General features: G+C 31.9%; 1 protein-coding gene and 1 long non-coding RNA gene across 2 annotated transcripts in view; one reads left to right on the top strand and one right to left on the bottom strand.

Moving 5' to 3' along the window:
* Positions 1-219: 219 nt before the first annotated feature.
* Positions 220-33112, top strand: LOC127723191 (gamma-tubulin complex component 5-like). The gene is made up of 22 exons (XM_052229715.1): positions 220-348; positions 2217-2323; positions 5323-5434; positions 6450-6549; positions 7854-7933; positions 9522-9811; positions 10686-10775; positions 13759-13852; positions 14529-14751; positions 15264-15466; positions 16082-16197; positions 17120-17253; positions 17992-18123; positions 18869-19124; positions 20902-21064; positions 21702-21764; positions 23657-23748; positions 24652-24857; positions 25937-26097; positions 27585-27799; positions 31025-31125; positions 32301-33112. Exons 1-22 carry the CDS (start codon positions 280-282, stop codon positions 32354-32356), a joined length of 3063 nt encoding a protein of 1020 aa, XP_052085675.1. The 5' UTR covers positions 220-279; the 3' UTR covers positions 32357-33112.
* A 21552-nt stretch (positions 33113-54664) lies between these two features.
* The window catches only part of LOC127723190 (uncharacterized), an 11440-nt gene continuing 5156 nt past the window's right edge, over positions 54665-60948 (bottom strand). Inside the window, exons 3-4 of the long non-coding RNA XR_007991933.1 lie at positions 59371-59478; positions 54665-55840 (exon numbers count right to left, since the gene is read on the bottom strand). This is a non-coding gene — a long non-coding RNA (uncharacterized LOC127723190). The remainder of the gene's footprint in view (positions 55841-59370; positions 59479-60948) is intronic.

Raw genomic sequence — 60948 nt, 5'->3', positions numbered from 1 at the left:
TTTACTGAGACTATAAGATTTAATAAAAGAATTATACATTCAAAAATTGTATTAAGTACATTTTCAATTATTTACCAATGTATACTAATATCGATCAATACTAGATAATATTTATAAAGAGATAAATCTTACATTAAAACTACTTTTCTTTGCATATTTTGTGTTGACATATTTGTACGTTGTTGTCTTATATCTTTGTACATGTTTTTTGGTGTTTCTTTTTATATCTCTTTCGGAATTGTTAGGTTTTTACAAAGAAATCAGAGAACTCCTTATGGAATGGCGCGGTGGAAAAACAATTTTGAACCTGATATTAGAAATTTAATCACACTTTTTACAGGATTTAGTGTATGTCTTTAAGTAGCTGAGATAAAACTACTTAAGACGGTGTACAGAGCATGAAATAGATCATTAGTACTGTAGGCCACAGCGACCTGTCTCTTAGACTTAGATAAACAATCATTTTCATCACTCTGACACTGACATGTCTGACACTGACAGTGTCTTGCTAAAAATAATACCATATTTATTCTCTACGCTAAATACGTTACTCTGTTTCAGCCTCTTTAACTATCTCAAAACAAACTACAACATATATCTTGAATAAATATAGTATGCTTTGTCAGAATGTGTGAATTTTAGTCACTTCTGCACCTGCGGCTCTTTTCACAAAAAATCTTAAGAGTAAAAAAACTTGTAAGTCATACACATTTCAGTATAACTTACGATCAATTTTAATTGTAAGATTTTTTGTGAAAAAAGTCGCAGTATAGTCAATTCGGTACCTACATACATACATCATTACATGTACTGTACTGTAGTCAAATTGTCACCGGTTTAATTCAGCACCCAATGTAGTTATGCAGGCACTCATGATTAATATTGTGTTTTGCAAGTAAAATATTAAAAACTCCAGATTTTTGAAGATATTTTTGCTCACAGTGTCAACATTTATTTGTCACACATAACAGAAGTTCCAATGGAAACGTTTTTATAAATAATGCCATAATATTTGTTCCTAATGGAACTTATAATATCAATTAACTTCCATTTACTCATTTTGCTGACAACCATGACAACTGAACATTGCTAATGAACAAACAAAATTGGTGCCAGCGTTATCCATTTTATACAAGTAGACAGGAAATGCAGAAAACACAATTTAAATTACAATGATAAAATCTGTTTTTATCCTCATATGTGGATTAAACAATAGCTTAGGTATTGGCTCCATTATTTAATCCAAGTTATTTTATATATCATGTTTATAAAACATCAAAAACTACCTGAAAATGGTCAAAACAACAAGCAGGTTATTATTTATAATTAATACCATATTTTTTTAAACGATACCCAATCAAACATAATTAATAAAATATTGAGAAAACTTTCAAACAGCAATCAACTGATTATTTTTTATTGTGTATTCTAACTGCTTAATTACATGCACTGATTTTTTAACGATGTAGGAAATGTATCTTTTCAATTAACTTAGATCTGCAATAATTATTATATTGTATGTTTTGTAAAAAAAACCAAAAAAACCCATTCTCCCAATACCTCAAATAAAAAGGAAAGGAAAAGCTAAAAAAAAAAATATTTGGTTCCAAACTGACTAACTCCAAAATGCCGAAATTACTTTAAATAGGTGCTGATTTGACTTTTTCTACAGGTTCCGATTTGACTTGTACCCATTGCTTGTTGCACTAACCAGCAAACAAACTGGTTCAAATAATTATGACATCTTGAAAAGCTATTTTAATTATTTGCTGTCACACCGTCTCGACAACAGAAATGATACATATGTTTATAATTTAGAGTTCTATTCACACAGCATTAAGGAGTAAGAGCCAAGACTGGTTGGCTCAGCTCCAGAATAAAATTATGGGTTTGGTGTCGTGTCTTCCTGTGGACTGTTACTTGTGAAGTAGCACATTTAAAAACTTACTTAGTGTGTCCATCTTGTAGAAAAAGTTTTTTAGGAAATGTCCCTATACATATTCCCATTCATCATGTTCATATAAGGAATTTCATATTGATATAAGATAAACATGAACTTCATGAAACTGTTTGTTTGTCAGCACTATTTCAGATATCTGTTTATAATGTTTCTATTCCTTCATTTACAAAATCTCAATTTTAAAAAAGTAAAATAGAAATGTTGATAATAAATATTATCATGATTATGACTTGATCTGTTATCATTTTTTTTTCAGGAGGAAGAAGATAATTTTAAGATCTGTTTTCAGTTTGCTGATTCTAATATTAAATATCACAGATTTCTCAGTGTTGACAGCCACAAAGTAACTCAATCATTAAATGGGTAATTGTATATATAAGTAACAAGTTTTACTGTCACTAGGCAGACCTTAGATATGTTGGTTAAAGATGAATTTGTAGGTACATTGTTATCTGGTTTATGATGGTTAGGTACTGTTAATTCAGAAACTAATTGTGTGTATTTATTATTGCGATTTTTGAAGAATGGACAAAAATTCAAGAATAATTACCATATTGCGATTTAAGGAATATCTGTATCTGATATCAGAATGAGAGTTCTTATTATTGCGATACTCAACCAGTCACATTATTAGCAAAAATAAAAATCTTGCAATAATTTGTGGATTTACAGTATATGATCATGATGATAAGGGAGTTTAAAGACCTACAGATAGAGGTCAACTTTAAATTTCGCCATCTGAATAAAGATAGATATAACCATGATAACTGGATTGACATTTTTTTTCACGCTCTGATTGAAAAAGTTCTATTTACCTTAATGTTACAGTGGATTGACAGAACTACAGCTCAATATATCATCTATCGTGTCAATTACGGACCATCAAAATGTGTTCAGTGTCTTCAATCTTGTTGTCTATGTTAATGGCAAAAGATAAACCCCACCATACTGATCTGCATTCAGGAAACTCTTTTAATAGTATCTTTAAACATACATTTTATTTTGAATGGTTACAAAATAAAATATTCCTGGTACAAATGAAGGCTATCGCTTCTTGAAGGTGACTTAATACTACTTTTCTTTGAAAGTTATTTATATATTTATGTCTCATTTGTAAATACCACATTCCATTTTTTTTTCATTTTGAACTATTGTAAAATAAATGAATGACTGAATGAATATTTTATTGCAGAAGCAAACATAATGCTATAGCAAAATAACATAATAAAAAATGGCAGTAAACAGAGAACAATACAAATAAAGTCATAGCAAGCACAAGACTACAACTGTTTTGCAATTATAATTTGTAATCTTAACTTCCATGTCGCATTAAGAAATTTACGCATTTTTTGGTTAAATTCTTTGAGCTAGCTTGCAAAAAGAAATACAAGCTTTCTATTATTTGGCCATGAACAATAATATCTAGGTAAAAACTGTAATAAAAATAATAAATAATAACAAAGTAATCATAGGTCTTCTTGATTCACATTGCTTCAACAATCCTTTAAAATAATGTGTTACATGTCATTTTCCTCTTTTTGTTCTCATACTTACAAAAGATATCGAATCTTTCTTTAAATATTGACTTAAGGATGTACTTAGGTCAGGTTAAGGAATTTTTGTCAGATGTTAGGATTTCTTGGTTTTTTTCCTACGACACAGGGTAAAATATTTTGCCCCATAACACCCATTTATCGTTTCATATAAGACTTCAATAGCTCATTTACCAAAATTTAAGCAGATTCTAGATTTCTTTTCTTTCGATTTGAGACCAAAATAATACCAATGCAAATATAAGGTAAAAGTCTGAGTCAGCCTTTTCCCGACATTTTAAAAAATGGAATATCTCAATATTTCCTATCAATATTGTTAGCTTATTTTGTTCCTTTACTAATGCTCTTCTGACTTATAGTAACAATTTTAAATTCTAGATTTTTTTAATTTCACCTAAGTACATCCTTAATAGCAGTTCATTTAACTTTTTGTCCTTTGTAGGTAAATGAATGAATTTAAGTTGTAAAATACTTACTCCCTTTGGAAAAGATTCTAAATCCATACTTGCAGTAACTGTTATGCTCTTCCTTAAAAAAAACAGAAATAACAGGCATACTGTAGCCATTTCAACAACAACAAAAAAAGACTACTGCATATTAAATTTTAGTTTTCTGTGCAAAATAATATTTTTTCAAAAAAAATGGTCAATGCTTTTGGGAGGACACCTACATGTAACATCTGTGTGTAGTAGAGTACTTGTAAAATCTGTGTGTAGTAGAGTACTTGTAAAGTCTGTGTGTAGTAGAGTGCTTTGTAAAATCTCTGTGTAGTAGAGTGCTTGTAAAATCTGTGTGTAGTCGAGTTCTTTTTAAAGGTCATGAGAATCAGAGATAAAAGTTTTTTAAACTCTTATTGAAAAATATTAAGCAAAACAGAAAAAAAATATGTGGTTTGATTTCACTTTCCAAAAATTAAGAATTTCAATGAATAAAAAAATTACTTGTATGAGTTTTTGGAAAAGTATAAGGGGAGATAATTCGAAAATTGAAAAGAAATTAGAATCTTTAAAGTTGAATTACATTTGTTAATATTACTTACATCTTCTAGTTTTTTTTTCAGAAGAACTTGCATAAGTTGTATCTAAGCCTGATGATTTATGTATATATATGCAATATTATTGAATGAAAAGTAATTTTTACCAAACATGCATGTAGGTCAGTCAGGGGTACTACTTGTACAAGTAATCTTTGTAGTACTTGAAGATGTAAATAATAATATACTTATGTTTGAATAATCTCCCCTTAATTTTCTTACAAATTTTGAGATGTAAAAACATGCCTTTAACAATTTTTCTCAGGTTAGCTCATAATTTTTTATTACAGTTCAATGTTTCATCTCATTAATTCAACAAAGAAACTAATTGCACAAAGATCTTAAGTATTTGCACAAGACCTTCAAAAATTGCCCCTTAGGGGCTTGTAAATGAGCAATGTTCTGAAGATAACAGACAAATGAGATTTTCATTGTCCATGAAATTACACTTAAATGATTAGTAAAGACATCTGCAAAGGACAGACAATTAAAAATTCTATTAGAGTAAAGAAGTCCTAAGAAATTCAAGGAAAAGAAGATAGGATGACTTTTTTACTTGTATAAGTAAAAAAATCTGAATGTCTAAGGGACATAAGTAAGACAAAAAAAATTTACCAATACAAGTAAATAAAATACACTTGTATAAGTATCCAACAAATTTACTTATATAAGTATATTAATATTTACTTCTTAAGTAAATAAAAATTACTTGTACAAGTAGTACCCTTGACTGTAGGTATAATTTTTAATTAACATGTCTTCTGAATTTTTTTCAGTATTATAGAAAAGTGTACTATTCATTCTGAACAAAGGAAAGCAGACACACTTAAGACATTAACAGATGAATTTTTAGAAACTCCAGTGTTTGAAGGCAAAAAAGAAGGAAAGGTAAAAAAGGGAACATTGTTATTGTAGTTATTAATCTAAAAAGATCTCAGAGGTGAAGTCAAGGTCCTGAAATAAGATAATTTTAACACTTTCATGAAAATGCTTTTTTTTACCAATTTGCTCAAAACGTGATGAACAATGAGCCTCAAGCACAAAAACATGTGAATTAAAAGTTGCATGAAAATAACGTTTTATCATATACTGTAAAAAAAGGTCTTTTAAAGGAAAAATTATTTAAAACTTGGTAGATGGAGATAAATTATGTGCCAAAATTAGAATATGTTTTTTTGCCAAAGATCTGTCAACACAATTAAAAAATTTCATACCTGTAAACTAACACTATTTTGCAGGTGTGACCAGTGAATTTACTAGCTCACCCGAGATTTTAGATATCTATCCATGTCATCAAATAACATGAGAATTTCTCAAATGACACGTTTTCACCCTTTTTCTAGGAAACTCGGGTATAAGTTATGGAATATTAATTAAAAAAATCCTCTAAATACTAGGCATATGCTCAGTTCCAACTGAAAAAAATTGTACGCACTATTACCTGATGTTTTATTCCTCGATATAAATAAGAAGATAAGGTATGAGTGCCAATGAGACAACCTTCCATCCAAGTCACAATGTATAAAAAGTAAACAATTATAGGTCAAAGTAGGGCCTTCAACACAGAGCCTTGCCTCACACTGAACAGCAAGCTATAAAGGACCCAAAATGACGTGTAAAACAGATTAAAACAGGAAAACCAAAAGTCTAAGCTATATAAAAAACAAGAAACCCCTATGAACCACACCAACAAATGACACCCACTGAACAAGAGGCTCCTCAATGCGGGTATTGTCCTGTATTGTTATTTTCAGAGGTTGACAGATATAAAGTTTGGCTTATTATATTTTATATTTGTATTATTAGTATTAATTATTATTATGATCATCAGTGAAACATTGCAAGATATAAAATGAATTACATGTCTATCTAGTAATACTGTGAAATATTTGACAATTTTCAGACAGATACCCACTATGGCCTACTGAGTTTACTATTGCATCTAGCTGAGTCTCCAACACATTGTAGTTATGATGGTTCTGGCTTAGTTCTACAAACAGAAGGTAAGTCAATTAAAGGGTTTTCGTTGGTGCACATACATGTATCGAGATGCACAATTTTCTGTTTGGACAAGCATATCAGAAACTTGTGTGTCCCTGGGATGCATCCTGGTTACACTAGCTGAGTAGTATAAAAATAAGGAGATGTGGTATGATTGCCAACAGGACAACTAACCACCAAAGTTCTAATGAAGTGAATGTAAGCAATTATAGGCAACTGTACGGCCTTCAACAATGAGAAAAACCCATATTGTATGGTTGGCTATAAAAGGCCCTGACATGAAAAATATGAAACAATTCAATTGAGAAATCCAACGGCCTAAATTATAACAATACAATTTACGAAAAGCAAATATTACAGACATGAACCAATGACAACCACTGAACTACAGGCTCCTGACTTGGGACAGGCACATAAAGAATGTGGCGGGGTTAAACAAGTGAGCGCTCAACCCTCCCTAACCTGGGACAGTGGTGTAACAGTACAACATAAGAACAAACTATAAAAATCAGTTGAAAAAAGCTTAACTCATCAGATGGATTCAAATAGAAATTCATCTAACAAAAACACAGAGTAGACGTGGATGGGTACTTATACATCCCAAAAACAAAAAGACTAAGTACAGATCTGAGAGTACTTGCAGTTACTGACAGCTAGTTCAAAGCCAATAACAACTTTATATCACCATCGATAGTATTCTTTATTAGCTGTTAAAATAGAATCCAAAAAACATTCTCATTCACTTCAGTTTTATTTGAAGTTCTATGCAATACGTTGTTTTGTTGATCAGTAGTTAATTTATTTTTCACCTGATAATGTATATATTGTATGATATTAAGGATGTTCGCTACTCTGTTTCAAAATAACAAGCTTTTTAAAAGACTGTTATAAATTGATGGTATACAAATAAAGGAATTAAAAAAGCAGCAAAAAATGAAGGGTTCATTTGCTTGTTTTCAAGATATAAGCCATTGAAAATTTGGCGGGAAATAATTCTCTCTAGGTTTTTCATACATTTAACATTGGCACCTCTTTTTTTCAAAAGCTATGAAAAAATAACAAGGATTTTATAAGATTTTCAAATATGACTTTTTAAACTATATGTAATAATATTATGAAAAGAAAAGTAGAGGTTAGCAGGCAAAATCTTTAATGGCACTACATTGTTAAAACCAGAGGATTCCGAATGTCTAGCAAAAATTCAAAAACAAGAGCAACTTTTAAAGCAAAATGGAGATAAATTGTAATAATTATTACTAAAGATATATTTAAAGCAATAATTATGAAACCATTTGTTTTTGTTCAGAACCGAAGGATGATTTTGATTGGACAGCATTTCTACTGGATGGTGAATACAGGCCATTTCAGGTGTATGATGACTTGGAGGTATGTTAAAAGCTGAAGTGAATGAAGTGTGATTTTATAGGATGAAAAAAATAATTAGAAATATTTTTGACCAAAGTAAGCGTGGGTCAACACCAGTAACAGGATTCCAAACCTTCAACCTTGTTTGACAAGTCATTTGCAAATCCATTTGAGGATGTTTGCCACCCTTAGTTTGGACTCGTAGTCAGATATTCAGAATCCTCTAGTTTTATCCATGTAGTTCCAATAATAATTTTGCCCGCTATACTTTTCTTTTTATAATTTTTGTCTCGCCTGGGACAGAAAGCGAGGGATTGCTTTTCCATCAACGGCGTTTACAATTGTTAAGTTTTCTGCTTCAGTTAGTTTGATAGGAACTACTTGTGATAGATCACTGATATTTACTATGAAGTTGCATTACTATCAGTACATATCAGTTTGACGACTATTTCTAGGCCCTGACCCTTAAGTCATGGTCCAGTGACTTTAAATTAATAAGCAATTTTCAATCGTAAGTTTTCCGCTTAAGTTAGTGTGATAGGATCTAATGGTAATAGATCATTGATATTTTGTATGAAGTCGCATTACTATCAGTACATATCAGTTTGACAACTATTTTGAGGCCTTGTTCCCTAGGACATGGTCCAGTGACTTTGAATTAATTAGCAATTTTCAGTTACATTTTCTGCTTAAATCAGTTTGAAAGGAACAACTATAAATTCAGAAATTATTGCGAGGGTTTTATTAATGCGAATGGATGAGTATCGCAATGATAAGAACTCGCATTCTGAATTTGATGCATATCTGTTTTCAGAATTTTCTTAAATCACAATAATTAATCTCTTATTTTCGTCCAATTTTCAAAAATCTCAATAATAAATGCATGCAATAATTTCTGAATTTACAATACTTGTGATATATCAATGATATTTTCTATAAAGTTGCATTACTATTAATACATATCAGTTTATCAACCATTTCGAGGCCCTGCGCACTAGTTGGTCCAGCAACTTTGAATTAATTAGCAATGTTGCTGTCCATCAGATTGTCTTTTTCTGCATTTCATGCTGACTGGTGAGACATATCTCTGTGTCAAAGTTTATATTACATATGGTTTAAAAGGCCATTTTTGAAAACCTTTTAAAATCCTTATATAAAAATTGTTTCATAGTTTTTAAAAGAAAAATGTGCCAATGTTAAATGTATGAAAAATGTAGAGAGAATAATTTCCCCCCTAATTTTCAAGTGATGGTATCTCAAAAACAAAGATACTGACATTTCATTTTTTTCTGCTTTTTAAGTTCCATTTTTTATATACTATCAATTTATAACAGTCATTTAAAAAATTTGTTATTTTGAAACAAAGGAGCAAACATCCTTAATGGTGTGTCTTGAAGTCCATTACGGTACCCAAGTGGTGAGCAACTGTGTAATCACAAAACCAATCAGACATGACTGCATACAGAAAGAACTGCCAAACAGATACCCTAAAAATGGTTCATAACTTCTAACATAAAACACAAAAGCGTTTTTTTAGAAGAAAGTTCTTGAAAATGATACCTTTTTAAATTGAAATTGATACAATGTATTATTCCTCTTCTTTTTTCAGTCAGATTCTGAAGAAGAAACTTTAACAGAAGATGATGATGAAGAAGACAAAAAGATCACAAAAGACCAAGATTCTGGAGATTCTTCAGGTCATGTGACTCAACAAAATGTAACCTTGTCAACTATTGCAGCAGCTGACAACACTACATTTTTTGAGATAGATGATGTACAGCCATCAGATACTGGACTTGCTTGGTTACAGAAAAATTTGGTTGTACAGTATTGGCGTGGTCATGGCTGTACTGAGGAGGGGTCAGAGGGTCATGACTCCTGTAATCTGACACGTGATTGGTTAGTTTTCTTGAAATGGGAAATGACATAAATTGATAATTGGATTACAGATAATTTTAAGATCAACATGATCAAAAAGAATATCTTGCTGTAAGAGCTGTTGTCTTGGGAATAGAAATTAGTTTCACAAGAAACATACCTTAATTTCGAAATTTAAAGGACAACTTTAATTTCTTTTGACTTGTCATTAATATGTTATTTTTGTAGAAGTATAAAAATGTTTAATATATACACTAATTCTCATGTTGATTTGACATTTCACTCCTGTCCACTCAAATTCAATCTCTGATTTCAAAAAAATATTGAATACAAAAACTTAACTTATTTTTCCATAGTTTTGTATACTGTGGATTCATTATTATTCGTGGGATACCAATTTTCGTTGATTTCGTGGGTAGAAGTGAACCACGAATTTAAATGTTCAACGAATAACGAATTTTCTATAGGTTTGTATGCAGACTTTGACAAACCACGAAATCAAATATCCACGAAAAACCAAGTTTTCCTCAATCCACGAAAATTGGTACCAACGAAAATAAATGAATCCACAGTAATCAACTTCTTGGCTTATAAGAAACTAAATGGCATGTGTACTTCAAAAGGTCCACAGGGACAGAAGTTTTCCCAACTCTGTATGAAAATAAGAAATGACTATGGGTCACCATACAGCCTTCAACAGTGAGAAAAAACCATACTGAATAGCAAGCTATCAAATGCCCAGAAGTGACAAATGCCAACTCCCACCATTGATGGGTTAAAATGACAAGTTTCATGCATTGTATAGTTATATATTTTTTTTACTAGATAGTGGCCACAACCAGCACCATCAAATTGTACCAATATATTTAAAGGTGATCTGTTGTTTTACTTACAGGGAAGCATACAAACAAGCTAGTAATCCCCTGTATGGTGAACCAGGCCATGTGTTGATCACAGAAACCGTGCTGATTAGAGAGGTCTTATGGTAAACACTGATAAATGTATATAGAAGAGACATTAATCGTTGAAATCCAGATATGGTGTAAAAAAATTTGCACCTTATGTTTGCGGTATACTGTCTTTTCCGCAAGTTTATTGTTTGCTGTTTGGTATTAAATTAATAATATAGATCCATTTTGTTACATCTTGTGATCCGTTTATTTGGCAATCGCCAATGGCAGTCAGCAGGGTTTAAGAACATCCGTTGTTGAACCTGTTAGTCAAATGCGTTTTGTTTAAATACACTTTTTAGCTCACCTGGCCAGAAGGGCCAAGTGAGCTTTTCTCATCACTTGGCGTCCGTCGTCCGTCGTCGTCTGTCGTCGTTAGCTTTTTACAAAAATCTTCTCCTCTGAAACCACTGGGCCAAATTTAACCAAACTTGGCCACAATCATCATTAGGGTATCTAGTTTAAAAAATGTGTCCGATGACCCATCCAACCAACCAAGATGGCTAAAAATAGAACATAGGGGTAAAATGTAGATTTTGGCTTATATCTCTGAAACCAAAGCATTTAGAGTAAATCTGACATATGGTAAAACTGATTATCAGGTCAAGATCTATCTGCCCTGAAATTTTCAGACAAATCTTACAACCTGTTGTTGGGTTGCTGCCCTTGAATTGGTAATTTTAAGGAAATTTTGCAGTTTTTGGTTATTATCTTTGAATATTATTATAGATAGAGGTAAACTGTAAACAGCAATAATGTTCAGTAAAGTAAGATCTACAAATAAGTCGTCATGACCAAAATTGTCAGTGGACCCCTTTAGGAGTTATTGCCCTTTATAGTCAATTTTTCGTAAATTTTTGTAATCTTTTACAAAAATCTTCTTCTCTGAAACTACTGAGACAAATTTAACCATACTTTGCTATAATCATTATTAGGGTATCTAGTTTAAAAAATTTGTCCGATGACCCCGCCTTCCAACCATCATGGCAGACTTGGTTAAAAATAGAACATAGGGGTAAAATGCAGTTTTTGGTTTATATCTCTGAAACTAAAGTATTTAGAGCAAATCTGATAGGTGGCAAAAATGTTCATCAGATTTAGATTTATCTGCCCTGAAATTTTCAGACGAATCCGACAACCTGTTGTTGGGTTGCTGCCCCTGAGTTAGTAATTTTACAGAAATTTTACAGTTTTTTTAGCTCACCTGGCCCGAAGGGCAAAGTGAGCTTTTCTCATCACTTGGCGTCCGTCGTCGTTAGCTTTTTACAAAAATCTTCTCCTCTGAAACCACTGGGCCAAATTAAACCAAACTTGGCCACAATCATCATTAGGGTATCTAGTTTAAAAAATGTGTCCGACGACCCCGCCAACCAACCAAGATGGCCGCCATGGCTAAAAATAGAACATAGGGGTAAAATGTAGATTTTGGCTTATATCTCTGAAACCAAAGCATTTAGAGTAAATCTGACATAGGGTAAAACTGATTATCAGGTCAAGATCTATCTGCCCTGAAATTTTCAGACAAATCTGACAACCAGTTGTTGGGTTGCTGCCCCTGAATTGGTAATTTTAAGGAAATTTTGCAGTTTTTGGTTATTATCTTGAATATTATTATAGATAGAGATAAACTGTAAACAGCAATAATGTTCAGCAAAGTAAGATCTACAAATAAGTTGTCATGACCAAAATTGTCAGTGGACCCCTTTAGGAGTTATTGCCCTTAATAGTCAATTTTTAACAATTTTTCGTAAATTTTTGTAATTTTTTACAAAAATCTTCTTCTTTGAAACTACTGAGACAAATTTAACCATACTTGGCCATAATCATTATTAGGGTTTCTAGTTTAAAAAATTTGTCCGATGACCCCGCCTTCCAACCATCATGGCCGACTTGGTTAAAAATAGAACATAGGGGCAAAATGCAGTTTTTGGTTTATATCTCTGAAACTAAAGCATTTAGAGCAAATCTGACAGGTGGCAAAAATGTTCATCAGATTTAGATTTATCTGCCCTGAAATATTCAAACGAATCTGATAACCCGTTGTTCGGTTGTTGCCCCTGAGTTAGTAATTTTACAAAAATTTTGCAGTTTTTTGTTATTATCTTAGATATCATTATAATATCTAATATCTAATACTATTAATTATGATTTTAACCTTATTTTACATGATTTCCAAAGCATCAGTAAATACAGGTGAGCGACACAGGCTCTTGAGAGCCTCTAGTGTTATTATCTTAGATGTCATTATAATATCTAATATCTAATACTATTAATTATGAATTTAACCTTATTTTACATGATTTCCAAAGCATCAGTAAATACAGGTGAGCGACACAGGCTCTTGAGAGCCTCTAGTTCACTTTTTTGTTCTTTTGGAAAATGTTGTTTGTGCTGTATTTAGACCCCTCTACCAAGAAATTTGTTTTGCATGCACATGTATAAAAATTGCGTTTTTTATCCAACGCAATCATAGGTTTGAACGTTGTTTTCATATATATTATATAATTGTGTTGTATATTTATAACAGAAAAGATACTGATGGCAGAGAGAAGTCCTTAAAATTTATCCATATGTTTTGTGTCATGTTTTTTATAAATGACAAAAATATCATTTTGATTGCTGATGTGCATAGAATGATTTAGGTTCTGTTAATTCAGATTTAATGCATGATTAGTGTTCTCTCCACATATTGCATTTCATTCAAAATTCTGTTCAACTGGTCAAAAAGTTTACCAAACTGTTGTAGAAGAAGTACAGTCAAGTCGTCAATGTTAGTAGTGCAAAATGAAAATATAAGGCATTCCAGTATTGCATATTCCAATTCTTTCCCAAATCAATCATAAACAAGTTTTATAAGTGTTACTTTACAATCTTATACAACAACAGAAGAGTTTAGTATATATATCAAAATAAGAAAAAAATGTTCTGTTTAGGCACTTTTGTACATTGTTTTTGTATTTAGATTCACGAGTGTTTGGCCTTTAGAGAGCCTTTACTTTGCAGTTGTTTATTTTCCAGGATGTTGTTTGGAGTAAAAGATTCATTTATATTTGTGTACACTGGAGAAAAGTTCCTCATTAGAGATAGCATAGTACTATCACATTTAACAGAGGTAAACAAATTAGTAATTTGAGTCATTTATACAATGACTTATAATTTAAAAGTGTGAATGGAATAATCATATGCCAGGTCAGTTATTTTTGTGACCGTATTAAATTGGATACTATACATATTTAAAAATGGACAAATATGTAGTCTATTGTTAATCAATATATGAGTTTGTTATTGGAGATATTTTCCTGTAGGCTTTTCATCAACAAAATAACCAATGCAATTTATACCATAAGTTAAGCTTGTAATGAATTAATTTAGAAATATTTAAGTAAAACTTAGTCTATTATGTGAGGTTGACTGAAGTTAGTTGTGGACAGTTCTATTGTGTTCCCTATAGTTTTTTTCTCCCATTCTTTTTGTAATAATTTTGCTTCTTAACTTTTGTCTTTTGGCTTTTAAACATGATAGTTGTAAAATTAAAAGGGTGTGTATGTCACGATTTGGAACGGCCACCTTCAGACACACACACACACAATTGTCTTTGAACATTTTTTTATATCCTGCAAAAAAAACTTTCTGGATTGGTGCTAACTTTACTAATACACTTTAACCAAGTAAGTTTCAGCAATGTTATGGTCTAGCATTGTATAAATTCCTTGAATATAACAGAAAAACTTGTATTAAGCTATAGCAAATCATCAAGTTAATATGAAAATTTTGCTTTTCTTCTACAGAAAATGGTAGACAGCGTTCTTTATGATTTAACAAAATATGGAGGATACATTCAGAAACTAGAGAAATTTGAACAGGAAGTGACATCATGTAGTTACCATGCCAACAGTGATGATAACATAATGAGTCAAACATATCAGTCTTTCCAAAGTGCTGTTGCCTTAGGTTTTTTGGATTCATTTAAAAAAGAGATCACTAGAATAGAAAAGATAATAGTAAAACAAGGTTTGTTATATAGCTGTTCAAAAGACAATGTTAAATTCTGGCCCTGTTTAACCCTTCGATTGTGATGTTTTTGTAATGAATGTTGTGTTGTGTGCAGTATTAATCTTTTATAACTTGCAAAGAAATTAGAAAACCTCTTCAAACTGACTTTTCTGATGTCATATCTGTAATTATGAGGTTAAACCATTATATGTTTGAATCTAAAAAATCTAGAAAATATAGTATAATTAGTATTCCAAGTAATAAAAGTTTGTAATTTTTCCAAAGTTTGTTTGGAAAACTTTATTTGTCATATTCTGTCCCTATTGGGTTTGTCAGCAGCGGACATATATTTCCCTAGCATGGCCAAAGGGTTAATTAGTCCTTAAATGGATATATAGGTATCAGGCTGCAATATAAACTTGCTTATAAAGTCTCTATTAAAACCAAAAATGTCATTAATCTATAAATACTGTTTGTAACATATGGAACATAAGATATACCATATATCATAATGTGATATCATTTTTCAGAGGAAACCGTAACATTATCATCACTGCATGCCACACTGAAACCATGGTTACACAAGCTAGACATCTTGTATTCTGTGTATGTCAAGGGTATAAAAGAAGCAGAATGGTTGCCTAGCAACTACCAGAAATCATCTCATCTGATAAGTGTTTTATATGAAGCCATTACAGAATTTGATGCTTTGGGAGAATTCTCTAAGGATGTTGTAAGTTGAAATAGGGGGAAATCCAAGAAGAAATAGGGAGGAACATTTTACAAACATACTCCAATATTGTCTTTGATAATTTAATTATAAATGATGAACTATTTTCAAACTGAGATCCTAAGACCCTTATGGAAGTATACTGCAAAAACAATACCATTAAAAACACTAAGATATATTCCAGAATTAAATGTAAGTTTTTTTTTCTCCAATACCTCTCCCCATACAATTTTAATTGGAAAATTAATGCATAATTGTATGAAATTTTTATTGCAAACCCTTCTTGCCCTATATTTTTAATATTAGGTGCCTGCCAACACACGATTATGATTATGAATAGATTACATGACTTGTTATTATACTCCTGCTCCAAAGGGTGGGGTATACTGGTTAACTTTGAACTGTCCGTATGTCTGCAAGACATGTCTTTCACATTTTTTGTGATTTTGAAGAAAATTGAAAATTGTGATATTAATTATAGCAATTTCAGTAGCTGTTGCATACAAATAGTGCTTTCAAAATTTAAAATCCATGTTTTCATCATTACAAAACCTATTCTGTTGCAATTTTCACAATGATAAAAACATCTAAAAAAATTTTAAAATTAATATTTTACAGGTGGACCTGTTATTGCCTCTGTGGATACAGACAACTAAACCATACATAGATATAATAGATAATTGGATTACCAATGGTATATTGTGTGATCCTAGACTGGAATTTATTGTCAGAAGGTATATCACATAACAAAAGTATAAGTAGTAATTTTTGCAGTCTACTATATAAAAGTAAGAAGGTGTACATGTGGTATGATTGCCAATGATACAAATATTCACAAGAATACAAATGACATGGATGTAGGCACTTAAAGGTCACCATACAACCTTCAACAATAAGAAAAACCCATACGAAATAGAAAACTATAAAATTTTACAAAAGATTTTTTGTGGTTTATACAGAGTTTGGAAAAAGGTATTATTTGGAAATTGTAACTGTAATGTGACACATAACATATTGAAAAGCCTGAAATTGTTTAAGCTTAAAAGAATATTAAATTGGTTGGTTTGCAAAAAAGTTCAAATTTTAATAAATGTGCTGGAAATCTCCCTCTTTGTAGGAATAGCCTTCAAAAAAGGAAAACAGAAATTATGCCAAAATATGGGCATTACAACAGACCCCATCAACAACCTTGCCTGATTACTCTTAGAAAATAGGCCTTATGAATAAAGCATTGTCCAGACAGCCTGTAGCTTGATGGGTTTCGATGTGTATTGTTAATAGTGATCTCAAGCTTGATTTAGGTGTCACAGATACAAATATATCTGCCATTACAACTTTATATTTCATTAATATCATCATCATTCTCACAATAAAGAATAGTCACATAAATAATGGCCACACTGCAAAAGGATACATTTAATGTTCTCACAATTCTAATCATAGCCTATTATGGCACAGAAGCAAAATGTGTCTAGATAAAACAACAAAAATCCCCTTTGCTTATCTTGACCTCTAAACATTATATTGTAAAAGTAAAAGAAAAATATATTACAATCATCATTCAAATGATCTAATATCTGACATCAATGAATTGAGGTGAAACATATTGAGACACTTTTATTAGCTTAACTTGTAAATCTTTGTGATTTGTTTTAGAAATGAAAATGTGAAATCCCTGGATGAGAAATTTTGGGAAATAGCTTTTACCATACATGTTCCTGAAGATGATCCGTCAAAGAGCAAGACTCTGGATCAGACAGACACATTGGACGACACATCTACCTTTTCAGGTAAGTATATATTGATCCATCAAAGAGTAAGATTCAAGATCAGACAGACACATTGGACGACACATCTACCTTTTCAGGTAAGTATATATTGATCCATCATAGAGTAAGACTCAAGATCAGACAGACACATTGGACGACACATCTACCTTTACAGGTAAGTATATATTGATCTAACATGTAATAAAGTCAATTCCATCTGACTGGTTAACATGGTAGAACATACCAGTATTTATTTCCATGGAACTATCAACTAAGAAGTTTACTACTTTTATCTGTAGAACTAAAAGGGATTAAAGTTTATTCTATCAAACTGGATAACTAAGGAAGTCCTAGTAATTTTATCTAGATACTAAATAGAGAATGGTCTTCTTGCAAGCTGTGAGGCCTCGGTGGCCGAGTGGTCTAAGAAGTCCAACTGCTGTATCACTAGAGTGTCAACACTCAGGTTGCGAGTTCCAATCCCACAAAAACAGGTGTGCACAAGTCTAATCTTAATTGAGCTCCAGGTCCTTCCACCAATAAAAACTGACCGCCATGACATAGCACAATAGTGCTGAAAGTGGCATTAAACACCAATCGATCAATCAATCCTGCTAGCTGTTATTTTTTTAAGGCTTTCTAAGTATTAACTTCCATATCTTGATTCTTTTATTCAAGGCTTGAAAAATCACTTAAACACAACATTAAAATAAATGTCTATGCATAGTGAACAGAATACATTCCTTTTTTTATTTACAGAATTCTTTAGCCACTGGGCACCACAATTTTTACAACCTGTCTTGGTAGAGATTATTTTAGCTGGAAAATCAATGGAACTCCTACAGGATTTAGGAAAATTAGCAGAAGTTGTTGGCCATAAAGGGGACATCAGTTAGTACATGTATCTATATATAGTAGAGTCATATACATAACAATTGATGAGAAAAGATAGGAACACAAGATTTGAATAGCAGGCAGTTTGTATAAAATTGAGAATGGAAATGGGGAATGTGTCAAAGAGACAACAATCCGACCATAGAGCAGACAACAGCCGAAGGCCACCAATGGGTCTTCAATGCAGCGAGAAACTCCCGCACCCAGATGTGTCCTTCCGCTGGCCCCTAAACAAATATGTATACTAGTTCAGTGATAATGGACGTCATACTAAACTCCAAATTGAGATCTCAACCCTCCCCCTATACCTCTACCTCTAGCCAATGTAGAAAAAACAAACGCACAACAGTGCACACAGTAAAACTCAGTTTAAGAGAAGTCCGAGTCTGAATAACTGACTAATGACATGATTACCTACCAAGTATGAAATAGAAAAAACTAGTACAAGTATTTATAAATTGGCATAAAATAAAGATTATTGTTAGGGTTACTGCTCCTTGCCTATCAAATGGTTCAAAAAGTAAAAAACGAGGTTTAACCTCCAGATAGCACTTTCCTTTAATTGTCTAATGATAATAACGATGATGATGATGGATGGCTGCTTAACTTGCAGCGGCAAATTACTATACATATTCATATAAAACAATTTTCTTAGTGCAGAACTTAAAACTATGACAATTCCACAACCACATTTCCATCTTCATGGTTTTAGCTTCCATTTACTTTTATTATTCTATTTCAGCCTACAAAGCCACTCCATTGTATACAATGTTCCTGGACTCACTCCAAGATATGTTAGGTACAAAAAGCAGTACAAAAGAGTTCCAGCAGGAAAAGACAACTCATTCATATTCTCTGTTTTCACCCCACATAGAGCAGCAGATGAAAATCAAAGGCATCTATGATCCATTGTTAAGAATAAATTTTGAGACCATATTTTCAGCCTGTGTTAACAATCTGGAGAGAAGTTCTTTGTTAGATACATCTTATAATGATTGGTTAGTTATACACTTATATTTAATATATTATAAGCATACTGTAAATTCAGAAATTATTGCGATGTTTTTATTATTGCGAAAAATGCGACAGGGTTATAATCGCAATAATTTAAACTCGCATTTTGAATTTTTTTATATGAATTAAACAGAATTTTTCTCAATATCGCAAAAATTAAAATCGCATTTTAGTCTAAAATGACAAAAACGCAATAATAAATGCACGCAATAATTTCTGAATTTACAGTATATTGGTTAGACCGAAAATAGAATTTAGATTGTTTGATGTTGCTTACCTACCCGAAAAATTATGACACAAATTCAATTTTCTTTTTAAAGATTTTTACCAGCTCTAAACGTCATTTTCTTGTTAAAAACATGTAACTTATGTTGTTTGCCAAAAAAATAAAATTCCTACCTACCTACCCAACCCTACAAGGCATAGGTAGGCAACATCAAACAAAGAACTTTTTAAGGGTGGCATTAGTTAAACACTTATATTTAGGATATGATAAGCATAATACACAGTAGGTTGCACTATTGGTTTCAAAAGTATGAAAGTACCTCATCGACCAAATCTTTTGAAAAGTTGGGTATGGTTAGGCCCTTTTTGGACCTTTCAATTAAAAAATCAAAATGTATAAATCTATAAGAGAACATACTATTGTTGAAACACTAGTCTGTTAAATATCAAGATTTCATATTTATAAAGTTGCCATACATATTTATATCCCGGCTTTAAAAAAGGGGGGTATACTTTTATTATACCCCCTGTTTACCGAACACTTATCTCATTTTACACATGACATCCAAGTTGAAAATTTTCGTAAATTTTTCACAGGAACTACATTACAAGAATTTCTGAAATTTGGTTTCAGTGTTTATATAAGTCAGCTATACCATGTTATGCGTATTTAGATTCATCACTCAACTTCTTGTTTACCGTCAAGTATTTGGGCTGGGGGTATCATCATTGAGCAGTAGCTTGCAGTTTCACTTGTTTCTTCAGCCATTCAAATTTCTTCATTTAAACAAAAGCTGGGTTTTTTGTTTTAATTGTTCCAGGAGTAGGCCTGTTCTTCATATGCAAATGGAGCATTTGGTTGGTTCTGGACTATTAACATGATTAATAATGTTCTACTCAACTAAATCTTCTGATGCCATATACTGTAAATTCAGAAATTATTGCGTGCATTTATTATTGCGATTTTGTCATTTTAGACTAAAATGCGATTTTAATTTTGCAATATTGATAAAAAAAAATCCTGTTTAATTCATATAAAAAATTTCAAAATGCGAGTTTAAATTATTGCGATTATAACCCTGTCGCATTTTTGGCAATAATAAAAACATCGCAATAATTTTTGAATTTACAGTAAATTAAAGATGAAAGTCAATATAAATTATATTCCAATGTGACTATCTTGATATGATTACAGGTGATACAAATCTTTGTACTACAGATTTATAAGATAATAGTATTGTATTTGAAGTATTGCTTGTGTCAATTGTTGATTTGATGGTCACAGATTGAGGTTACTGGCAACATCTTAGCAGAGCAAGTAATCAGATATTCGCATCAATCAAATAAAAAACTGATGCCCCTCAATCTTCAGACTCAATGCTTTTATCTTAATTCTAATGCAACTGAAATATATTTAAAATCAGTCACATGACGTCTGCTCTTACACACAGACTTTCAGACCATCATTCATGAAATGAATGCCCTGAAATTGATGATGTTAGCCAATTGAAATGAGAATTAGATTTATTTTTTCAGGTTAACAGTCTCTTTGGTAAGAGATGGATTACAGCCAATAGATCAGTTACTTCAGAAATGTTTATATCCACACATCAAACAGAAATATGTACATGTCTGTTCTAAACTTGTGCAGATTTTGAAAGAAGAATATCATCTTATGGAATATCTGGCTACAATGAGGGTAATGCTATATTGGTTTATAAATTGCCTTAAAATATATGCAATGTTTTGTAAGAATAAAAAAGTAAAAGGTATATATTAAGGGGGGGGGGCGCAATCAAAAAGTATGGTGGAGAATAGCAATAAAAGAACTGTTTCTTTGCTTTTGATTTTTCATGTGCGGATAGCTATTTTCTGTCATGATTCCATTGAAAAAAGAGACATAAAACCATTGTGGAAAGAAAAGAAAAATTGCATACACAGATTCTTCTACTTGCAATTTTTACTTATATCAGTTTATAAATATAATCCATACCTCCTTGGAAACAGTTTGCAAATATTCATCTATAGGACATGAAGTTGTGAAAATTTATTTTTAGAGTTCCTGCTTTGATGTAGGAATTCTACGGTTAGTAGGATTGACAGTTGTATTTTATTTGCCACCTTGGTTGTCTCTTGGAAGCTTCCTTATCTTAAGTGCCAGAGGTCGTGGGTTTAAAACCTGGAAGGGTCAGCATGTTGGTCTAGTACAGAGCAGTGTTTATATCCATATTACCTTATAATTGTCTCATCCTGAATATGCATTAAGTATGCCACTTGACATTAAACAGCCATTCATTCATGTATTTTATTGTAGCAAAATGTATCTTTTTTTACAGCATTTCTTTCTGATGGAGGCAGGTGATACCATGTTTGACTTCTATACACAAATATTTGATATGGTAAGTATCTTGTCTTCTGAATAATTCAATAAAAATGTTTTTGTGCCAACTCAACAATATATGGCAACCAAAAGTGAACTTCAACATCTTTTCTATGTATCATTGGCTTATTTACCAAAATTAAACTAAAATAATGTATTGTTAAGCACACAGCTGACTCCATCTATCACCGAAAAATAAAACAATTTGTCAAAACAAAAAATGAAAACTTATGAACACCAACAAGTGATTTGTTTTGGGTTTTTTTTATACCCCGCCGCAGCAGAGGAGGCATTAAGTGTAACCCTTGTCAGTATGTCCTTTTGAACATCCCAAAATTGGTTTTTATACGCCCGTTTACGGGACGTTTTATGGAATACCTATGTCCGTCCGTCCGTCTGGATGTCGTCAACATGTCGGACATTAACTCAAAAATGCTTTAACCAATTTGCATAAAACTTTGGTGAATTGTTTACATCTATTGACGTGAGCTCCCTTTCGTTTTTTATAGATTTTAGGTTTTACGTTTCCAAGTTATGGGGTTTTATTCATTTAAAAAAAGGGGGATTTTCCAGTTTTCAGACAATAACTCAAGAATGCTTTCACCAACTTGCAAGAATGGTGAATTGCTTATATCTATTGACATGAGCTCCCTTTCGATTTTTTATATATTTTAGATTTTACGTTTCCGAGTTACAGGGTTTTATTCATAAAAAAAGGGGGATTTTCCAGTTTTCGGACAAAAAATCAAAAATGCTTTCAGCACTTCTTATGAAACTTTGTTGAATTGTTTATATCTATTGACATTAGCTCCTTTTAGAATTTTATAAATTTTACATTTTACATTTCTGGGTTTTATTCATTAAAAAGGGGGGGATTTTTCAGTTTTCAGACAATAACTCAAAAATGCTGTCAGCAATTCTTATGAAACTTTGGTGAATTGTTTATATCTATTGATGTAAGCTCCCTTTACATTTTCTTAAATTTCTAATATGACATTTAGAATTAATTGAACTTTAATTGTTTATAGTCTGACAACAGATTTACTAAGTATTGTGCAACAGCACAGTGTATTGCACAACAGCAAGAAATCTTTAATTGAATATAAATTCAATTCATATAACCAATTTCAAGTTCTTTGACTACATTTATTCAAAAACCTATAATATGTCAAATATTTAATACAATCCAAATTCAGACCTGTATCAAGCTTGAATATTGTGTCCATTTTTGCCCCAACTGTTCAGGGTTGGACCTCTGTGGGCGTATCCAGCTGCGCTCAGCGAAGCAGTTTATTGTTCTTTAACTTTAGTTAGCCTCAACCAAATGTTATGAAACTTATACATAATGCTTATTACAACAAAATACAGATCAAGTTCAAATTTTTGTGGCATCACTTTTACCGTTCTAGAGTTATGCCCCTTTATAACGTTACATGCAAGAGGGGGCATCATCTGTGTCCATTGACACATTCTCCATTTATTTTTATCTGCCTTCTATCTTTAAGCTACGAATAGAAAGAGATGTGGGGTATATTGTAAATTCAGAAATTAATGCGTTCATTTATTATTACGACTCCTTAACCCCTGGCAAAAATGCAAAAAATCTAATTAATGTGAATGCAAATATTCTATGAAGGATTTCACTACTGAAATTGTGAATGTGAGTTTTTGTTATAACGAACCTGGTACTGTTACATTTTTCGCATTAATAAAAACATTGCAATAATTTCTGTATTGACAATATGTCATTGGCAAAACAAGCAATGACTCAAAAAAAGGCAAAAGACTTCTAGAGGTCTAATCTATTTTATGATTAGATAATCCTTTTCTCATTCATGAATTCTATTCAAAGAATTCGTTTTTTTTCCCTAGTAAAATGTCCTTAAATTATTTATTTAAATTATATTGTAGATACGTCTGAATGAACATTGGAGAGATGCTTCTGTTTTAAATTTGTGTTTACATGAAGCTCTGCAAGCCAGATTTCCAGAAGAAATTAACAGGTTTGCATAAGAAATGATATAAATTTGTTATTTCAAACATATAACCTAGGTGGTTTTGTGGATGCATGCTCTGCTATGGTGTAGGAGGTTGTAGGTTCATTTTACAGCTTAATCAAACCAATAACATACAGTTATTTAAGTATTGAATGCTTCATTTTGTAAATTTATTGGGGTGTAAAAGTGTTGACCGAAGTACATTTTGTATGAAGCTCGAAAGCACTTCAGTCTAAAAATGTGTGCACGGTCAACGCTTTTTCACCCCTATAAAAATACTAAAAGAAGCATTCAATACTTTTAATTACATTTTTTTGCTAGAATCATGAAAACACGATTTCTATCAAGTTTTTCTTTTATTTACCTGTGCATTTTATTGTGGAAGCTGGTGTCATCATGAATGTTACATTTCATTTTGAAATGAAGGTTAATTTCAGATAACCCAAAAAATGGGGGAAAGAAACTTACCAAAAGAAAAAAGGTTAAAGTACACAACAACAACATCAAGACAAACCAATAAATATACATTTAGTTTAAACTAAAACAGATGGATCTATATCTGATGATTTGCTTCGACATAAATGATAAAGTTTAAACACTTAAAAGTGTTGAGAAAGTCTTATAACAACAACACTTTAGGGACTGCTGCAGAAAATTTATCGATCTACATGTTTCGGTGCCTAGGGCACCGTCATCAGTGTTGTTGTTATAAGACTTTCTACATTTTATGTGCTTTATCATAATGATCCTGCTTACCCGAGGTATCCACTTCAGGGACTCTACTGTACTACAGATTCAACAGGTGTTGGTTCACTTTCGTTTGTAACTTAAAAGTGTTGTTTAATTAACCTGCAGTAATGTGAACATCAATCATTTCAGCCAATGATGACTAATATTCTTTTTTTTCAGACTGGACATAACTGTGGAATCTTTAAATCCTAACAAAGAGATAAACCCTATTAATATAACCGACTGTGTAAAGCTTCAGTTCAAAGTTCCTTGGCCAGTAAACGTGGTCATCAATTCACAGTGTCAACAAGTATACAATGAAATCTTCTGTTTTCTCTTACAAATTAAAAGGGCAAAATATTGCTTAGATGAACTTAGATTTTTTGGTGAGTTTTCTTGATTTTGTAACTCATTTTGCTGAATTATCAAATGCTGCTTATTTTTGGTCATAATCCATCAATAATGGACATTCAGTGCACATGTATATCATTATCTTTTCGCTATTGCTATGATATAGATATGTCATGTTAAAGACCCTCGTCAATCACTTTAAAAAATATTCTAAATAAAATTATTCAGAAGAATGATGTTTATTTAACAGACATTTTTATAATTCTGGTGATTCATTTGTTTTGGGGGGTACCGATTTTCATGGATTGATGGAAATTGTATTATTGTGGATATCTGATTTCATGGTTTTGCCAAATTCTGCAAATGTGGCAATAAAAAAATGTACTTCCTAGAAATTAAATTTGTGGTTTAACTATATCAGTGAAACTACGAAAATTGTATCATTACCTCTCTGTCAAAGTGTTTGGTTTTAGGTGACATTATTTGACATCATTTGTGCGTTTGTTGGGCATAAAATCTACATCAGTACGTTGTCAGAGCTAAGGGATGACTATTCTAATGGGGATAAATTCCATAGGACTGCTTCGATAACTGTTTTTTAAAAGATAGAATTAATATATTTCTTTAGTCAGGGTTGGATTATGTACTTAAGAATAAAGACGGGTGTTTGAAAAATGTCAAGCAGTCAAAATTACTTTATCAGTTCAAAGATGCAGGGATCCAGTTAGCCCATAAAACGTTTAAATGATGTGAGAAATCAGAGTATAGTCAAAGAGTATTTCTGGAAATGGAAATGATATGGATCAAACGTATTAATTATAATGAATCCACAGTATGACAGCTGGTAACTTGATGTCTAGGATTTGAAAGAAAAAAATGTAAAATTTGGTAGATGTTCACAACATGTCATATCAACTACTGAGGAAAAATCACAAAATTTAATAAGTAGCAGCAAAATCCTGCTTAGCACTCCAGAAGTCACTAGCTAAATCATGTAAATCTTCAAAGCATCGCAGAATTAAAAAAAAAATACAAACCATATATATAGATATGACTCGTTTAACAAGAAAAATTAAATTTGTAATGTATCAATACATAACTTTTTGAATTACAGATTTAGAAAAAGATAACATTTTACACAGCATTTCTACAGATGATATCACAATATCTATGAATGAGGGTTTACCACAGTCAGCACGAATCCATCGCATGCAGGTTCTCAGAATGAGGCTCCTACACTTTGTCAATAGTCTACATAATTATATAATGACTAGGGTGAGTATTTTATTGGAAACATTTATTTTACATTTGAGTTTTAAAAATCAGTACAAAAATGATAACTTGTCAAAATTTTTAATAATATGATTGGATAAGATATATAATCCCTTGTGAATTCAAACTTCAAAAACTGCTTTTTTTTCTGCTACACAGCATTTAGAAGTCTAATTTCCTCCAAATTAAAGTAATGTGGCTGGTTAGTCTTGCTGTCAAACCTTCATTTTTCTCTTTTTAACTGAAAGATGGACTTAGTTTTTACAGTCTCAGGCGAGACACATGTTTCCATTAAAACCCATTACCATTGCCATCACTTGGAATCTGTCGTCTTCGTAAACTTTTTCATAGATCTTCTCCTCTGAAACTACTGAACCAATTTCAACCAAACTTGGGGAGAATGATCCTAATGGTATCTAGTGTAATGTTTGTGTTTTTATACAGGTCTGTCTACAAACATGGCCTTCATGGCTAAAAATTGAACATAGTGATAAAATGCAGTAGTTGGCTTATATCTCAAAAACTAAAACAGATAGTGCAAAACTGACATGGGGTATAAATGATCAGCAGGTCAAAATCTCTTTGAGGAAATTTTCAGACAATTGAATTTGGAGATATTGCCCCTGAAATAATAATTTTTATGAAATTTCTCAGTTATGCTGAAAATTTATAGATAAAGAGAATTTTGAACATCAAAAATACCAATGAGTAAGAAATGAAGTTGTCATTTGATTTCTTATAGAAGTTATTGCCCTTGAAAGATTATTTCTATTAAATTTTTAAGGTTTTTTTTCAGAAACTATGATAGAAAGACAGAAACTTCAAACAGCAAAAATGTTCAGCAGTGAAAGACCTACAAATAAGTCAAAATGACAGAAATTGTCAATTGATCCCTTCTTGGAGTTATTGCCCTTTGAAAGATAATTTTTTACCGAATTGTTTTATGATTAGTTTTTTCATAGAAACTATGATAGATAGAGAAAAACTTCAACAGCAAAAATGTTCAGCAAAGTAAGAGTTGCAAATAAATCATCATTACCAAAATTGTCAATTGATGCCTTATAGGAGTTATTGCCCTTGAAAGATAATTTTTACCAAATTCTAGAATTTTTCGCAGAAACTTTGATAGATAGAGAGAACCTTTTTAAGTAGATATAAGAAGATGTGGTATGAGTGCCAATGAGACAACTCTCCATCCAAGTAAAAATTTATAAAAGTAAACCATTATAGGTCACAGTACGGTCTTCAACACGGAGCCTTGGCTCACACCGAACAGTAAGCTATAAAGGGCCCCAAAAAATTACTAGTGTATGTTTAAACATGCATTAATATACATTCAACAGCAAAATAATCATTAATGCGAGATCTACACAAAAAATGCCAGGTGAGTGAATCAGGCTCTTCCTAGCCTCTTGTTTAAATATATATTTAGAATAGGACAGATTGAGAATTGAAGAAAGTCTTATAACTTCTTTTTTTTTTTTTTTTAGATTTTACATAGCACTGGATTAGAATTTAAAGAGGAGCTACAGAAAGCTACAGATTTAGACCAGATAATATCCGTCCATACTAAATTTGTAAATAAAATTCATGAACGATGTTTACTGCATAAAAAAGTGGCATTCTTAAAAGAAGCAGTGATGAGGGTGCTGAATCTTATTCTTACATTCCAATCCAGATGGGATCAGGGCATACAGGAAGTCAGGTGAGATGATTAATAGCTGTCACTTATATAAGGGATTAGTATCCAACATCTTGATTCATTTGATTTTTTTGGTGTTTTATGCCACTTTCAACTCTATTGGCAATTTCGTGGAAGCCAATTTTTATAGGTGGAGGTAGCTGGAGAGCTTTGAACCACCTACCTTTGGTAGGAAAACTGACAATCCTTGTCAATTAAAATTGGAGTCAAAGGCACTTGCCACGTGTAGGATTCAAACTCACAACCTCAGTGTTGACAGGCTAGTGATACAGTAGTTGTACTACTAAGACTACTCTGCCACCAGCTAGTGATACAGTAGTTGAACTACTTAGACTACTTCGCCACCAAGGCCCCTTATCTAGATATGAAAAGGACAGCATTATTTTGATTAAGTACATGTATAAAAATGCAGTCATAGCTGTTGAGAGTTTTTTTACCAAATATAAATAACATATATATACATAACACTAAAACAGAGAGCATATGGATTTAAGCAGAATGTATAAAATGCATAGATATAGCACAGACAAATTGAATTACATGCAAAGCACTACTAAAATAAAATTATAAGTACAACTTCACATGCTAAAACTGAGGCACAACTTAAATAGCATTTATCAACTGAAACGAACCAAACTAGACATAAAAAGTTCAGTATTACAACACTTGATATATTAATTATACCCCAGCTTTAAAAAAGTGGGGGTATACTGTTTTACCTCTGTCTGTCCATCCGTCCATCCATTCATCAGTCCGCCCATCCGTCCGATGAATATTTTTCGTCGCATCTTTCTCAGGAACTACATCATAAGGATTTCTGAAATTTGGTTTCAGGGTTTATATAAGTCAGTTATACCGTGTGCTGCGTTTTTAGATTCATCACTCAACATATTCCTGTTTACCAAACACTTACATATTTTTACACTATTAAAATTATCCAGTTGCTGCGGGGTATCATCAGTGAGCAGTAGCTCGCAGTTTCACTTGTTTTATTTCTGTCTTCATTTTTTAACTCACCGGTTGGGCCCCATGTGAGTTTATGCCATCACTTGGCATCCGTCGTCGTCCGTCGTCTGTCGTCTTCTGTCGTCGTAAACTATTTCAAAAATCTTCTCCTCTGAAACTACTGGGCCAAATACCTTCAAACTTTAATTAAATGTTCCTTAGGGTATCTAGTTTTTTGTTATTATCTTGAATATTATTATAGATAGATATAAACTGTAAACAGCAATAATGTTCAGCAAAGTAAAATCTACAAAAAAGTTGATATGACCAAAATTGTCAATTGACCCCTTAAGGAGTTATTGCCCTTTAAAGACAATTCTACACAATTTGTTCATCAAGTTTTCTAACATTTAAAAATCTTCTCCTCTGAAACTTCTGTGCCAAATACCTTCAAACTTCATCTAAATGTTCCTTAGGATATCTAGTTTATAAATTATATCCGAAGTTTTAATCCATCGACAAACATGGCCGCCATTGTTAAAAATAGAACATAGGGGTCAAATGCAGTTTTTGGCTTATATCTCCAAAACTAAAGCTTTTAGAGCAAATCTGACATGGGTAAAATTGTTCAATTGGTCAAGATCTATCAGCCCTGAAATTTTGTAGACAAATCGAACAACCCATTGTTGGGTTGCTGCCACTAAATTGGTAGTTTTGAGGAAATTTTGCAGTTTTTTGTTATTATCTTGAATATTATTATAGATAGATATAAACTGTAAACAGCAATAATGTTCAGCAAAGTAAGATCTACAGAAAAGTTAAATGACCAAATTTGTCAATTGACCCCTTAAGGAGTTATTGCCCTTTAAAGACAATTTTACGCAATGTGTTCATCAAGTTTGCTAACATTTAAAAATCTTCTACTCTGAAACTATTGTGCCTAATACTTCTTAACTTTGAATGAATGTTTCTTTAGGAATCTAGTTTATGAAGTGTATCAGAAATTTTGATCCATCTTCAAACATGGCCGCCATGGCTAAAAATAGAACATAGGGGTGAAATGCAGTTTTGGGCTTATATCTCAGAAACTAAAGCATTTAGAGCAAATCTGACAGGGGGTTAAAATGTTCAAAAGGTCAAGATCTATCAGCCCTGAAATTTTCAGAGACACCGAACAACCCATTGTTGGGTTGCTGCCACTAAATTGGTTGTTTTAAGGAAATTTTGCAGTTTTTGGTTATTATCTTGAATATTATTGAAGATAAAGATAAACTGTAAACAGCAAAAATGTTCAGCAAAGTAAGATCTACAAAAAAAATTATATGACCAAAATTGTCAATTGACCCCTTAAGGAGTTATTGCCCTTTAAGGACAATTTTACACAAGTTGTTTTATGTTTTTTAACTTTAAAAATCTTCTCAAATGAATCTAGTATAAATTTTGTATTTCATTTCCTTGTACGTCAAGAAACATAGACACTATGGCTAAAATTTAACATATGGGTAAAAAGCAAAAATAATCATTGATGAAAGATTTAAGCAAAAAAAATAACAGGTGAGCGATTCAGGCTCTTGAGAGCCTCTTGTTTTTTTGTTTTTTTTTACATTTCCCTTATATTAGATTTTTGTATGTTGAAGAATTGAAATATAAACGATCAAGTGTACTTGAAATATATGAAAATTGACAGATTGATTCATTTTGACATGATGTAAATATGTTACTATGAAATAATAAAATTTGAAAATGAAACTTTCTTACAAAATACTGTTTATTGGGAAATTTTCATGTGTCTTATTTTTGCTGTGTTCTTGGTGGACATTTTCCACCAATTGTAGCCTTCACAAACATTACACTGTCAACCTAAATGCCTTTAACAAGGTAATACAACACAAATTATGAACACAGAGAAGATTTAACTGCCCCTTCTAAGGCTAAAACCATGAACAAATTCTGACACAAAAATAACCTGATAAATATTTATTTTTGTGGGTATCAATTTTTCGAGGATTTAGGAAAACTTGCATTTTCGTGGATATTTAATTTCGTGGTTTTGCCAAAGTCTGCATACAAGCTTAAATAAAGACAATTTGTAATTCATTGAACATTTATATTCGTGTTTCACCTATACCAACGAAATCCACGAAAATTGGTATCCAACAAATAATTATGAATCCACAGTATGCACTATTAGAATTTAGTTTGCTCACTTGTGTATCAAACTGTGATGAAACAGAATACTAATAGTTTGTTCTTAGTTGCTTAAAGTGATCTTAATAATTTTAGTGTAAAAACCATTGTTGTGATGGAAACAGAGTTCTCCAGATGTATACAGTTTTTATCTTCCTTCCTGAATAATGTTATTAAGAGAGGATCCTTTCCTCATTGTAAGTACATATTTTTAAATTTTTCAGGTCAGAAAAGGGTCAGGTTAACTGTTGTAATTAACTTGTGTGTTATTAAATTATCATACTTAAAAGAGTAATACTCAAAGAGATGTGCAAACATGTTATTAAACTATCATGCTTAAAAGAGTAATACATGGATATATATGTGCAAACATGTTATTTTATTCATGAACAACTGTTTTCATCAGAATGGTTAACAGTTTTTTTTTTAAATACATTTACATTTTTAAGTGAAAACTAAAATCAGTGATATTTCCATAACAGATATATATATATATATAGTCAGACTTGACACTTGCTGTGTTTAAAGGAGATGTGGGACATACATTAACTAGACAGTAACCCAAAAAAGCAAACTAACAAAATGCATCTGGGGTAGATGAATTGTGCCTGCCAATCATGCAATAACTTATGATTTGTTCAACCAAGGTTTTTAAATTTTAATATGTTGATACTAATGACAAAAGGAGGGCAAGTTAAGTTCGATATTGATGATTTTCACTTTTGTGTCCAGGAGTTATGGTCTTGATAGATTGAAAATGGCGCTTTGTGTTGTTTTCTTGCAGTTACCTATGAACTACTTGTGACCAATGCATTTAAATTTTAATATGTTGTTACTGATGAAAAAATGGAGGTCAAGTTCAATATTGATGATTTTCACTTTTGCGTTCAGTTGTTTTGGTCTTGGTAGATTGAAAAATGGAACTTTATGTCATTTTCCGTGCAATTACTTATGAACTGTTCAAGCAATGGTCTTAAATTAGTAATATGATGTTATTTAGAACAAAATGTTGGTCAAGTTTGATATTTATGATTTTCATTTTTGTCGCTCAGAAAACCCAATTTGCTGTCAATTTAACAGCTCATTCCTTGTCTTCTTGTCTTTTTTAATTTCATACAAGATTTCTCTGAAATAAAACAACAACTATTAGTTTTTAAATAATTCCTAATCAATGGGAATAACATTAAAAATTTTCTCTCTGAATTTAATTCAAATTCTTCAATAAGAAGCAATTTTTTTTCTTTTTAGGAGAGTGGAAATATGATATGATTTTATATTTATCCTTAAAAAATTAGCAGATATCAGACATATTTTACCATTAACAGATTTCATCAGAAATATGTTGTTATACAAGTATCATTATATTTTACAGTGGAAAGTTTAGCCTTTGCTTTGATTACCTCTACAGAACATGTTGTCAAGAACTGATCATGGAGAGAAAAAAGATGATTTGAGAAGGATACAGATTCATAAACAGTGATGTTTTGGTTACAAGAGCGCAATTATTCGTAATGCATTTTCCATAGGGCACCAGTGGTGTTCCGTATTTTTTTTCTCGAAGACTACACAAACTAGCAAAAAACGGGTAGCAGTTCCTGTTACTGGAAATGCCAGTGTTGCATAACAACCAAAAAAATGCATATGGTCATGCGGCAAAATTGACTTAAAATGCAGTTGAAAAACATCATCTATTTTTTTGGCTTAATGAAAAGGGCATATTTTTAATGGCTCCGACATGCAGAAATGGAAGATATTTTCTATACTTTGTAAAATGTGAATTGGATTTTTTTAAACCTAATTGGATAAGCTTTCGATTAAAAGTAATTCCAATCCTGTATCATCCAATCAGAAGCCGTAGAAGATTCTATACCGAGAACCATCTTGGGGTAAAAAACTTGCCGGTAAAATGTAAACAAATAATTGCGCTCTTGTAACCTTTTGTCTGATCAGTCAGGAGACTAATTAGAATAACTAACCAATACTTTCAAAAAAACTTGTTTTTTATTTATGAATGTTTCTTCAATTGAAAAATGATAATTTATGGTATGATCTTTTTGTCTTGCCTGATACAAATTTTATCTGACACAAGATATAGGGATGCATATATACACAGGCCATAAACATGGTGGTGTCACATATTTGTACACAATTTCATGTATCAGAAGTAAACAAAGTTATAATATATGTATTTTGTGTTTTGAACTTTTCTTCTGGTATTTCTTAGTTTTTTGTTTCTTTTTACCAATACCTTTTCTGATAAAACACTTAATGTTCGAAAAACATGGGGTTTTCGCAAACAGCACACACACACACATTGTTTATCATCTTAATTGCGTGTTATACCGTTTTTATTTGTCTTTATACATTTTAAAATTTTACTGTTTAGTCCATTTTTGGTAAAATTCTTTTGGCGTTGCTCGATATTTATACATCCCGTCATTGTGTTATTGTGCTATGGTCATTTTTGTCAAGCCCTTGACTTTAGTCGAAAAAGCGAGACATAGCGATCCTACATTCCGTTGTCGTTTTTCGTCGGCGGCGTCCACAAATATTCACTCTGTGGTTAAAGTTTTTGAAATTTGAATAACTTTCTTAAACTATCCTGGATTTCTACCAAACTTGGAGAGCAGCTTGTTTATGATCATAAGATAGTATCCAAGAGTAAATTTTGTAAAAATAAAATTCCATTTTTTCCGTATTTTACTTATAAATGGACTTAGTTTTTCTGCCGGGAAACAACACATTCACTCTGTGGTTAAAGTTTTTAAAATTTTAATAACTTTCTTATACTATTTTGGATTTGTACCAAACTTGGACAGAAGCTTGTTTATGATCAAAAGCCAGTATCTAGAAGGAAATTTTGTAAAAAAATAAATCCATTTTTTACGTATTTCACTTTTAAATGGACATAGATTTTCTGCCAGGAGACAACACATTCACTCTGTGGTTAAAGTTTTTAAAATTTTAATAACTTTCTTATACTATTTTGGATTTGTACCAAACTTGGACAGAAGCTTTTATATGATCAAATGCTAGTATCTAGAAGGAAATTTTGTTTTCTTCCAGTTAACATTACATTCAGTCTGCAGTTAAAGTTTTTAAACATTTATTAGATTCATAAACTATCCTGGATTTTTACCAAACTTGGACAGAAGCTTCTTACAATCAAAAGATAGTATCAAGAGGAATATTTTTATTGATTAACTTCCTCATTTTTGTTGAGCCTGCAATTAACAGAAAAAGTAGGCGAGACACTGGGTTCCGCGGAACCCTTACGAATTTTTTGTATTCTTGTCTTTCATTTTGGCTAAGGTACTTTGCCTATAGAGTGTCTATAGGCCATTTTGGTTTACTTTGTTGAAATAGTTATTTGTTTTTATAGTGATTAAGATTATAACACACTGTTCACTGCTGTTCCCCCTAATTTTTGACAATTTTACTTTTATGTCTGTTTGTTTTGCTCACACATTGTTGTCAATATAATGGAATTCTATGCAACTATCATTCAAGTCAGTATGTACGAAATCATCAATTGGACCCTTGGAGGAGTTAATGCGTTTTGAACAAATGTTTACACATTCTGCTGGTTTGTTTTTTTTTCCAGAAATTTTAATAAAGAGAAAAAGTAAAAATCAATAATGTCCTGCACAATAAGATCTTCAAAAAAGTCAACCTATTCCTTATAGTTTATGGTCCTTAAACGACGAATTACTATTTTTTTTATAATTTTACCAATTATCTCGAAAACTTTAATAGATAGATATAAACTGTAAACAGTAAATATGATCATTAATACAGGATCTACAAAAATATCACTTAAGATTTACAAATAAAGAAACATAAATGATTGCAGTACAGGTAAAGAAATAAATATGAAAATGGCATATTTTACCAGAGGAGCCTCTTGTTCATATTTGATTAAATTGGTTTCAAATGTGGAAAACAATTTTTTTTTAAACTTAATCTAAAATTCCACTTATGAAGGTTATGTTGAATATAAGTCGTCATTTTTTAGTTCAAAATCATCACGCTTCTTTCATCTTGCATCGTTGTTCTCTGTCTCACACTTTTAGTTCGCAACTTGTTGTAGCTTGACAAATACGACAAAACATACCAATTTGTCTTCATGACATTTTGTTGTGCAGATGCTATTTTAGTTTTTGTTTAGAGTGATATTTTGGGGGTTTCCATACCAAAATATGGAGTTGCCATTTTTGCCTATATTATTTCGAGAGTGGCATGCAACTGACGTAATGCATTACAGACCCACACATTCATTACATATTATCTCACTATTCTTTTGATGTCTCTTTTGGTCATTTAACTTTTAAAGCTTCTATAAAAATAAGATGTGGTAAAATTGCCAACAAGACAACTCTCCATAAGAGACCAAATGACACAGAAATTAACAACTATAGGTCACCGTACGGCCTTCAACAATGAACAAAACCCACACCGCATATTCAGCTATAAAAGCCCCGAAATGACAACTGTAAAACAATTCAAACGAGAAAACTAACGGTCTAATTTATTTACAAAATAATGGACGGAAAACAAATATGATAAACAGAAACAAATGACAACCACCGATTTAAATTTACTGCCCTTCATACTTGTCCCATTTTACAGAACCTACTACTATATTGATTAGTAATAGTGTCTGGTCCTGAATATGTATGAAATAATTGCCGTTGGACTTTAAACAAGAAAAATCAACCAATCCAGGTCAATCTTTAAATTGTACATGTATTACTTGTGGATTTGTTTTGGTCCTTAATATGCATGTAACGATTGTCACTGGCTGGACATCAATCAATCAACAAATCTTTTTTAAATCCGATTGTGCTTATGACACCCAGTACTGCAATATAGAGATCAAAGTGTGTAATGTTTGCCTCGTATGAATGAGGATGTTTTTCATCTACTTTTAAGCAATCTGTATTTTGTTTTTGCCCTTTGCTATTTCGTCTCTACACTTATTCATCATTTTTCTTTTCATGAGAATTTGGTATTATCAGTACTTTGGGATGAGCTCGCCTATAAAAAAAAATCCAATCGTGAACCAATTATTTAGAGAAGGTCTGTTTCAAAGGAGGTGGGTAGTCGACCAACTCCTTTAATATGGCAAGCCGTTGTGGAATTTATTCCCTATTTATTAATATTAAAAAATCATTTATTAATATTAAATATTATTTTTTAATATTAATAAATCGATTTTTTAATATTAATAAATATTTTTTAATATTAATAAATAGGTAATTTATAATATTAATAAATGGGTTTTATTTAATAATATTAAATATTCAATTTTTAATATTATATATTCGATTTATTAATATTAAAAAATAGATTCTATTTTTTAATATTAAAAATTCATTTTCTAATATTAATAAATGGTCTTATTTTTTAATATTAAAAAATGAATATTTAATATTAAATATTCAGCTTGATTTTTTAATATTAAATATTCAGCTTGATTTTTTAATATTAAAAAATCATTTTCTAATATTAATAAATACGCCACCTATATATAAGAGTTGTTTGAGCGCTTTTATATACGATGGTCATACGTTACTGCAAGCATGTAGCTGAACTAGATCAGTGGAAAATATGAATAACAAAAAATATCTACGAAACACCGGCTTTTATCCTGCTATCAACTAATTGTTGCATAAATAACAAGTTCAAAAATAAAGTTTTGTTTATTTTTACTTGTACAAATAAAGCCTCTTGTACTCCACCTCCATATTGAGCAAACGGTAATGAGAATATTTCTGTTTCTGCCGTGACAGTTCAATTTCGATCAACTTCGCGGTCAGCGGTTAAAACTATGTAGATTTCTTTAAAAAATGTAAAAATTCAGACTTGGATTTAAAAACTAACCATTAAAGCGTCAGTTATAAATTGTAGGATATAAACAATAAATGTACATTGTCGGAAATACTAAATGTATGTGTACTCGCTACTAAGAAAGAAGAGAAAACCTGGAAAAGAGTTGCTTTTCGTTCTGTTTCTAAATCTTGAACAAAATAAGTTTGATTTTAACAGGTAAATGTAATTACAGGTGACCAGATTATCAAAGCTTTACCTGTTATATTCATGATATTGTTAATATTTGACATACGTTTAATTTCAATAACAACTACCCCCAATAAATAGCAAGCTGACATAACAGGAAAAAAGTAATAAAAGTTATTTTTATGACTATTCAAAACAATAAATTAATTCATACACGAAAACGAAATTTTGAAAGATTTATATTCTTACGGTTGCTGTTTTTTTTAAGCTTTTTCTCTAATCTTTTATTCTAATAATCACTCTTTACATTGACTTGCATATTTTAACACACGACAAAAATCACAATCCAGTGAAAAGAAAACTGTGTTTTTGATTAAATTTAAGAAAGGACTTATCTTTTTAGACAATCAGTTGGGTTTTTTTTATTACTGAAATCTATAAAACATTTTTTTTTTATAATATTTTATGAAAATACAAGTTAAAAACATTACTAAACATAAATATATTAATAAAAAGGTGCCCATTTAATAGAAAAACATGGTAATAAAAAAAAGGTCCCAGAAAATAAGCCTTCTACAATAATTATTGTATATTACCTCTATGTGGTTAGGTGACGTCCCATAATTAATTTAGAGCTCTTCAAACTAGACGAAGAACATTAAGAAAAGAAAGTTCAGTGAAAATGGACTTCACACTAAACTCCAAAACATATGAATAAACTAAAGTTAAAAAGCATACAAGACTAACAAAGGCCAGAGCCTCCTGACTTGGGACAGGAGCAAAAATGCGGCGGGGTTAAACATATATTGTGATATCTCAACCTAGCCAATGTAGAATAAAGAATACGATATATGCAAAATATACAAGTGTTCTAAGTCTAGACCACACAAGCGGCGACCAAAGACACCGGTCATCGTTAATTGATGTAAAAAAGGGAGAAATAGAAACCATTTCATCCAAAAGGTATAAAATAAGAGAGTTTATCATAAATACATTTTTCAAGGCCATACATTTCACGGCATGATGATACACTTTTATTACAGTTACTTATCGGGGTTATCTAGACGGCAACAGGTATATTTTCATTTTCATCAAACAGCCCAACGAAACATTTCCAAAAGACAGCTGTACAGTCCTTTTTTATTGCACCATGTGCACTTTTTGTTCCTCATAGCAATTTAAGATTCGTATAAAGTAAGAACATTTCTGTAGATGCTTTGTTTTTGTCCAAAATAAAATTTGATAAAGCAAAGCATATATTGACATTTCTGAAATAGAGATTTAAAAAAATATTATTTCCTTACAAAAAATGATTATAAGGTCCTTTGTGGTCCTATGTGCTACATTGTGCTTTTTTTGTGCTCAAAGGGGGTCCTTTGTGGTGTTTAAGAGACAACAAAAAACATGCTGTCATAGTGAATTGGAATGTAGAAAAATAAGTCTCAAAAAAAATAACTGTGTAAGATATTTTTTAATAAATTTGGTTTATAATTTTTAAATGTATAAATGATTTGGTCCATAATAGAGGTCATGCATAACTCTACCTCTACCTCTATAACATGGCCCATGTGAAGAATCACTTACTTTGGCAAGCAGGTGATAGTTCATGTGGTCTTTGTGACAAACCAGACACCTCCTACCACATGCTTCAAAACTTTTACAGGTCTAGTGCTTTGGGTAATTTTAGAGACCATGCCTACCTCTACTTCTGGTAACCGTGGGCCACATGGAAAATATCTTAGTTTGGCCAGTGGGGAATAGGAAAATTGGCATATTTGCCATACCAGGATACCCAAACTCCCAATCTTTGCTGACACACAAATGGGTCTAAGCTTTAATTGCTTTCAGACATGCCAACCTCTACCTCTATTCCCATGGCCCACGTAGAAAATCTCTTATAGTTTGGTCAGCAGGCAATATAAAAGTTGGACTATGTAACATTCCGGGTCCCCATTAACCTTTGCTGACAAACTCGTACAGTTGTAGGGTTTTAAATGCTATATTCCATTTTAGAGACCATTACCATTTTCTAGTACCATGGCCCCAATGGAGAATCTCTTAGTTTTCCCAGCGGGCAATAGTAGAGATAAAACAAGAATATGTCCATAGTACACGGATGCCCAACTCGCACTATCATTTCTATGTTCAGTGGACCGTGAAATTGGGGTAAAATCTCTAATTTGGCATTAAAATTATAGATCATATCATAGGGAACATGTGTACTGAGTTTCAAGTTGATTGGACTTCACCTTCATCAAAAACTACCTTGACCAAAAACTTTAACCTGAAGCGGGACGGACGAACGGACGGACAAACGGACAAACGGACGCACAGACCAGAAAACATAATGCCCCTCTACTATCGTAGGTGGGGCATAAAAATAAATTGAGGATGGAAATGGGGAAAATGTCAAAGAGACAACAGCCCGACCATAGAGCATAAAACAGCCGAAGGCCACCAATGGGTCTTCAACACAGCGAGAAAATCCCCCTTCAGCTATGTGCCATACAAGAATACCCCAATCCCCTTCTCTTTCCTGGCACACTTCTAAGGGTATAAGTGCTATGGAACATTTTAGAGGCCATACCTACCTTTATTTCTGGTACCTGCTATAACTATAGGATATTCAACTATTACCTGCCATGACTATATGATATTCAACAAGTACCTGCTATAACTTTAGGACATTCAATAAAAACCTGCTATAACTATAGGACATTCAACAAGTACCTACTATATCTGTAGGACATTCAATAAGAACCTTCTATACCAATAGGATATTCAACAAGTACCTGATATAGCAATAAGACATGAAACAAATACCTGCTTTAACTATAGGACATTCAACAAGTACCTGCAATGACTATATGATATTCAACAAGTACCTGCTGTAACTGTAGGAAATTCAACAAGTAACTGCTTTAACTATAGGACATTCAACAAGTTCCTGCTATAACTATAGGACATTCAACAAGTACCTGCTATAACTATAGGACATTCAACAAGTACCTGCTATGACTATAAGACAAGACATTAAACAAGTAACTGCTATATCTATAGGATATTCAACACGTGACTCCTAAATTTATAGGCCATTCAACAAGAACCTACTATATCAATAGGATTTTCAACAAGTACTTGCTATAAATATAGGACATTCAACAAGTACCTTTTATAACTAAATGACATTCAACAAGTTCATACTATAAAAAGCAAATTCAACACGTAAATACTATACGTCTAGGACATTCAACAAGAGCCTACTATACCGATAGGATATTCAAAAAGTACCTGCTATAGATATAGGAAATTCATCGAGTACCTGCTATAACTTTAGGACATTCAACAAGTAACTGCTATAACTAAAGAACATTCAACAAGTACCTGCTATAACTATAGGACATTCCAAAAGTACCTGCTATGACTATAAGACATTCAACAAGTACCTGCTATATCTATAGGATATTCAACACGTAGCTCCTAAATCTTTAGGCCATTCAACAAGAACCTACTATACCAATAGGATTTTCAACAAGTACTTGCTATAAATAAAGGAAATTCAACAAGTGACTGTTATAACTAAATGACATACAACAAGATCATACTATAAAAAAGCAAATTCAACACGTAACTGCTATGTGTCTAAGACATTCAACAAGAGCCTACTAAACCGATAGGATATTCAAAAAGTACCTGCTATAGATATAGGAAATTCATCGAGTACCTGCTATAACTTTAGGACATTCAACAAGTAACTGCTATAACTATATGACATTCACCAAGTACCTGCTATAACTATAGGACATTCAAAAAGTACCTACTATGACTACAAAACATTCAACAAGTACCTGCTTTATCTATAGGATATTCAACACGTAACTCCTAAATCTATAGGCCATTCAACAAGAACCTACTATACCAATAGGATTCTCAACAAGTACTTGCTATAAATATAGGACATTCAACAAGTACCTGTTATAACTAAATGACTTCAACAAGTTCATACTATAAAAAAGCAAATTCAACACGTAACTGCTATATGTTTAAGAAATTCAACAAGAGCCTACTATACCGATATTCAAAAAGTACCTGCTATAGATATAGGAAATTCAACAAGTACCTGCTACAGCTATAGTATAATCAACAGGTACCTGCTATACGTAAAGAACATTCATCAACTACCTAGTAATTATATTGGACATTCATCAACTACCGGCTATAACTATGATATTCAACAAGTTCCTACTGTAAAAAAGAAAATTCAACACGTACCTGCTATATATATAGGACATTCAATGAGTACCTACTTTACCGATAGGATATTCAACAGGTACCTGATAAAGCTATAGGATATACAATAAGTACCTCCTATAGCAATAGGACATTCAACGAGTACCTGTTATGACTATAGGACATTCAACAAGTACCTTCTACAACTATAGGACATTCAACATGAACCTTCTATACCAATAGGATATTCATCAATTACCTATTATAGCTATAGAATATTCAACAAGTACCTGCTTTATCTGTAGGACATTCAACAAGAACCTACAATACCAATAGGATATTCAACAAATACCTGTTATTATTATAGGACATTCAACAAATACCTGATATAACTATAGGACATTCAACAAGTACCAACTATATCTGTAGGACATTCAATTAGAATCTAGTATACCAATAGGATATTCAACAAGTACCTACTATAGCTATAAGACATTCAACAAGTACCTGTTTTAACTATAGGACATTCAACAAGTACCTGCTATAACTATAGGACATTCAACAAGTACCTGCTATGACTATAAGACAAGACATTAAACAATTACCTGCTATATCTATAAGATATTCAACACGTAACTCCTAAATCTATAGGCCATTCAACAAGAACCTACTATACCAATATGATTTTCAACAAGAACTTGCTATAAATATAGGACATTCAACAAGTACCTTTTTTAACTAAATGACATTATGATTAAACAAGTTCATACTATAAAAAAGCAAATTCAACACGTAACTGCTATATGTCTAGGACATTCAACAAGAGCCTACTATACCGATAGGATATTCAAAAAGTACCTGCTATACATAAAGGAAATTCATCGAGTACTTGCTATAACTTTAGAACATTCAACAAGTAACTGCTATAACTATAGGACATTCAACAAGTACCTGCTATAACTATAGGACATTCAAAAAGTACCTGCTATGACTATAAGACATTCAACAAGTACCTGCTATATCTATAGGATATTCAACACGTAACTCCTAAATCTATAGGCCATTCAACAAAAACCTACTACACCAATAGATGACAATCAACAAGTTCCTACTATTATTACTGTAGGACATTCAACAAGTACCTGCTTTAACTATAGGACATTCAACAAGTACCTGCTATAACTATAAGATATTCAACAAGTACCTGCTGTATCTGTATGATATTCCACTAGAACAGTCATACTATACCAATAGAATATTCAACACTTACCTATTATAGCTATATAACATTCAACAAGTATTTGTTATATCTATAGGACATTCAACAAGTACCTGCTATATTTATAGGATATTCAACTAGAACCTACTTTACCAATAGGATATTCAATAAGTACCTGCCATAACTATAGGACATTCAACAAATACCTGGTATAACTATAGGACATTCAACAAGTACCTACTATATCTGTAGGACATTCAATAAGAACCTAGTATACCGATAGGATATTCAACAAGTACCTGCTATAGCTATAGGACATTCAACAAGTACCTGCTATAACTATAGGACATTCATCAAGGACCTGCTACAAATATTGGACAATTATCGAATACCTTCTTTTACTTGAGGACATTTAACAAGTACCTCATTTGACTATAAGACATTTAACAAGTACCTAGACTTTATATACCCTGGTATAGGTGGTTATAATAGACCCCGCCATGAAAAATGAAACAACGTTACTTAGAAAACTAACGGCTTTTTACGAAATAAAATATCATGACAGACAGGAACCAACGACAACCACTGAACTACGGCTCATGACTTAGACAATGTACCGGAGTAAAACATTAAACATGTATGTGAGAACCCATTAACCCATTAACCTTTGACAGTGGTATAACGGCACAACATAAGAACAAACTATATAAACTCTTGATTAATCAATCATTATTATATTTGTTTATGATGATAACGCTGTGTATCACACACTATAATCAGCATCCACTTCACAAGGTTTTTTTTCTGGGTATGAATTAAGTTTTATGATAAACTTGATGAAATTTGAATACTACGGAATCATATTTGGGACAAAACTAGAATTAAAATTGGCATTGCACTTTTGTTTCAAATTCGAAATTTTGACAAATCAAATCTTATTGAAACATCGAATTTTCAACTTTTCAAATCTCGAAATTTTAACTTTAATTGGAAATTTTAGCTATTAGAAATTTTGAAATTTCGGCTTTTAGAAAGTTGAAAGTTTTGACTTTTTGAAAAGTCGAAATTTCAGCTTTATAAAGTCAAAATTTAGACTTTAAACTCAAAATTTCAAGTTTTAGAATCTGGAAATTTCAACTTCTCAGTATTTATATGTTTATATGTTCTAAAACTAGAAAACTGAGGAGCTCATGAGTCGTCCTGAATATGCATGGCATATTTTGCCACTTGATTTACCATTGTTTCAACAAGGCAAAGTCATTGACCTGCTTTTGGGATACCGAACAGGACTTTTAACCCAATCATAAAACATAGGATGCAAAATGTCCTTAGATGTGACGACCCTATGACAGAGTCGTGGACACTAAAACATGGAATATGGGAAAATAACATTTTTTTTTTCTGTCAACACGCATGCTCCTTCAGAATTAAACTTTTCAATCTTAAATGTTAATCCATATCATTATTAAAGAGAACAAAACTATTTCTGAATATAAATTGACAAAATGTTTGGATGACGCTTTATTTATTTATTTGCGTCCATGTCATCTCCTTCTAAAATTGTAATAGCTGTGTTTGAATACTTATATTAAATTTGTAATACTTTTTAAAAAAGTCGATATTTCAAGATTTGAAAAGTCAAAATTTCAGATTACAGTCAAAATTTCGAGATTTGAAAAGTCAAAAATTTGAGTTAAAGTCGAAATTTTTAGATTTGACATGTCAAAAGTTCGACTTCGAAACAAATGTGCCCATTTTATTTTTTACTATGTCCCTATTTTTTTCTTATTGTTGATGGACGAACAGTTGTCTATAATTGCTTATACCCAATTCATTTGAACTTTTGTGGAATAGTTGTCTTATTGGCAATCATATATTACCACATAACACCTCCTTATTCTTTATATTGCTATAAAGAAATATCGTGTCACTGTACTACTAGTTTAACCTAAACACGTTTCAAATTTTTGACAGAAGAAACAAGGTAACTGTATGCATGGGACTAGTAGACCTTTTCAACAATTATCTACACCTACAGTTGACAACGACTACGACAGGTAGGATGTAAGTGGTTGTCTCAAAGTAGTAATGGTTGGATATAAAAAAATGTTTGCCCATTTGTAATTACCACAACGTTTTTTTCTTGTTTTGGTTATAAACCATTTACTGATTTAAATTCTTTAATTTTATTTTAAATTGAGTATGAATAAGGGTCTGGATGTGGTTTACAGAATAGACATAAATAGACCAATACTACAGAATCATGGGCCAAAAAAAGAGAGAAAAATAGGCTAAAAAAATAAAGAATAGAGAATACTGGGGTGCTAATTTATAATAAAGAATAGACAGTAATAGAGAATAATGGGAAAATAAAAGAAGAATAGAGAAAAATGCATAAAAAAAAAGAGAATACAGAATTGAGGGACCCCAATCCAGACCCTCATGAATGAATAAAAAGGAAATCTTTAATATTCTATTCTATATTTTTAGAAGATGAGAATCTAGCTTCTTTAAGGTAGCCAAATGAAAAAAAAGTTGTAAATATGTAAACAGACAATTATTGTATGTCTATTGGCAAGGGCGGCACATGTCTATACAAAGTCCGTTATTTTTTGCCTTGAATGCCTTCACAATGTACTTTATACTTAGTGGGTCTTTTTTAATTCACTCATGCTATATGTTTAACTTAAATGTGTATTCAGTGACAATTTGTACAGAACATTTAGATAAGGCGAATGTCCTATTTCATATTTTGGTTATATTTTTTCAATTCAAATAACACAAAACATAATTTGACAATAATGAGAAAAGGCAGGCACGGACAATGGACACGGCACGAATAAAGCTTAAAATCACACAATGCAACACATAAAACTGACATTTAGAGTTACCGCGTGATCTCCGAATTCAGTACCAAGCAGTGAGATCTGAACGGCTCCGACAAAACAAAGAGTTGTAAATTAAAAATTCTAACGAGAAAAGAATATACTATCGACCAACATAGTCCAGGGTTTGAAAAGGGGCAAAATTTATGCAGTGGGAGTTTTACTTAATATATAAACGGATCCAAAACCTCTCTCTATGTTTGGTCAGAGGTGAAATAAAAAAAAAGACCATTGGGACGCATAGTAAAACTAATAAATGAAGAAACCCGAAGCGTAGATCAACAAAAGGGAAAACAAAGAAAAATAATTGGGGGACAAGACAAAAGGGTAATTTTCTTATAGAAGACCAAAGTTCAATAAAAGGGAAAATAAAGAAAAATAATCGGGGGACAAAAGAAAAGGTCAATTTTCTCATAGAAGACCAAAGTTATATGAGAAAACACTGACTCCGTAAAACTGGGATCAACGCAAGTGCTCCGACAGGGTAAACAGTTCTAGCTTCTTACAACATACTAGACGTGTTTCCCGTGGTGATTATGCCGGGGAACGGATAAATTGTAGAGTCATAAAATAACATTCCAAAAACGAGATAACGGCTGTTGGCAAGCGAAGCAGTCTTCCATGGAAAACTCGTACAACTAGATATCAATAATCATATTACCGAAGAAGCAATAGATTCGGATGTGAATAGATTGCCGATTTTTTTTGAAAGATTTATAGAATGGAAAGAGAAATGGTTTATAATTATTTTTTTCACATATGATAAGTTTTATATGAAAAAAAGGGGAAAAACACAGAAAATCCAGAATAGCTATTTGCACAATATCCGTTCTTTTGTTTTTAAATAATACAATTTAAATCGAATATGTAGTACAGTAAAGCGGCGGGTCCAGGTAAGGGCGTAATGGGCGTACGCCCCCCCTTTTCAAAAAAAAAAAAAAAAGAAAAATATCGTTATCTGCTTATATTGTATTGAATATGGCAATTTGTCATATTCATTAATTAAACACATACTCTGATTTCTTTTATACTGATTCCCCCATCCGATGGGTGACTTGGACACCTTTTTTAAACAACCAAAGCGGTAAGTAAATCTATACATGAAATGGTTGTTTTGTGTGACACTTCCCCAATGGCCATTCTACATTTACCCGGGGGATACTCGCTATATATATGATACCGGGTATGTTCCGACAAACGGGGTTGCATTTTCAGCTAAATTGTCTGAAATAGGGTTATGTTTTTTTCGCCTTGCATTGGAAGGGGTCAGATTTGACTATCTAGAACGGGGTATTATAAATACAATGTTACACTATAGTTTCAGATAAGGGTGAATGTTTGGTACCATTAAAACGTTTAAACCCGCTGTAACTGTTTGCACCTGTCCTAAGTCAGGAATCTGATGTTTAGTAGTTGTCGTTTGTTGATGTGGTTCATAAGTGTTTCTTATATAGATTAGACCGTTGGTTTTCCCGTTTGAATGGTTAAACACTAGTAATTTTTGGGGCCCTTTATAGCTTGCTGTTCGGTGTGAGCCAAGGCTCCGTGTTGAAGACCGTACTTTGACCTATAATGGTTTACTTTTATAAATTGTGACTTGGATGGAGAGTTGTCTCATTGGCACTCATACCACATCTTTTTATATCTACTAAATTGAAAACAACGTTCAAACCTATGATTGCGTTGGATAAAAACCGCAATTTTTATACGTGTGCATGCAAATTTCTTGGTAAAGGGGTCTAAATACAGCACAAACAACATTTTCCAAAAGACCAAAACAGTGAAAAGGTATATTTTAACAAAACGGGTATATATATATATCAAAAGTTCAGAAAAAGCTATCGTTAAAAATTTATTTTCCATTTTTCATGCCCATTTCATATAACCTTTTAACTGAATTTATAACTTCTTCCAAAGATTTGATATCCACATGTTGATCAATACATAATTTGAATGATCCGAAGGCAGACTATTTTCACCAATTTGTCTATCATGGAGTCTGTTATAATACTTCATAATTTGATGCTAAATTGTTGAAATCCAGGAGCTTCTGACCTTCCCCATGGACCCTATACCAGGGCAACCGGAATTACGCCTCCTGTTCATAAAATCCTGGCCTAGGACTATTGAAATGTAAAGTAACGCCCTATACCCTAGAATTTGGAATTTCTCGTTATTGGTCTACTGCTGTTAAGATCCATCCAATCATTTTAATATACCATAGACAATTAGTGGAGAGAATTTGGCATAAAAAATATCAAACCCTGACACTTTAACTATAAAATATACATGCTCCAAGTCAAAGAACCGTTATATTAGTGCATTTCACAATTATTTTATGTTTTTTAGCCAAAAAAAGGTCCAAAAAAAATTTCTTAGTCGGTGTCGTGAGATGTTGAAAAGGTCTAATAGTTTGTATGTTTGCTTAGTCCAGACCCCAGGTTACGGAAATCGTATTACAGATATTTGAAATGTAAGAAATGGAAGGGTTGAAATTCCGTGTCCTATTTGACTAACAAAAAAATACCTACAAATCGCTTATGTTGGCCCGAGTAAATAAATCGATCGAGAATTTAGTCAGTGGTAAACATGAATGTGACACTATGTTTTGATTTTTTCATGAACTTAAATATTGATATGAATAGATCTTTTCAAAGCTCTGATAGGGACAATGCAGAATATTTAACCACGTGGCTATCACCAGAAGAGTAAAAAATTTACATTCAGAGTGGTACACTGAATAAATTTCCCAACGACTTGCCATACGAAAGAGTTGCTTAGTCTATATGTTTGCCAAATATTGGTCAATGCTAATTTGTTTTGTTCCTAATACGCTTCCGTAAGATTGAGTCCATTCACATGGATCAAATTATAATTTGAAATTATTTTGGCTAATTTAATGCACGATTTTTAAAAGAAAATTTAATTCAAAATTCAATATTTAATGGTTTATAATCATTAAATAGTTCGAACTTTCCTTAATTACTTGTCTGGGTCGATATAAGATGGTCCGAGTTGACTTAACATAGTCGGTCCAAAATTTCTCCGGACAGACTTGTCCAATAATCATCATAAAAGCGTTTGACAGATAAATGATTGGTTTGCCTTATATTAAACGCTAAGGTAACATTGATGTTGATTTTTTAATATTAAAAAATCAGCGTATTATTTAATATTAAAAATTCATTTATTAATATTAAAATATCAGACTGAATATTTAATATTAAAAAATGATTTTTTAATATTAATAAATGATTTTTTAATATTAAATATTCATTTATTAATATTAAAAAATGACAGTATTTTTTAATATTAAAAAATCGATTTATTAATATTAAAAAATGATTTTGTAATATTAAAAAATCATTTTTTAATATTAATAAATGATTTATTAATATTAATAAATAGGGAATAAATTCCACAACGGCTTGCCATACTTTAAGGAGTTATTGATATTTAGCAACGATTTTAAACCTAGTTTTGCGTTGATAGAGCGAAACTGCCAACGGCAAAATAAGATTTTCACCCAAGTTAGATGATCTAATCAGTAGTTGGATCCTAATAGGAGTTATTGCCATTTAATGACGATTTAAGTCATCACAGTTTATGTGATTCTAGCAAAAACATAGTAGACAGAGATAAACCGAAATCAGCAAAGATGATCTGCAAATAAGTCAATATGACCGAAATCGTAAGTCGACTACACAATAGGAGTTATTGTCCTTCAATAGCAAATGAACCCATTTTGCTTTTTTGGCAACAATGATAGTCATATCATGGATGGAGAGTTGTCTCATTGGCACTCATACCACATCTTCTTTTATCTATATAAATGATTGTTTGTTGCTTAACCTGTAATCAATAGAGATTTAAAACATTCTTCAAATTAGTCACAAGGCTGAAATTATCAGTTGCCTTTAATGACGATTTTTAACCATTTCTTTTGTTTTCGCCTAAGAAAATTGAAGATAGAAAGAAACTTGAAACATAAAAACATGCATGACTGTGATCGCAATTCGGTTCATTTCCCCCGGTTTTACACCCTTTCCTTTAGCTTCGCTGGATAGGATCGTCATGTAGTAGTACTGCAATAATCCGATAACATTGTTAACAGATATTGAGGTCAATAAACGGGCTTTGATGATAGTAAAGGGTCAATATGTATATTTCAAATAAATACGTACTAGACTCCTTTTAAATTAATTTAACAGGGACTGTTGTATAAAAACTTTTTAGATAGTTACTTCCTCTTTCCAGCTTATTGAGTCATATATATATAAAATATTGACTGTAGACTACGTTATCTAAACAAAATTAATTATAAATGGAAAAGACAAATGAGTAAGGAAAAGCTGAAGTTTACGTTTAACTAGCAAAATGAAATGAAACGTATGGTATTTCCTCTTGTTTAAGCGATTTGGATATGACCCTTTGCATGAATAATTCACATTTTTGTCTGTGAGGAACATCTCAAAGTCTGCCAATTCCAGCTCTTCACATCGTAGATGGTACCACGTATCACAATTGTCGCAGCAGATGCTTGCAATTTTACAATTTTTACGGCATATTCCACAAGGCCAGAATATCATATTTGCTTTAGCAGTGGGTTTAACTTTTCTTTTCTTAGTGGCAGGCATGTTGAAACCCTTCCACGATCTTCCACAGTCAATTCAAGTGTGTTTAATTGAAAATACAAAACCTTGAAAAGTGTTCACCATGCAGTTGCGAATATTAGACCTCGGGCAGTGAATTTTTTTAAATAACGAACTATACGTTTTGATCGAGGACAATATCGTTCATGATTCTTCTTTATACTCTTGTTTATATTTACTTACTTACTTATATACAATTTTGAAATCTAAAATGTAAAAGTGCAACAACACTATCTACACACTTTAGATATAGCATCGTACATATCCCCATTTATATTAAGGACAAAACAAGCAATGATTATTTTTTTTATTCAGGAAAACATTTATTGCTATAAAATGTTATTATTTTATTCTCCCGGGCGCTTTTTTTTCTTCCCCGGGCGCTTTTTCTTTTCCCCGGGCGCTTTTTCTTTTCCCGGGAGCTTTTTAGTAGGACCGTGAATTATTGATTTCTCCCTAAACGTCCAGTTTCAAATATCTCATGCAAATTTAGGACGAGATGCAATATGGGTCGTCTGAGAACAAACGTTAAAAACCTTGCATACAGACACTAGTCACTTGAATCATATAATCGTACGTTTGAAAGAGTAAAACTATGCCTGACAAGCCCACATCTTCTTTTTATAAGGACAAGCCTTGACCTATGTCTTTAGGTAAGCTATTTACCCCCATCCCCCTTTTCATCTTTTTTATTCCACGATAGACGGATGCTAAAAATAAACATAAACAGTAAACGAATTTGAAGGCAATGAAGGCCATCTAAAGATGTAAGTAATTAAGATTTGTATTTATTGTGTATATCAATAGTATAATAGTCCCAGATTTAACTGGAAATGATCAAATGCACTTTTATTCTTTGAAATTGTAAAGGATGGTACTTCTCGTGATTGCTTCATTTACAATCCTATTTTGGACCCCCTGATTCCAAGGGGGCGTGACTAATTAGTCACGTCCGATTAAGTTTTAGTAAATAAAGCCTCAACTTAAAGACCTACACCGGGTTAATAAGTTTGGGGTACAATACGTAAACATAAGAGATCCTTTGTGAAATGAGATCGTCCCAGTTATCTTAGAGAATTAGGATTGTAATTTCAATAAAATATTGCATCAGTAGTGGATCCAGAGATTCAAGTGGGTTAGTTGTTTGTGACTTCAGGGAACTTTATCTGGATATGCCGGTTATGGTCTCATTGACATTTACCACACCTTCAGCCTATTTTAGTTCAGATAAAAATACTCTCCCGGAAGAACATGTTGAAACTTAGGATTTGGGATCTTAAGAATTGAGGCGAGAAAAAAAATCATTTCTTTCGTGCCAAAAAAAAAAAAAAATGTTGAAGGGGGACGCGCTGGGTGTGTTCCCCTGATTACGCATCTTTAGGTCATAAAGAAAAATTATTCATGTAAAGACATGTCGAAAATACCACGCTTGACTCCCAAATATTATCTTGATATAATAATATATATGCCCAATCATGAGTTTTTAGATTAATTTTTTAAAGGAAAAGCTATTAATATCATAAGTATTTTTATTATATGAAAAAAGAGTATAGTTAGAAAGGCTACGAGAAAACCTGCAAAAACTAAGACATCAAACCATCAATCCATGATGTTGTTGTTCTTCATGTCTAACATACAAACAGAAAAAGGTATTGACTTACATGAAACTAATATTGAAATGAAGTTTGAAGCCAAAAATGAAGACACAAGAGATAAAGAAATGACATCTGAATCAAGTGTTAGACACTCCTGCTGAATAATCAGTCAATCAGATACTGATTTACAAATGTAGTGTATTCATCAATTTAGCTGTAATTACATGTATTGCATCTTTGAAATACAAAATTGCTCAAATCTTGTGAACAAATTTCGATCCCCAAATTTAAAGGATTAAACGATTGGAAACACCCCCTTTCCATTCCCAAAATTTCTCAAGGCCACTCTTAATTTCATCCCCCCCCCCCCCCCCCCCCCCCCACCCTCTTATTTTACATATGACCAGGCTCTAAAGAGTCTTAAGTGGTATAATGAGATGCTTGAATTGACCTCACTTGTCTTAAATAATGTACACAAATGTAAAACAAAATGTCTTGGAAAAAAACGGGTTTGACACACAGTTCCGTTGATTCTACTTTCAGCTATTTAGAAAATGTCTGCGGTACCGAAATTTTGTTATATAGATTGTTTAAATTTCTTATGGAAAACATTTAGAAGGTAAGTGAAAACAATAGTTGTTTCTATTGAATACTTTTAAACAAACATTCTTGTTCCTGTAAATCATGGAAACAATATTTTTTTTAACCTACATTGAAAACTGTTTGTCCATTCTAAGAGAAACATGCCCTAACCTCCTTCGTCATTTCCCAAACGCATACAAAAGATAAATGGTTGGAGCATAACGTTCTATTATTGGTCCTACATGAGAATTGTATATTTCTATAACAGTATACAAGTTTCAGGTCATGTCTAAATGGCTTTTTGTGTAGCTGTTTCGTGACTGCATATATTCCGATACTGGATACTTTTTCCATCAAGTTATGTCCTTGGTAATATAATTTACAACCGAAACATACAACAGCTGCAAATAAGGGTTCACAAATCTAAGTCAGAAATTAATACATTTACTGAATAGCTGTAACTGGATAATATAAAATTGAGACAAAGACACAACAACCCGACCAAAGAGCAGTAGACTGCCCAAGGCCATCTATGGGTCTTCAACACAGCGAGAAAATCCCGCACCCGCAGGCGGGCTTCAGCTGGCCCCTAAACACAAATGTGTACTAGTGTAGAGAAAATGGACGTTACACTTAACTCCGAAACATATAAATGAACCAAAATTAAAGCAACATACAAGACTAACAAAGGCCAGAATATGCATTCAAGACCACACATTTTCACTGGGTACATGTGAATTGCTACTAAAACTAAGGCGTAACTGCATTTACGAGTCGTATTGGGATCATTATAGATAGACAATCATTAATGCATTTCGAACTTTGGTAAATGTATTTACGACCGTATAGTATAATTAAGACCAATTCAATTATTTTTTACCCCGTAAAACTATGATGATTAAATTGCACGTTCTCAAAACGTCCTGAAAGAATCGATCTCAGGTCATCCCTGACCCCAAGTCATAATTCACCAAAAATATAATTTATGTTCTTCAGAATAGATGAGCATGATAGTTCTACTTTAGTTTTATAATAGCTAATTGTTCAAGAGATCATCAGCCATAGAATGATAAAAACCGTTTGAAAAAAAAAATCATTAACTATAATAACTGCTAACCTTATATCTGGAATATGAAAATAAAATTTACTATAAAATTTAAAACGGGGTTATTTGGAGGAGACAGGGAATGAATAGTTTGCAAAGAGTAGAAAATAAGAATACCCTTATACATGTTTGATGAGTTATAAGCCCTTTTCAACGGATTTTTATAGTTTGTTCTTGTGTTGTGCCGTTACACCACAATCAGGTTGGGGGAGGGTTGGCGCCTTCAAACATGTTTCACCCCGCCACATTCTGTGTGTGCCTGTCCCAAGTCAGGAGCCTGTAGTTCAGTGGTTGTCGTTGGTTCATGTCTGTCATACTCGTTTTCCGTAAATTGTTTTGTTATAAATTAGGCCGTTAGTTTTCTCAATTGAATTGTTTTATATTTTTCATGTTGTGGCCTTTTATAGCCGACATTACGGTATGGGTTTTTCTCATTGTTGTAGGCTGTACGATTACTTATAATTGCTTTCATCCACTTCATTTGAACTTTGGTGGATAGTTGTCTCATTGGCAATCATACCAAATTTCTTTATTTTTATAATGAATCAATTATAAACACAAGAAACCAAGACCAGTTCCTTGTGTATAACAATGCTGAACACAATAACCCCTTGAACCCACTTTGAACACAATGGTCCAAGTATGCAAGCTTTTTTCAAACAGTCCCTGAGTATTATTGTGTTTCAGACGGACGGATGGATCGACGAAGTCTAATTCTATATCCACAGAAGAACGAGCGATGGGATCAATAATTGTTTTTGTCGTCTTTGGTTCAAGTTATGAATGTGAACATTTACTAATAAAGAAATAAAATAACAAACAAGAGGCACACAAACACCGATGGTTTTTTGTCTGAGTCAGACATTTTTTTTCGCACAAAGCGTCAACATTTTTTTAGTTTTTCGACGCTATCAATGAAATTATGTTTTTTTCAAAATTTGACACTATAAGGTATGGAAAAAATCTGGATTCAGAATATTTGTTTTTGTCATCTGTTTGACCACAATATTTTTTTTCATCAAATTGGGGATCAGAATATTTTTTTAGGAAAAAACCATAACCCCCCTTGAAGTTAAATGGTCGTTTCCTTAGAATATAGCTCTAGCTTCGGACGTTCAAAATTATATTACGAATTACTAATACTAATATCTATATAGACTGATTACATAAACAGACGGAAACTGTGTTGAACCTCTCAATACGCCTGTAATGAATTGTTTCATACTAAGACAAAAATACAATTTGTTCTACTTAAGAGTTGTATCCTTTTGATACAAATTATTAAATGAAACAGAGATGGTATTTTGGTAATGGACTATTATACTCCATGACAACAAATACTTCAAATTCTTATGACTGAAAAAGGTAGTAATTCGTAATATAATTTCGCACGTCCGAAGCTAGAGCTATATTCTAATATTTGTCGCTCAATAAGATCATATTCCCCTAACCTATATACACAGGTAAAATAGCTACGGACGTATTACGTCCGTAAAAAATCCGTAATACGTCCGTATTATACGGAAAACCTACGGACGAATAGTACCACGGACGTAAAACGTCCGTTGCTTCCCATCCATAATACGTCCGTATCAAACCGTAAAACATCCGTTAAACGTCCGTAATACGGATTTATAATGCTACGTCCGTAATACGGATGTTTAGTACCACGTCCGTAATACGGATTTTTTGTACCACGGACGTATAACGTCTATTAATATTATGCATATTATTATATAGAGATATTTTGAAAAAAAATACCTGTATGGTTTGATTTTTATGTAACAGTTATATTGCTGAAACTTTTGATGGAACTGTCAATGACAAAATGCTATACTTTATTTTAAGGTGATGATACTTTTTATCTGCATTCCCTAATATAGTCTCCTAGTGTTCTATCTAAAATTTGTTTCTGATGCAATACATACAAGGTTTTTGGCATAGAACTTTCTGTCATACAGTGACTTGTTGTTTAACAAGTTGAATATTGATGATAACTTTGATTTAAAATCTTTTTAAACATTCTACATGAATATTCAAGAGTAAATCAACAATAATCATAAGTATTTCAGTGCTTGTCTTTGGTTCATATTTTGCTTTCATATATTAACTTGTTAAAATAAGGCTCTTAGTTTTCTCTATTTGTCATATCCAAACCTTTTCATAGCACACTATATAGTTGGTTTTTTTCATTGTTGGAGGACCTATAATTGCTCACTATCACATCATTTGAACTCTGGTGGTTATTTTTCTCATTGGCAATTCAACCAAATTTCCTTACTTTTATATGATCTTTTAATTATATATCAAGAGTAATTGATCTCAAGAGTAATTGTGAATATTGTATTGTTTCCTTTTTACAGTTTTGAATGTATCTGTTTTCTTAAAACTTTCTTAGAACAAACATAATCTTCAATCTTCTTCAAAGTTCAAAATTTTATTTCCAAGGATTTTTATTCACATTCTAATTTCTTTACTTTCAAAGTCCATGAATGTCAAAATAAATGTCTTCTTTGTAAATTTAAATGTTGTATTTTTTGTAAAATTCCCATATTTGTGAGGTAGTCTTCTATGTCCTGTATTCATGGTATTGGTTATTCTTCACCATGTTCACTGTGAATGGTATCTGAAATAAAATATTCATAAATAATATAAATTTAACTTCCATGAAGTAATGTTATAATAATTAATAGTGTAATACACTTAAGAGGTCCCAAACCGCCTACAAAGTATATGCCTATGACATATTGTGAGTTTTAGCATGTTAAATTAAATTGCTTTGCCGAGTGCAGCTGGATAGGACAGCAGAGGTCCAACCCTGAACAGTTGGGGCAAAAAAGGACACAATTTTCGCACTTGATACAGGTCTGAATTTGGATTGTTATTAAGTATTTGACAAATAATAGGTTTCTGACACAGAATAAATGTAGTCAAAGAACTAGAATTGGTTATATGATTTGAATTTATATTCATTTTTTTGCTTTTGTGCAGTACACTATGCTGTTGCGAATTGACACCCCTCCCCCAAATAATATTTGAAGAAATTTTTTTTTTAATTTCGGACGATGATGTGATTTTTGGCGGTTGTATAAAAACTGCTGTCATGTCCATGTTTATTGTACTTTTTGTTGTAAGGTTGCTGTCAAACTAATGTAAGCCTTTCCTTTTACTTTCCTTTTATGAAATCTTATAACAAAGTTGTGTGTGTACTCATATATCAATGTGCAGAAACAGTATCAATAGATTAATCAAACAATGAAGGAATTTTGATCAAACTACCATAGCCGTAACTTGGAAGAGCCTCTATTAAATACAAGCTGTAGGTTGAACCAGTATTTACAAAATTGTCAAAGCATGTTAAGCGTACAACTCATAGGTAACCAGTACCTCAACAAGACTTAGAGTGCACATGCTGACCATTTATTTTATGTTGAAATTCTTTAAGATAAAGGTAAAATTACTAAAAGTATCACAAAATCTTAACACTTTACAGATCTTTGACCATGAGGTGAAGGTCGGATAAATCCTATCAGACAGACATCTACACCAAACGATTTTTTTATACACCAAATATAGTTGACCTATTATTAATATTTAAGCTTGTAGTACTTGAAAATCAGCAAAAATACAAAAACTTAACATTGATAAATGAAATGAGGTCATACCCAAGATCAGATGAAACCTGCCAGACTGACTTGCCAGACTGATATACATGTACAGTTGACCTACTGCTTATAGGATTTGAGAAATGGACCTTGTCACTGATCAAAAAAGTGAAGAAGAAGTCAGGTGAACCCTTCTAACAGACATGTAGATGTTGCAAGGAACCCATATACCAAATATAGTTATAATATCCTATAACTCATACATGTCATAAGTGAGAAATTCACATGACAAAAGAACTATATATTTTTTTCAAGCAGTTATTGAACCATGAAAATGAGGTCGAGGACAATGGACATATGACAGACAGAATCTTTGTAACATAAGCCTCTGCAAACAAGATATGAAGTCCAGGGGTTGAAGTCATAAAACTTTGCTCAGTGCTTGGAGCACAAAAATTATGCTCGAAACATGAAATCAAACATTTTGATTGGTTGATTTTGGAGTATGAGTACAAAAATCTGACTCAAAAGTTTTATGACTTCAAGGCCAGGTCTTCTACCTTCTAAAATATAAAGCTTTATACAAATCGTTGACAATGCTGCCAAGAATAGAAATACTTATGGCTATGTTTTGACAAAAAAAACATTCTGATCAAAAAACAAAATTGAAAGTGTGAAATAGCATTATATTATATAAATAATAATGTCCTTTGTTCTTTTAAATGACACATTGAGGATCATACCTCATCTTTTTATATTTATATGCTGGTTAAACCTGGTTCATTGAAAAAGCTCCAAGGTTTATCCATGTACATAATCTGATTGCTATATGTTTGCAAATTCATTCTGATAATGCAAAATCATTAATTGGTTGATTTTTTTTGCTTATTTTAATGTCCAGTGGCAAATATTTTATGTATTCTAAATGATAACAACTTATCAATACATAATATAGGCCAGTCTGACTAGGTACACAGCTACTTTAGTACAAGTAATCTTGATGTACAGTTCTCAAGATGCATATCGAATGTACATCTGTAAAGCTGTATATTAACTGTACAGCTATAAAGTTTCATTTAATTTGGACCATTTTTCGGTTTTTCACATTTTTGCCATTTCCATGGTAACGGCAGCCATCTTGAAAATTCCAAACCCAAAGTGCACATCTGCACATGGGGATTGTCATTATGGAGCAGTTTTATCAATGTATGTCAAGTCATCTCCGAGAACTAAGCTGGACAAAAAGTGTGGAAGAATAATTCGTAGAATAACAATATGTCCCCCCTTTTATCAAAGGGGTGACATAATAATACGCAAAAGTCGATTGTTCAAAAGCGAATTAAAGGTATTTTCTTTCATAAATTGATCAGAAAAGATATGTGGATTGGTTGATTGATGGTTTGTGATCATGATTGATCAATCAATCGATTGATTGATCGATCGTTTGATTGATTGATTGATCGACTGATTGACAGTTTGTAAAAGGTGAGGGGACGTTTTTTTTTCGAATTCTGCACTTGATTAATTACTTGTTTGATATCAAAACTTGATTGATTGATCTCTTATCATGATTTGATCACTTTAATCATGATTTGATTGATTGATCAATACTTTGTATAGCCTAAAATGACACATTTTGCATTGGTTTATTCCTTGTCTATACGTTTTGTGCTGTTCAGTGTCAAATATCTAACCCACAATTTTTCACGTAAGATTGAGAAATATACTCTATTTCCTCTTCTTACATCAGAAAAAATGAATGGCGATTAAGGTTATTCTAACACTCAATTTGCTATTGCAAGCAATAGCGGAGGATGTCACCCCGTACTGGACATTGTCAAGGTAGTAGCAATCATTTTGAGTGTACCAAAGTCAAATGGCACATCTATTATACATGCCTTTGATTCTGATTCCTCCCCCCCCCCCCCCCTTTTTCTCTTCTCGTAGAATAAGATTGATGTCTATATCACAGCTACTTTAGTACAAGTAATCTTGATGTACAGTTCTCAAGATGCATATCGAATGTACATCTGTAAAGCTGTATATTAACTGTACAGCTATAAAGCTGTATATAAACTGTACATCTGTAAAGCTGTATATCAACTGTACAGCTGTAAAGCTGTATATAAACTGTACATCTGTAAAGCTGTATATCAACTGTACAGCTGTTAAGCTGTATATAAACTGTACATCTGTAAAACTGTTTGTAAACTGTAGAGTTGATATACAGCTTTACAGCTGTACAGTTTATATACAGCTTTACAGATGCACATTCGATATGCATCTTTAGAACTGTACATCAAGATTACTTGTACTATTGTAGCTGTGTAAGTTTGAAATGTAAATGCTATGATAGTTTGAACTTCTGACATCTCAAGTGTGTGTGTAATGGAGCAGTAGAAGGGCCAAAGTAATGATGCCTTGATGCATACATTACATGGGAAAGTGAGAAAAATAAGCAACAGTGTACAGGTACAGTTATACTTGAAACAGTTTTAGGTAGATAACATCAAATTATTTAAATTAACTGCAATTCTACAGATGAACTTACTTTGATATCAGTTCTTTTTTGCAGGACATTCACACCTACATGACATACATGTTCACCAGTTATATCAATCATTGTCAATACTGTACTTTCCTTTCATTTGGTAACAAGCTAAAATTGTATATATAAATAATTTAATCAAGAAGTCCAGACAAAAACTACATGTAGTATGAATTGATGCTCACTAATTTATACCTTTACTATATACTTTTACTTTTGAGTGAATTGAAACAAAATGTAAGCAAACAACAGAAAGAAGATCAACAGTTAAGCTTATAAAAAATTAATATAAATATATGTGCATATTTTAATAAAAGAAAAACCTTTCAGTGTACCTTGGCAATGGATAAATTTTCTGTCAAAAAGCAAAATAAACTTCAATAAACGGTTTCCCAAGCAAAGCTGGAAACGAACCCTGAACAGTTGGGGTAAAAATGAACACAATATTCAAGTTTGATATAAGTCTGAATTTGGATTGTAATCAAATATTTGACACATTATAGGGGGGAAATTTCTGGATCCACCACTGGGTATTGAATCTTTAGATTAAAGAGTACCATATACACTTAAACTAAAGTTTTTTGTCCAGAAACCAAATGTCTTTAAAGGACAACAATGTGATAGCAGTATACTGTGTAGCAGTATACGACCCCATATTGTGGTTGTATAAAAAAATTGTTTGTTCTTTTAAACTTTTTCATAATTCATATACAAGAAATGTAGGCCTGTTTGGGATTGCTTGCAATGCAATTTTCCTTATAAATTCAACCTTACATAGTAATGCCGGATTTTGATTGGTTGGTAACCAGAGTATTTTTCGTACATTCTTATCCTTTTTACTCTATTTCTGTACTAAAAATCTTTAGTACCGGACATTTACTTTTAATATTTAGTACTACTTCTTTACTTAAAAATTATTGTAATATTTAGGTACGGTACCAGTATTTTACAGTACTTGTTTTGTACTAAAAATTTTGGTACAGAAATAATACCCACAGTGATCATAATATTCCATGTTTGAAAATCATAACTTTAAGAGATTTGAAATAGACAAACTATCAAAATGCTGAAAATGTAACGGTGTAATAACATGAATAAAAAACTGTAGTACTTAAATTTCATGTACAAATCAAGTACTGTAAAATACAGGAACTTAATATCATGATAATTTTAAAGTAACAAAATGGTACTAAATATTAAAAGTAGATTTCCAGTACTACATAATTTTGGTACAGAAATAGTAGCTATGCAAAAGTAGCTGTGTAACCAATGTCAAGTTCTTTGACTACATTTATTCAGAAAACTATAATGTGTCAAATATTTATTTACAATCCAAATTCAGACCTGTATCAAGGAATCAGAAACTTGTCAACATTTAAGTTAAGTACTATGGAGTATTATTACTACAACTGCACAATATTAATGACTTTACCATAAGTTATTTCTTGGTTTCCTTAAACTGACCTCATCACGAATATCAACAAATTGTTTACGGTTTTGTAAAAAAAATAATTTGTCACTTCTAACATGGATAATTTTCGACTTGCCCACAACAAGAATCAAAACTTTGAACTCTATGAC

Source organism: Mytilus californianus, unplaced genomic scaffold, assembly GCF_021869535.1.
Source record: "Mytilus californianus isolate M0D057914Y unplaced genomic scaffold, xbMytCali1.0.p SCAF_13, whole genome shotgun sequence".
Lineage (NCBI taxonomy): Eukaryota > Metazoa > Mollusca > Bivalvia > Mytilida > Mytilidae > Mytilus > Mytilus californianus.
The sequence above is the reverse complement of the archived record's forward strand: the minus strand, read 5'-3'. Positions and strand labels throughout refer to the sequence as shown.

What these genes read in the sequence shown, in the direction of transcription:
- LOC127723191 (XM_052229715.1), top strand. Translation starts at nt 280, where the DNA reads ATGGCGCGGTGGAAAAACAATTTTGAACCTGATATTAGAAATTTAATC. An exon ending in CTGATTAGAGAGGTCTTATG is followed by an intron (nt 10,776 to 13,758) that starts GTAAACACTGAT and finishes TTTATTTTCCAG; the next exon opens with GATGTTGTTTGGAGTAAAAG. An exon ending in GAGAATTCTCTAAGGATGTT is followed by an intron (nt 15,467 to 16,081) that starts GTAAGTTGAAAT and finishes AATATTTTACAG; the next exon opens with GTGGACCTGTTATTGCCTCT.